A 66,023-nucleotide genomic window follows, 5' to 3' on the forward strand; every position below is an offset into this window, starting at 1 on the left:
TTGAGGGCCAGTGGGAGAAGAGGGCTGGGCCTGAGAGTGCAGGTCTTAGCATTTGGTAAGCAAACCCAACTTCCCCTGGTCCCTCTGATTATCTCTGAAGGAAGTTGGAATTTCCATAAAAGAATTTCACCAAAGATTGAGGGAGAACAATAATAACAACAAAAAGACACACACACACACACACACACACACACACACACACACACACACACACACACAAAGAAGGAAAGCAAGTAAGCAAGCATTCTGTAAAAATAGCCAGGTTCTAAGGATCAGGCTTCTTTTTTTTTTTTTTAAGATTTTATTTATTTATTTGACAGAGAGAGAGACACAGCGAGAGAGGGAACACAAGCAGGGGGAGTGGGAGAGGGAGAAGCAGGCTTCCCGTGGAGCAGGGAGCCTGATGCGATGCGGGGCTTGATCCCAGGACCCTGGGATCATGACCTGAGCCCTAGGATCATGACCTGAGCCCAAGGCAGGCGTTTAACGACTGAGCCACCCAGGTGCCCCCTGAGGATCAGGCTTCTGACCCTATCAGAACAGACTCACCTTTAAGACCCCTGGGTTCTTTCCTGGTTCACAGGCTCTTTGCCAGGATTACCATGCTCCAGCCCAGAGTTGAGCAGAGAAGGCTGATCCATAATCTCAACTCTGATTGGTTGACTGTGGCTATCTGGTACACTTTGGTAAGGAACTCTCTCTCTTTTTTATCCTTTTATTATATATTTTAAAGCAAATACAAAAGTAGAGAGACTAGTATAATGATTGCCATATACCGATTACCCAGCTTCAACAACTGACTCATCTTATTTGATCTACAACCCTATTGTTCTCCCTCAAATTGTCTTAAAGCAAATCCCAGATATTATATCATTTTTACTATAAAAACTCCAGTATGTATCTCTAAGCAGTAAGAACTCTCGAAAAAAGAACTCTTTAGAAAAACCACAATAATTATACCTACAAATTAGTGCTAATTCTTACATTGCCAAATATCTAGTCATTTTCTATATTATCTCATGTGTCTTTTTACAAGTAGCTTATTTCAGTCAGCATCCGAACAAACTCTATATACATTGTGTCTGTTTGACACATTCTTTCGGGCTTCTAAAATCTGTAACTGTTCAACTTGGTGTGTGTGCGCGCGCTTGCGCACATGTAAAGACTAGACCATATATCCTTAGAATTTTTCACTCTGAATTTTGCTGGCCTCTCTGGTGTCTTTAACCATGTTGCTCTGTTCCCTGGCAATTAGAATTAGAGGACTTATCAGATTCAGGTGTGATTTTTCTTTTCTTTTTTTTTTTTTTTTTCCTGTTTTGGACAATAGAACCTCGTGAGTGGTCCTTGCATCACATCAGGAGGTGCTTGCTGTCCAGGTGTCTTTCTTTATTGGGGGAGGTCTTCTTGCCCTTGGCAAGAACAGCTTTGGTGGAGCAGGCAAACATGGAGTTCCCCTGCCGCCTCTCTCCTGTTTGCAGGAGGTCTCCTCATAACAGGAGCCCTGACATTTCTAAATGTTCTAGACTCTTGGGACTGATCCTATCAGGGCTTGCTATATTTAACAGTCACAGCTGATGGGAGAGAGGCCACCTCCACTCTGGCTGGTTTCTGAAGACCAAGACTGATTGTCTGTGTCTGCTCTTCGGGGATAAGGCCATTCCATAAAGCCATCACCTTTCTCCCTCCGTTCAAAGAATCTGTCTACTTTATACATTTACTGAAGCCTCATGGATCCTGGCCCAGAGGGTGAGGGATAGGGATGGGATTACCAGTATTGCTTGCTACATTTATTAAGGGGTCTGTAATCCCTGGAAGGCCAGGATTCCATTATAGCTATCATGCAGTCCTACAAAATTTTAAGGAGGACCAGATTCACACACATTGTAAAAACTGTACTCTAATAAGCAGTAGCCTAGAGTAATTCTGTGTCCAGCCCAAGGTAATGGTGCCATCTATGGGCCACTGATGAAGAAAGCACGGGTGTAATTGTGATAAAGAGGAGCCGCAGAGGCAGGGCAGTGGGGAATGGGATTCCATGCTCTCCCTATTGATTTTTTTTTTAATATGTTCAGTTAGCCAACATATAGTACATCATTAGTATTTGATGTAGTGTTAAACATATTGATTAATGAGGAGTGAGCTCTACAGTGACTTGATCCTTGTTCAATGACCAGATGCATGGCCAGTACTCTGCCGGACACTCAAGGGGACCCTCTGCAGCTCTCTGGAGTTGAGCATCTGTGCAGCTGTCTTCTCTCGGGTGCTCTGTGCTGTGTTCTGTAGCTGCCTCCGTCTTCTTGGACTCTCAGCTCTGTCTCCTCAACTCAGGGAGTGTGCTGGGCTCTGCCTGTTCTTTCCCTGTATGCTGTGGAAGCTCTCAAGATATAAGCTGGGGCAACTGTAGGGCTCCCCTCACTTGTTTCCTTCATCTCAGGGATCCCATCTTTCATTGCCTAATGTCCAGTGTCTTTTTCAAAAGATTTTATTTATTTATTTGTGTGTGTGTGTGTGAGAGAGAGAGAGAGAGAGAGAGAACAAGCAGGGGGAGGGAGAACCCCGCTGAGCAGGGAGCCCGACACGGGGCTCGATCCCAGGACCCTGGGATCATGACCTGAGCCAAAGGCAGACGCTTAACCAACTAAGCCACCCAGGTGTCCTGATGATGTCCAGGGTCTTAAAGATCATTGTTTCCTGAATGTTGTCTTTTCTTCCCCTGTTATTCCACATTGGCCAGAACTAGAAGTCTTCATCCAACCACTTTAGTTTTGGACTAGGCCAAGCCAAATTGCTGGATGGCTTTGAAGACACCACTAGCGGAGTCTCAGGGCATCTCAGTAGACTGGGGCCCAGCCTCTGCTCTCAGGGTTCATATAGTAAAGACATCATTCCTCCCCACACGAGGTGGATGTTGTTGGTGTCACAGGTGTGCAACATGTCTGGTTCTGTGGTCCCAGGATACACGCTGAGTGCCAGTACTGGCAGGAAATAGCCTTTCTGCTTTGTGGGGCCTCTTCTTAGTCTTGGTCACGGGTCCCTGTGACACAGCCTTCTGCATACAGTTGCTTCCTGGTTTCTTTCTTTATTCCTTTTTTTTTTTTTTAAGTAAGCTCTATGCTCAGTGTGGGGCTCGAACCCATGACTCCGAGATCAGGAATTGCACACTTCACCGAGTGAGCCACTCAGGCCCCCCACTTCTTGGTTTCTATGTCCTCCATCAAGATATGTTCGCCCCAGGGGTTCAGATATTGCTGTCAGAAAACAACAAACACTTGGCTCCATAGCCCTTAGCTGGAAAATTCCTCACTACAGTTCCAGCTTAGGAGGACTCAGGACCTGAGCAGCATCAGGACTGTGGATTCCAGCAGACACCTGGAGGCCAGGCTCAACCACGGCTGGTGCACACCTGCTGGGTCTCCAGCTCAGTCACCACTCAGCACCCTACCTATGAGGGGCTGTCAAGCTGCACTAACAGAGTTTCAAAAAGAAAATCATAACTTGAGTCTAATCATTAAGAAACAATCAGGCAAATCCAGAATTTGCGGCATTCTACAAGCAACTGGCCTGTACTCTCCCAAATGTCAATGTCATGAATGATAAAAAGAGTTTGTGTGTGTGTGTGTGTGTGTGTGTGTGTGTGTGTGTGTGTGTGGATGAGGCGGTGAGCCTGGTCTAGGTTATAGGAAAGTCCAGGACCATGACGATCAAATGCAATGTGCAACCTTCAATTGGATCCTAGAGTCAGGACCTTCCCCCTCAGGTATAAGGGACTTCTTTTTTTTAGACATTTATATATAATTTAGATGTTGCAGCCACATTAAATTCCTTGAGTGTGGTAATGGTATTATGATTATGGAGGAGAAGAATGTCCTTGTTTTTAGGATAAATGCAGAAGTATCAATAATGCCACAGTACTGCAATTTACTTTCAAATAACTCAGCAAGAAAAAATGTGTGTATGTGTATACATATATACATTTGCAAGTGTAAAGGACCTGAGGAAGAAACAAGCTTGGAATGTTTCCAAATGTGAAGAAAGCCAGCGAGAAGGAGTGGTGAGAGATAGGAACTTAGAGATAGACGCCAGATCCTGGAGTGTTTTGTTGAAAATGATAGATTTTTAACTTTCTCTCCAGGGTAACGAGAATCCTTTGAAGCAAGGGACTGCTTAATCCCATGATGCATCTCATTTCTTCCCATACCTGGGAAATGTCCCCAGGTGCTTGGAGCTACTATATCCATGGAAAGGGTTTTTGTTCTTTGTAGACACATAGCCTTTCCCCCCTGTCCATTTCTCTGGTGGCTAAACACTAGGCCTTTGTGTTCCTTGTGGTTCTCACTCCAGGGAAAGTACCCAGGAACCAGGGGATTCCCTTGTTAAGTCACCGGCTCCCAAGAAGGTGACTATAGGCCACACCCAGGAAAGGGAGCCATGCCCACATCAGGGAGTTGTGGTTATGGGGGACAGCCAGGCCTCCTGTGGCTAGGGAAGAGGAACAGTTCCTTCTGGAGTTTACAGAGAGAACTTAAAGCAAGCAATAGCACGTAGTTGGTGGAAATGGACAAATAAATGCTCAGAATGGAGGACCCCAAGAGGGATGGGCGCTTATTCCTTCTATTTTATGCTGGGTTTTTGCATCTTTTCCCTTCTCTGGGTCTCCCTGCTAGCATTTAACAGTACCCCTGTCCTTCTGTCACCACCCTACAGCTGCATCCCCTCCTCCCCTTCCTGGAGTGCAAGGTTGGAGAAAAACCACGTAACTGGATAGATTGGGTCACAGGTGGAAAACATTACTTGTCCCTTAGTGACGTGCTAGAATTAGCCCCTACAGGCTCTTAAGAGCCTATCATGTGCATCTTTTCTCAACACTGCTTTCAGGGACATCATGTTGGTTACTTAATGGCCATGGTGGAAATATTTACACAATGACAATTGGCAAATATTACAAATCGGGTTTCCCCTCTACATCTAGAGAGCGGTTGTTAAATGTCTTTGAGCATACTACTGCATATTCCATTTGTTTAAGATTCTCTTCTTTTTTCCCCCTGTATTAAAGTTTCCCGGGACTTTTCTCCTGGACTAAAGGACCTAATCTTGAGAGTAGGTTTAACCTTGAGCATGGTGCTCATGAAAAAGATCTTAGAAACTATAGCAGAAAATATTCCCTCCCACGAAACTCCAGGGAAACAGACCTATTTAAAGTGAGTTCTGGGGGTGTCTGGGTGGCTCAGTCAATTAAACGTCTGCCTTCGGCTCAGGTCATGATCCCAGCATCCTGGGAACTTGTCCCACATCGGGCTCCCTGCTCTGCAAGGAGCCTGCTTCTCCCTCTCCCTCTGTCTTCCTGTCTGCCTACTTGTGATCTCTCTCTCTCTCTCTCTCTGTCAAATAAATAAATAAAATCTTAAAAACAAAATAGAGTTCTGGGGATTCACGTTGTGGTAGCCATGGACACTTTGGATTGAGTTGTAAAGCCCAAAACGAAAAGAGCCAAGAGATTTCTTGAGAAGAGAGAACCGAAACTCAGTGAAAGTATTAAAAATGCTATGCTGATTAAAGAGGGAAATGCAAGTTCAATGATGACACAAGTACTTAAAGATGTGTATGCACTGAAAAAACGGTATGGAGTTCTGTATAAAAAGAAAAACATTACAAGACCATTTGTCTTGTAATTCCATCACTGGAATTCTTTTCAAAGAAGTCAGATTGTTCCTTATTTATGTTTGGCTCCCATAATAAGAAGCAGCCAAATAATCTAGTAATAGGTCGTATGTATGACTACCATGTGCTGGATATGATTGAATTGGGTATCGAGAAGTTTGTCTCTCTAAAAGATATTAAGAATAGTAAATGTCCCAAGGGAACAAAACCCATGTTAATATTTGCTGGTGATGATTTTGATGTAATAGAAGACTACAGAAGGCTAAAAAGTCTTCTTACTGATTTCTTCAGAGGCCCCACAGTACCAAATATCTGCCTGGCTGATATTAGAGTATGTTCTGCACTTCACTGCATTGAATGGGAAGATTTACTTTCGAAGCTGTAAGTTGCTGTTGAAGAAATCTGGTTGTAGAACACCAAGGATTGAATTGGAAGAGATGGGGCCCTCATTGGATCTGGTTCTGAGGAGGACACATCTGGCATCAGATGATCTTTATAAATTATCTATGAAAATGCCAAAAGTGCTCAAGCCAAAGAAGAAAAATGTCTCCCATGATACGTTTGGTACAACTTATGGAAGGATTCATATGCAGAAGCAAGACCTAAGCAAACTACAAACCAGGAAAATGAAGGGGTTGAAGAAGCGACCTGCAGAAAGGATATCAGAAGACCAAGAGAAAAAATAAAAGAGAATTTAAAAAAACTGATGGAACTTAAAAAAAAATTAGAGTTCTGATGAAGAGGTGTATTGAGAAAGTCTACAAAGAGCACCAATTTTACTCTCCTTGCCAGTGAGAAGACTTATTGAGAGGGTATAATCCTGTTCTGTTTCCATATAACAAAGGAATCTTTTAGGATGTCTGGACTTCAGAGATTGTTAAGTGCTGTGAAATGTAATCCTTAATTCTTGAAAGCCCTTAATTCTGATTGGTTGTCACTCAACAATTCAGTGCCCTGATAACAATATTTACATTGATATATTCTTTTCCTGAAGGAATAACTTGTGAGGTTTTGAGTTAGTCCAGAAAAGGAGCTTTGGCATTTCTCTTGCCAACCTCCATGCACAGTAGATTCCTTTTTCAAAAGGTCTGAGAGCCTTTGAAATGTACAGGGCCACTGTATGACTATGTGGTCTCAGGGCTGCCTGTCCGTTTCCTTGTTCCTTGTGAGCTTCCTCTTTCATTCTCCTCTGCTGCTAGTCTAAATCTGCACTCTTCTTTTCAGTTTCCCGGTGCAACTCCACAGATCTTTCCCTCCTGCTTCATCAAACAATCAGGAAAGAGTGAGAGGGAAATCGTCACAGGGAAGCTTTTACGGGCAGATTTCTGAGAAAAAATGGTGAGGTGGGAGTTGACCAGCTAACCAAGCCACTTCCACCTGACTGGAATGAAAAGAACGAGATGAATGCATATAGCAAAGACCTCACCAGCAGTGCTGATGCTAGGAATGGCAAAAATTTCGAAAAGTGTCCTCTAGACATAAAATTTGGACTCTAAAATTGAAATGAGATAGTATGATCCAACATGGTTCTTTCTGGAGAGTGATCGGGGGGCAGAAGGGGGCCCACAAACAACACCAAACCCATTACCAGGTCCTGTTAATTCTGCTCCTAAATATATCTGGAATCCTCCCTATGTGTCTATATATTCATAGTTTTAATGGGTTGTTTTGTGTACCCAGGAAAGTTATTCATGTGGATTGTTTTGTCCATATGATTGTTGAACTCTCTTATCAATTTAAATAACTCTTCCAGATGGTTCTCTCAGATTTCATAGCTAAAACATCATATCATCTACAAATAATAATAACCTTATCTTCTTCCCTTGAGAAGAAAAAAGGCTGAGGCCTGCATGAAGGAAACTAAAAAGTGTAGATTGACAGATATAATGGAAACAGACATCATGTGGATCTAGATCTGAAGACTATTTTAAGGACGTCAAATCATTCTAAATTATTTTACAGCTTTACTAAAATTACTAAATTTACTAAAATTAAACTTTATGTAAAATTGCAATAGGACTTTGTTTTTGTAACTTGCCAAAAGGTAATTTGAAAGAACAAGTTAAGAATTGCTAAGAAAATTTTATTTAGGGGTGCCTGAGTGGCTCAGTCATTAAGCGTCTGCCTTCAGCTCAGGTCATGATCCCAGGGTCCTGGGATTGAGCCCCACATTCGGCTCTCTGCTGGATGAGAAACCTGCTTCTCCCTCTCCCACTCCCCCTGCTTGTGTTCCCTCTCTCGCTGTGTCTCTCTCTGTCAAATAAATAAATAAAATCTTAAAAAAAGAGAAAATTTTATTTAAAAAATGGTTAACAAGGGGGGTCTGCCATATTTTAAGATGTTTGGTAAAGCAATTATTAGTTTGGTAATATTAAAATAATTATAAGGTTAATAAAACAGAACAGAGAGGCCTTTAACAGACCTGAGAAGAAAACAATTAATGTCAAAAAAATATGTGAAATTGATGAGGAAGGTACATATTACTCAACAGAATGGTGTTGATATTCTGTGGGTAGCATTGCTTCTTTGGAAGGGGGTGATGATTCTTTGTGTGATTCAACTGGGGAAGTGGCAAGATCTCGTAGACCAAACAAACTGGAACTTAGAAATCTGAGGGAACTGTAGTCTGCCTCTGAATCTTCCTTTTCTTGGCTTCAGGACAGTGTTTCTCAGAGTGAGAAGTATCATCCATTAAGTGTAAAAGAAAAATGGTAATGGAACCCCTGTTATAAATAATATTAAACAGATTTTCTTAACACAGGACTTCTCAGAACCTTTAAAATGCGCACAGTTACCATGAATCTTCAAGAAAGACACACAGCATGGACTGTTTACCAAACTTATTTAACCTTTGAACCTGTTTTGAGCATATTTCTGGACTAGTGTTCCATTTAACACACTGTGGGAAAACTGGATCAATCTTAATAGGAAAGGAGATAGCTCTGTGGGTATATCAATTGGGGTTCTTGATCGAAACAACAAGCCCATGTCTGCATAATTTAAGCATGAAAGAAATTTATTGGGAAGGTAACCACTTGTTTTCAGACTCAATGTGAAGTCTTGGAAAATGGGGCAGGACCAAGGAAAGGAGGACATCAGAGAAGACTCCCAACATGTCCCTTGAAGACTCTCAGATATCTCTGAGGCAGTGCATTATTGTCTCAGTCATGCGGATGGTGACATCTGATTGCCTGAGCCTGGGTAATGTGCCAGGGAGCTGGGAAGAAGAAATGTCCAACCTCTTTTGTCTTTTGACTCAGAGTTGCTGTCCTATCTACCACTGATTTTGAGATTTCTCTTTATTAAGAAGGGTACTGCTATCCTGGACAAAGAGACAAGTATTTCTATAGCCCAATACCCATATACACCCTTTTCCTCATCCTGGCACTTCTTCAAGCTGCTTTTACCTGACCTAGTGTACTATATGCTATCCAGACCCATCTTCTTTCCAAGAGTAGACAACCCACTGTCTTTTGAGTTATTGCAAGCAGCTCCAAGTCCAGCATCACTGAGTGATGTATTGTCCTCTTTAGTTCTGTCATGATCTCATCTGGGTATCCAATGTAAGTGAGAGGAAAAAGAAAGAAAAATGAAATTAAATTTTAAAAAAGATACATGACAGGTAAATACAGGTATAGTGGCTTTAGCCCTTGTTTCTGCTAAGTTCATGAGGCCGCATGACCACCCTCCATAGCCGTTTATTCTGTCTTCCTTTGCTCTTCAGTCAGCATGTCAACTGCCTATGTTCTTTACTTGGTGGGATGAGTCAGACCCTTGTTTCTGAGCTATCTTACTCTGTTGGCCATCCCATTTGTTAAGAATGCCAAACTTTACAGGTTGAACTAGAAGATACCTCTGGGTATCTATTGCTTGAGTTCCAGTCATAATCCTCCTTGCTCCCTGTATTAGTCATCTATTGCTGCCTAACAAATTACCCCCAAACTCAGTGGCTTTAACAACAGACATTCATTACCTCAGGGTTTGTGGGCTAGGAATCCAGATGTGGCTTAGCTGGGCACCTCTGACTCAGAGTCTCTCATGACGTTGTATTCAGGCTGTTGGCTGTGACTGTTGTCTCATCTGAAGGTGCAACTGGTGGGGCAGGGTCATTCTTCCAAGATCACGAGGGCATGAATACCAGGAGGCAGAAATCACTGGGACCATCTTAGAGGATACCTACCACATCCCATCTGTGTATCAGTGAACCTTCTTCCCTTGATTGCGGGATCAACCATCCTACATGGTAGACATAGAGTTACACTTCCCAGATTCCCCTTCAAAGAAAAGCTTGTCTGAACTGTTTGTTGGGGGTGCTGTAAGCAGATGGTCTCCAGCTCTTAGCTCCTTCAGGGAGCCTTGCAGGGTCAATTAGGTATGGACATTTTAGCCTAACATAGGACAAGTCTGGTGGGTCATTTATGCTCCAGAACTCCTCATGGGGCTGACTGAAGTTTGTTGGTCCTGTACTAAATTTCAAGAGTTCAGCTTATCTCTCTGCCCAATCCTGTCTTCTCCTACTCCCTTCCACAGATGTGGTCCTTCACAAAAAATGCTGTACACCAAATTCCATCTCAGTGTCTGCTTTTGGAAAACCCAGTCTGAGACATTGCCAAACCTATGATCTTTTTAAAAAAATCTGTTTTTCCAGTGGCATGAGATGTTTGAAATAGCCTGATGGCAGTCCCAGCTCCTAATTCGGGGGAATCATTGTTGGGTTCTCTGGTAGAAATATTCCTCCTCTGGGTACCCTAAGTCAGCAGATCCAGACTTTCAGAAATGAAGTAATACCATTGAGGATGGGTCATTATATGTCAGTGTGAGAGATACTACCTAATTATACTCCTTGTTATAAATACTCTAGTTCCATGTGTTTTGGGGGAAGAAACAGCCCTATTTTAAAGCAGATGCTACATGCTACAGAGCAGCTCCCAATGTTTCAAGGCATTGTCTAATAGCTGGTACTGCAATGGACTCTTCAGTGCTCAAGTCCACTGTTTTATAAGGCCAGCTATTTCTGGGGGGTGAACTATTCCCCTAAATAAATCATCCACCCCACCAGTGTGTGGAAGAGCCAGGATTCCATGCCAGGACTCAGATTTTCCCACTAGATTGATGGTTTTCAACCTTGACTGCATGTAGGACTCACTCAAGGGTTATTAAAGATGCTGATGCCTGAGCCCCAACCCACACCAAATAAGTCAGAATTTTGGGGGGTGTGACACTGGCATTTTTTACAAACATGTTCCAGGAGTTGAGGACCACTGCACTGCGTCCTAGACATGTAGCTCTCATTCTCTACCACCCCACCCAGGGAAGGGGGCTCTGTGAGCATATAGTTCTCATGTGGTTGAGAGTCAGATATATTAGGAGAAAGGTTTACTTGCAGGGAATGAAAGCATGGAGCTATATTTCTGTACTGTGTTTTATTTTATTTAAAGATTTATTTATTTATTTTAGAGAGAGAGAGAGGAGGGGCAGAGGGAGAGAATCTTCAAGCAGACTCCCCACTGAGCACAGAGCCAGACACAGGGCTTGATCCCACGACCCGCGAGATCATGACCTGAGCCTAAACCAAGAGTCAGGCACTCAACCGACTGAGCCATCCAGGTGCCTCTATATCTCTGTACTGTGTTCTAAATAGAAATAGTTTGGGAAAATGTCATATTTTACACCATTTTAAACTGCAAGTTTTTTTTATTGTTGCTTTAGGCTTAATCATAGATACACTTTATTTTCCTCGCAAGAAAACAGGTGGAATGCCAAGAATTATCCAGAGAGAATTGCACTCTGCTGCAGGGCAGGAACCATGGGTGTTTTGTTCAAGGAGGAATTCCCAATATCTAGGCATAGAGCTTGGCATGACACACAGTGAGTACTTGATAAATTTCACTGGATGGGTAAATGGATGCTGGAGTGAATGAATGTGAGGCAATACCATGCAGTTCTGTGGGGATGTTCCCAGTAGAAATAGGACAGAAGACACTCATTCTAAGGGTCCTGGATGAAAGCTGCAGCTGTAGGGAGCAGGGACATCTATAGGGAGCATGGGGAGGCAAAGGAAGTTTAGGGTTCCAGTTAGGGAGACTGACCCAGTTAAAGGGCCAGCTGGAGAGCTTAAGTTGGGGAAAGAAGTTCGTACATAGTAAGCTGGGAAAATAAACTAAAAGCATGAAATGGTGGCTGAGAGCAGTTATCTCATTACTTGCTGAAAAAGAGCAAAATCTAAAATATCTGGAAAGAGAAACCTATTGTTAAAGTTGAAGAAGAAAGTTGGAGGGAACCATACACAGCATCGGGGTACGAAGTGAATGGTGTTATGATTTGTTAGAGTGTGGGCATAGGTTGGGATTTTGAAACTTATTGGCTTAGCGGTTTTAGTTTGCAGAGGACAGAAAGCCCTGTTGTGGCACTGGAGATATTATTGTGGGAATTGGGGTTTTCGGAGGTCTTGTTCTTTTTTTGTGGGTTTGGGTGCAGATTTGCGTAGCACGCGCGTCACAGAAGTCGCATTAAGACAGAACTGGACACTGGCTGGGTTTTGCTTATGCTGGGCATTAGGAACTTACTCAAGTTGCCAAGCAGGATCCCTGTGCTCAAGGATTAAGTGAAGATTATACAAGTTATCTATGCAGTGTGCCTGGAGGTGAAGGGTTAGCTCTCATTCCACCCCTCCCCCTGCCCTTGTGGGGGAGGGGACCCTGGCCGAGAACAGTGTGAAAAATGGATTAATGAATTATAAAATATGTGCCATGGGTGACACTGTGGTCCACATCAGTTCTTCAGTTTCTCCTTGGTCAGTGACTTGTGCTGACTCCTGACCAGTGTGGTTAAGGGGACAGTTTTGATTCTGGGGATGCTCTTCTGGGTGTTTCATGACATCTCTTCCCCACAAAGGCGGAGGCTCACTTAATTTCACCTCTTGTCCTTTTCTCTGTTCAAGACCATAACCGGCAGCTCTCCACTGTTACCCAAGTTTTGTCTGACTGGGAGCAGAGCGGTTGGGGCTGCAGGGTGCCCGGAGAGCCTGTGCTTCCCGCCCCATGTTGGGTCTGTGGTCCCTAGCGCTCTGGGGCCTCCTAAAAGTTAAGTAGCCTTCAGTAACCGGCTGCCTGGATGAGCTGATCGTTAGACAGCACCTTTATGATTTCCCATCATTTCCCCTTCTAACCTGCTCTCCTTTCTTGTTCCTCCGCACGCCTGCGTGGAACCTCAGGCAGCTCTTATAGCTTTCCTGGTCACATTAATATATCCCCCAAGTCTGGTCAGATAATCACAAAAGTGCACACTCTTGTCCAACTAGCATTTCTCGCCTTGCCCAGGCCAGGCTCAGTCACGGAAGCATGAGATGGTGGAGGGAGGGCTTGACTTTTTGTCTTATTCCCCTCCCTTCTCTCCTCCTCACTCTTACCCACCCCACCCCCAAACTGTGCTTTGTTCCAGGTGACAGGAAGGTCTTCCTTGACGGGGACAGTTGAAATCTGGTATTCGCCACCCGTAGGTGGAGCATATCCTAAATGCCCGTTCATTTTAAGATTTTTTTTTTTAAGATTTTATTTATTTATTTGACAGAGAGAGACACAGCGGGAGAGGGAACACAAGCAGGGGGAGTGGGAGAGGGAGAAGCAGGCTTCCCGCCGAGCAGGGAGCCTGATGCAGGGCTCGATCCCAGGACCCTGGGACCATGACCCAAGCCGAAGGCAGATGCTAAATGACTGAGCCACTCAGGTGCTCCTCCCCCATTCACTTTATTATTTTTTTTAATTATTTTTTTAACATATAATGTATTATTTGTACAGGTCTGTGATTCATCAGTCTTACACAATTCACAGCGCTTACCATAGCACATACCCTCCCCATTCACTTTAAATACACTATTTTTTAGAGCAGTTTTAAGTTCCAAGTAAAATTAGACAAAGTATAGAGAGTTTTCATACAGCTGCTGCCCAGCCTTCCCCCGGCCTCCTCCACTCTCAACATCCCCCGCCAGAGCAGTACCTTTGTTACAGCTGATGAGCCTACACTGACGTACCATTCTCACTCAAAGCCCGTAGTTCACACTTGGGTTCACTCTTGTACATTTCATGGGTTTTGACCAATGTATAATGATAGGTACTCACTAGTACAGCATCATACAGAATAGTTTCACTGCCCTGAAAATCCTCTGTGCTCCACCCATCCCTCCCTCCCTCCCCTGTTATCTCTGGGTGACCACTGATCTTTTTACTGTGTCCATAGTTTGCCTTTTCCAGAATGTCGTATAGTTGGAACCATATAGTATGTGGCCTTTTCAAATTGGCTTCTTTCACTTAATAATATGCATTTAAGGTTCCTCTATGTCCTTTCATGGCTTGATAGCTCATTTCTTTTTAGTGCTGAATAATATCTGTTATCTGGGTGTGTACCAGTTTATTCATCCATTCACCTACTGAAGGCCTTAGACCTTTCTTTCATGTGTCAAGTCCCAGACTCTTTTTCTCTCCAATTCTAGGGATATATACCAAGCTTTCTGAATGGTTCTATTAAGGCTACCCTAACTTAATATGGTAGGCAGAATAATGGCCCCAAAGATGTCCACATTCTAATCCCCAGAGCCCAAGAGTATATTACATGGCATGGCAAAGTGGAATTAAGGTTGATAATCAGCTGGCTTTAAGATAGGGAAATTATCCTGGATTATCTGGTTGGGCCCACTATAAAGGTCCTTAAAAATAGAAACAGAAGGCAGAAGACTCTGTGTCAGAGTGATGTGATGTGATAGGCACCCAACATGCTGATGCTCTGAAACAAGCAATGTTGGGGCTAAAAAGGGGGAGTCATTTCCCAAAGGAAGGGGACTCTTGATATCAGAAATGGGGATGGGAAGGATGCTGGGGAAAATAAGCAGGGGCTGTCCTGTTAGATACTTATGTAAATCTATGCACATAGTTAGGTATAGCTATGGATGTATGTATATACACGCACACACACGTGCACGCGTATGCGCCTACATGTACACGTGTGTGTATACACGCACACACACGTGCATGCGTATGTGCCTACATGTACATAGTTAGGAAGAAAGACTGTGTACAGCTTTTTTTTGGTGGTAGATAATTTTTTTTTCTTTTTGCTTACCTGGATTTTTTTCTATAATGAATACCATCATTAGTGATATAATAAAGAAATAAAAGATTTAAAAAGAAACTAGGCATACTTTTCCCAAGAGTCCTTTGTTACTTTCCTGACATGAATCTGCCTTTCCTGCTAAGGTCACAGGCAAGAGCTCTTTGACTTGGATGGTTCAGAGCAGCTTGAAACACAGTGATCCTTCCATATAGCCAGGCTACTCACCCATATCCACACCACCCTGCTTATGATGCCACCAGATGTAGTGGCCTGTTCACTGAGGTCTGGCTCATTGTCATTTTTCCAGAGAAACCTGCCCCTACATAATGTCCTGAAAAAGAGGAACCTTTTCCCAAGGTCAAGGGAGACCTGGAGAGCCCCCCTTGCAGTCTCCTTGGTCCTTGGTCCTTTTCAGTCTTGGGAGAGTCTTGGGCGATGCACATGTTTTCAATAAGAGGAACACTATTTCTGTAGGCAGGGTCTCTAGCTGTCTTTCTCCTTGCATCTGGTGCACAGTGGGTGTCCCAGAGGAATGCAAGGATGAGAGCACGTGACTCTAAATGAGTCACGAGCTCTTTTCCTAAGGCCTGCTCACCTATCTGCAGGTATTGACTGAGCACATCTCCCGTGCATCCCTCTGGGGGTCTTTCTGGCCCCTGACCTGACAGCCTGGGAGGAAAAATTGCTTTCCTGTTGGTTTCTCTGCCCTCGCCCCCATTGCCAGGACACATTCCCGGAGGGTAGCCTGGGATCCCTTGATTATCTGGGGATTATTTGTCTGCTGGTCAAACCTAGCATCGCATTACACACGAGGGTCCTCTCTGAGGCTGTGGACAAACCTGACCAGCTGTCACAGTGTCTTCTTTCTCATGTCATAGCCATTCTCCCCTCTCTGCGTCCCCCTTCTCCTCCCCACCCCCTTTCCCGGTGTGTTGTCCACTCTCATTTCCTTGACTGGAGGGACCTGGATTCCTCTCCTTGGAGATGAGTCTTGGCCCTGGCGGGGCATTTCAAGCAGCCCAGGTCTCTTCTCCACTCCCGCTGATAGTGTCCATGGTCCACCCCCAAGCAGAAGGAGAGTCCTGACCAGAGAAGGAGAGAAGTGGCCTGTCTCCTTCCTCCACCCTTGTCCGAAGAAGGTCTTTGAGCCCCAGGGGCATGGCGAGTGGGAAAACAGAGAGATGAGCATGAACTTCCCTTCCTCTTATTATAGCAGTGATTTTTGGTCACTCTAAGTCTGGCCCAAAGTTCCTCCTGTTTGGAAGAGCTGGACCCTCCTGAGTGTCCAAGAGAACCTCCCATTTTCCCAGCAGGAGAGTATGGCTGAGGCACTTGCCTCCTTCTCTGTCTTTTTTCCTCCCAGGCTGTCAGGTCATAGGCCAGAAAGACCCCCAGAGGGATGCACGGGAGATGTGCTCAGTCAATACCTGCAGATAGGTAAGCACGGCCTTAGGAAAAGAGCTCGTGACTCATTCCTTCCCCGCCAAGTGGGAAATGAAACTCCTCATGGCTGGGACTTTTACATCCACCATCTCTAAAACCCCAGTGGGCCCACAGCCCAGGATTTTGGTTGCTTCTTCCTTAGCTTCCTCATCCTGGATCAGCAGAATATCTATGTGAGGCTCCCATTTCCATCACTCAGAGTAGACGCCCCCCAAGCCCAGCCCTTCTTACGCAGTGGGCTACAGCTTGGTGAGGCCTCTGGATCCTTTCCCTGGAACCAGTGGAGGGCATATAGGCATTTTCATCAATACCTCATGCTACAAACCAGCAGAAGTTTGGTAAAAGTCGACTCTTTGACAGGGAAGAGGCCACACAGTCCGGGTCATATTGTGTGGCAGCTTCTGTCCCTCACATGCCTCAGGAGGGGACCAGGATCCCCAAAGCCCCTTCTACCAGAGCCTTGAGTAACTTGGCTTCTTCTCTACCCCAGGCCCTGGACTATGACAGGTTGTGGATGTAGGGCCAGAAGCCAGGAGCGGAAGGGCTGAGATGACTCTGGGATTTGACTGGGTACCAAACATGATAGCCCAGAAGCAGAACATTCTAACCCCTTTTGAACACTGGTGGAACCAAGGTTCTGCAACCAAATGAGCAGCCTGAAGAGAGTGGGTATAGTCATAAGTGTTCAGAGATAGGCAGTTAGCCTCCCCCCTTCGGTTTGGGGGATTAGCTAATGTTAAAGGTTAGAAGAGGTAGCAGTCCTGGAAACTACAGGCAGAATGTGGGTAGGGAGATGAGACAGGGTGAAAGGGACACCACCCCTGTGGCCCAGCTTCTTTCCCGCCATGTGGAAAGTGTGGTGAAGACTCCCCTCTGGGTCAGTCCTCATCCAGTGAGAGGAGCAGCTCCAGTCTGAGGCCCAGCCCACCTGGAGAGAGAGCAGCAAGGGACTCGTAAGTATAGTGGGCTGAGTAGGGAGGTGGGATCCTCTCAGATATAAAAGCAGGAGAAGCCCCTGCAAGGAGAGGTGGCTATTTCCTTGGCCTTCCTCGTTTATTTCTAACCCTTGTCCCTGATGCCACACTGTCATCCAGATCCACTGGCCCAGATTCAGCAAGGCTGGGCCAGCTTTCTCGTCCTGTGGGGCCAGAATTGTCATGCATTTTTGGGTAAGGTATAAATCACAATTCTCTCATGTCTTTGCTGTGGAAATGAATGAGAACTGCTAGAAAGAAGCAGTAGCTTCTGGAAGGCAGATCCTGCTCCACAGACTGTAGGTTTCAGGGTTGAGAAATGATCAGGCATCAACTCTTCCATCCACTGATTTCCCATCTATCCATCCATCCAGCCAGCCAGCATCCATCTAGTCCGGACCAACTGCCTTCCTTTTCCCTCCCTCTCTCCTGCCCTCTCTTCCATCTTCTCTTTCCTACCTTCCAAGTAATATTTGTTTAGAATCTGTTATGTACCAGGTTTCTCGGATGTGGCAGACTTCTTCAAAGCATGAGAAGCTTCCCAGGAGAGAACGTAGTCCTTCACTGAGCCCCACATCAGCTCCTCTTTGCCCTTAGCTTCTCCCACATATGAAGGAGCAGTTCCTGGCCTGATGGCACTGAGCCTTCCCACTTTGAGAAGCTCACAAGTGCAGGAAGCAGGGAGGAGAACCCACATCTTACACTTACATGTTGAATCTCCAAGCCCCACTTTTGTAGAGGGATGCTGTATCATCTAAGATGCCTTAATAACAGCAAGTCTTTTATTGTGGTGGTCTCCTCATTGGTCTCCTTGCTTCTAGGCTTCCCACATCCTATTTGATGTTCCTCACTACTATCAGAGTGAACTTTCTTCAATGTCCCTCTCCTTGTCTCTCTCCTGCCTGAAGGCCTTCATTGGCTCCATGTCACCCATAAGTCAAAGTTCAAGCTTCTTAGTATGACCCCAGGTACCTTTTTAGCCCCATGCCCTTCCCACTCCTGTCACATACTTTACATTCCAACACCACCAAATGGACCTCCGTGCTATCTTATGCCCCCGTACTTCTGAATATGCTAATCCTTCTCCCTGGAACTGTTTACCATTATTCCATCTTTGTGCTTCCTTTGAATGGTGCATATTTTTCTACTGTTACACTCATCACACTGTGTTGTAATTTATTTGCTCTGGTCTGTCTTTCCTCCCAGATTGTGAGCTGCTGGAGTACAGACTGTGAGTTAGTCATCTCTGTGGCCCAGTCCTTGTACCTAGGAGGCGCTCAGTATGTATTTGTGGGAGGAATGCATGTGTAGATGGATGACGGATGAAGGGAGTCTTATAAGAGAACTAAGTAGTGCTGGGACAATAGGGAAAAGTGTCCATGTAACAGGCCCCTGGAGGAGAAGACAAATGGCCTCTTCCTGAGAGCTCAGAACTTTGCAGAGAGGATTGAGCTGTGGCTGAGGCCAGGCAAGGTGCCTAAGCCAGGAATGGGGAACTTTGGGATGATATGACCACCTCCTGTGGGACTCATTTCCCATTTCTTCTAGATAAAAGGTCCTTGGGGAGCCAGTCAGCTGGAAGCACGTATGTTGCAGGGGTGAGTGTGCAGGATGAAGGCTGCTGAGAGCGAGGTCCCAGATGTGCACTTCACTGTGGATAAGCAGAACATCTCCCTCTGGCCCCGAGGCAAGCACCAGCCTCTGCTCAGAATCTGCTTGCTGCTCTGTGTTCTGCTGTTGGTGGGTCCTTCAACAAATGTCCTCCTCTTCTTCTGGTAGAGCCTCCTCCCAGGATGGGCCCATGTCTGGTTCTGAGGAAGCCTCTCACGGTCCGGGCTACACTCATCATTCTGACGCTGGGCCTGACCGCCTCCATCCTGCTGCAGGCCACTCTCTGTAAGTCCTCACGTTTTATTGTTCCAGTTTGGTCCTTCTCCACAGCCAGCTCCCTCAACGTCCAGACCCTCTCCTTCCTGCTGTCCACTTATGTCTCCCACTTCTGGCTTTTCCATTCGTCTCATTTCTCCTCTTTCTAGGTGCATTCATGGGGTCCCCTGTCCCCAGTAAGATGAGCTGCTCCTCTCTCCTTCCTGATTCCAGGGAGATTTTCCTGATTGGGATCAGCACTTGCATGCTTGTGCTCAAGGATATGCTCTTTTGTCCCCAGGAAACATTCACCCATTTCTTCATCCCATGTCATCCCCACCCCACCCCCCGAGCTGTGTCCCTTTTATTTGGAGCCTTGTGGGCAGCTCTTAGCAGCGAGCAAACTGTTTCCTGACCCCACAAAAGAGGGACTTCCAACTGTGTCCTCAGCCCCAACCGACGAGGTGGAGAATCTGCCAATGAGCAGAGAGATCTCCTGGTTCACCATTCTTACCAGGACCCCTTCATGCTCTCTTCATTCTTCTTCCCATTCCTGCTGATTCCCATTCCTCACATCAAGGGAGGCTTCCTACTTGTTCACCGGATGTGTGACTTATCTTTCCTCCTCTTTTGCCGTTGCCCAGCCCCTCATGTTCTCTGCTAGCAGAGCCTTCTCCCTCCCACCAGGTCTCCAGAAAGCAGGGGAAGGGAACATGTGTCTTTTCCCTTCAAGGCTCTGGGACAAAGTCTCAGACTCAGTGCCTCTGAGCAGAGTTTCCTCTTGGTTTGTCGTTGGTCTCCTATCTAGCATGCAAGCCTGTGACCTGAACAGAGAGTGACAGTGGGTGGGACAAGGGAAGGGGAGAAATGGTTTCATAATTCCCTCTTTCCATATTCTCTGGAGGAAAAGTCACTTTCAGATTGGAAGTCTGTCCTGCCTGGCTGGCTCCCGTCCTGGCCACAGGGGGCCCATGGGCAGATGTGGGAAGGGTGCTGCCCTAGCTGATGTCACTGCAGGGGAGAGAGCTGGAAAGCGGGTGATGGAGCTCCGGGGATGCAACAAGCAGGTAACTAGGGCATCCGTTGTTCCCTGAACACACAAAGGAAATTTAGCACTGGGTACTAATCCCCACTTCTGCTAGCCTGTGAGGTCCTCCAACAGAGTCTGTGTTTTATTAGTCTTTGCATTATCTGCATCTCCAAGAGTTCCTGGCCAGCACTCAGTGCCCATCGCATTTTTGTTGAATGAGTACATTATGAATGAATGGAGGGTAAGCAACAGGTCTTTGGGTAGCTTGAGCCTATCCCCTCCTTTCCCTTCCTTTTATCACCCTGACAACACTCCCAGTCCCTGGCAATCCCCTTGGCTGACCTCTTGACTTTCTCAAATCCAGATCCCTGGTTTATGCACACAATATCAGATGTAAAGACCAATGCCCAGTTGCTGAAAGGCCGTGTGGACAACATCAGCACCCTGGGTTCTGAGATCAAGAGGAATAGAGGTGACGTGGAGGCAAGCAGCATCCATGTCCAGACGGTGAATGCCAGCCTGGATCATGTGCGTTCTCAGATCAGGAAGCTGGAAGCCGGTGTGAAGGAAGCCAATGCACAGATCCAGATGTTAACAAGAAGATGGGAGGAGGTCAATGATTTAAATGCCCAAATTCCAGTGTTAAAAAGAGATCTGGATAAAGCCAGTTCTTTAAATGCAAAGGTCCGGGGACTCCAGAGCAGTTTGGAGAACATCAGCAAATTGCTCAAACGGCAAAGTAAGTGACTCAGAAAAGAATGTTGCAAGCTGACCAGTGGCCCGTGAGGCCTTAACAGCCTCAAGCATGAGGCCATCAGGCTGGTGTGTGTGGAAGGAAGGGGAAGAGGAACCGGCAGGCATGGTTGGACAGTTAAGAAGCAAGGGCTCAGCAGTGGGCTTGGAGGACTTGGAGGCTGTTCAGGAGAGAAGGACCAGGAGCCAGCATGGGCTCTCACACCAAGGCACAGAGTATGAAGTCATTAGGGAGTCTCTGTCCTGGCCCACACCTAGCTATTTATCCATTGAGTTCCTTCCCCAAAGCCGGGGGGCTCAGCCCCTTGTGATGGTCAACAGAGAATTGCTTCCCTCTCGGGGGATAGACAGGTTCTTGATCAATGTCTCTATCTTAGCCCAGAGACTCTACCACTCTCAGCCAGACTTTCAGCAGGTCGGACAGTGTCCCTGAGCCCCACACAAGGAACCCAGGACCCCAGAGCCCAGCTCCATCTACTGCTGTCTCTGAGATCCCACTCAAGAGCCACCTGCAGCCAGCACCCAGAGGAAACAGGGACCCCAGTGTTCATCTTTCACCCTTGTTCTCCAGATGATATTCTGCAGATGATTTCTCAAGGTTGGAAGTACTTCAAGGAGAATTTTTATTACTTTTCTCGAATCCCAAAGACCTGGTACAGTGCCCAGCAGTTCTGTATGTCGAGGGATTCACACCTGACCTCAGTGGCCTCAGAGAGTGAACAGGTAAGTGCTGTTCTGATCGGCTCTTGGAAGGGGGTGTATTAATAGCTGTTGCAGGCAGGATGGGCAGGAGTATGGTGCAGTGACAAAAATCCCCAAATATCAGTGACCTGACAGTGGAGGATTACTTCTCAGTTACACTGCATGTCCAACAAAGGCCTGCAAGGGGTTCTGCCCATTGTGGTTACTCAAGGACCTACGCCAAAAGAGACTTCATCTCAACGTACGTTTCCACAATTGCTGAAGCAGGGAAAGAGAACATGTTGGCTCTTAAACTTCTGCCTGGAAATAACAGACATCACTTCTGCTCATACTTCACTGACCAAAGCAAATGATGCAGTAGTCCCAGCTTCAGAGAGGGCTGGGAGGTACAATCTTTCCATGGGCCCAGAAAACAAAAGCATTTGTAAATAGCATTAAAAATACTACGTAACCCAAGAAGTCTCCTACCTGGTCAGCAGAATATTGAACGAGCCCCTTTCATCTGGGAGCTGGGCTAGTAGGGTAGGTAAGAGTGTGTGCTCTGGAGTCAGTTTAGAGCCCCAACCCTGCCCCTGACTAGCCCTAGAGCCCTGGGTAGCTTAGTTAACTTCATTAGCTCAGCCTGTTCATCAATGAAACACACATGATCATAGTCCCTGCTTCAGAGAATAGCTGAGTAGATGCATATTAAGTGCTCACTACGTTTAGTTATTATGATCTGGGCCCTTCTCCTGGGGTCCCTGCTCTGGGGTTTAGCTGAGTCTTTCTTGTGCTTAACACCTGCTTCCTGAGGGGCTGAAAGGCCTGAGTCCTGTGTCTGTTATTTGTGGGGCAAAGACAAATCAGAATTTGGAAGATGGACTCTGGGTGGGGAGAGGAAGGGGCTTGAGAGAGGTCAGTGTGTCGTGTGTCCGTGGAGCTGTCACTGAGGACAGGTGAAGGACACCCGGAGAGACAGATGTTCCAGCTGTGAGTCGTGGCGACGTCTCACTCCTTCTCCTTCCCTACAGGAGTTTCTGTACAAGATGGCAGGTGGACTTTTCTACTGGATCGGCCTGACCAAAGCCGGGAGTGAGGGGGATTGGTACTGAGTAGATAAGACTCCATTTGACAAGGTCCAGAGTGCACGGTAAGCCCCAGAGCCTCCTTCCCAGCCTGATTTTCCTAGGCCAGGGCCAGGGCACAAAGGATGGGGTGACTACAGGGTTTGTGGTTCTTCCCTGTTCTCTGCCATTCATTGCTCATGGGACTGGGAACAAATCCGTGGCCTCTCTATGCCTTCTGGTGTTTGGCAGCATGGCCTTCCACCCAGCCTCAGCAGGGCCCCTGTTCTAAGTCTCGGGCTTTCCAGTATGGGTTTGCGTAGGGCCTTGAGAGCAGTGGGCTGGCTTGACCCTAACTTGGGCAAGTGATTGCAGGTTTTGAGGTTGACGGCTCACCAATCCCCTTCCTCTCAGGCATGGGAGCAAAAACGTGATGCCATCACCCGGGATCATAGCTGGGAATGAAGCCACTCATTTCTTCATTGGAAACAGTTTTTCTTTGTTTTTTCCTTTGGTAGGTTCTGGATTCCAGGTGAGCCCAACAATTTTGGGAACAATGAACACTGTGCCAATATAAAGATGTCCTCACTTCAGTCATGGAATGATGCCTCCTGTGACAACAAGCTCTTTTTCATCTGTAAACAGCCCTACATCCCGTCGGAACCATGACAGGACTGGCCCCAAGCTCGCACACTGGGCTCCAATGCTTGTTGAACTCGAGAAAATGCCCCTTTCTTCCAATTCCGGGGTGACTTTGCACCCTCATTTTCCTGGCTTCAGGATTGTCCCAGAGGCATCCTGGAGTTCACCTGCTTTGGCTGGGAATTCTCCGACCCCATAGAGGCAGCTGGAATGGAAGGGAGATCTTGGAAAGGGGGAGGAAGGCAGAGAGGGTTTAGAAGTTCCAACAGCCTCAGTAAGGTGGTCAGGACCTTGGGGTTCCCTGTCCCTTCAGAAAAGCCTGTTTTATCACATGAAAGTTGCTCCAGACCACCCAAACAATTCTCCCGATACCAATGTTTAGGGCTTTTCCAGTCGATCCCATAGAATTCCCAGTTGCCTGCCTATGGGGGCCGTGTTCTTCTCAGTGGGAAGAGCTCTGCACTTGGTGACCCTGTCCAGGCCGTGACCCTACTGCCTGCCCTCTCTATCATCCACATCTCCTGATGTTTGAGCCCCTTCTTCTCTGAGGTGGGGGCAACTGGTGCAGGTCAGGGGCTGACGTGGAAACAAGCCCCCTTTAGAGCTGGATCAGTATCCGCGTTCCTTCTCGCTCTGCCTCACAGGCGGACTCCGTGGTCCAGCTCTGTCTGCTGCAGTCCTCCACCCAGCCCAGCCCCTCTGCCTCACCTCCCACACATCTTCTTCGGGCTGCATTTCCTCTCTGCCCTTTAGGTACAGAGGAAGAGGTCCTCTGTCCCTAGAGAGTTCACCTGCAAACTTCATTAGAATAAAATACTGCCTGGGTAAACCATGTTTTACCTCTGTGAGCATATTTTAATCCTGGATGTACAGGTGAATGTGCCGGTAAGGCCATCTGCTCTGCTGGACATAAAGTTCTGGGGTATCCCAGTTGGGGGTTCAAAAATGACAAGGGGTAGAGAAGACCCAGCCCTGGAAATGCCACAAAATATAAGCGTACTTACCCCTGGCTTTTATTGAAATAAAGGAGAGTGAGCTCTGCAATGTCACACCCCTCTTGGTGGTCTTTCCTCTCCGATGTTCACTGGACAATCTTCTGTTGCCTGGCTTTACTCCTGAGGGGGAGACTTGGCAACATTTCCCACTCTTCACGAAGACCCCGCTCATGGGTATCAGGTCCAAACCCTGATCCGGTGGCCAAGGCAGGGATTCAGGGCAGGGGCTGTGCCTTCCAGGAGGAGAGCAGAGAGGGAGCAGGGAGGATGTGGTGTGAGTGCAGGGGTGGGGTCAGCAGAGCACCCTCCTCTCCTTAGGTCCTAATTAGGGCCCTCAGTAGGGTCCTGGGGTTAGGACATCTTCCTTTAATGACTGTGACCAGCAGGTGGTGTTCTGGGTGCAAGGGGGTCAGGCTTAGGGCAGAGGCATTAAGAGTAAGCTTGAAGAAACATGGGACAAATGGGATTTTTTAATGATGGCAATGGATAAGGGATGGGCAGGCAGTGACCGTGTCCGTGCAGGAGTACTTGCAGGCCAGTTCCAGAGCCTGCTGAGGTCTGAGGGCATGGGTGCGTCAGGGCAGAGAAGACGGGCAAGCCAGTGTGGCTACTGCAGGCAAGAGGGAATTCTACATTTTCACTAAGAAATATTTTGTGCCTACTCATAATTCCAAGCAGCAAATTAGGGGAGAATTTTATTTTTTCCCAGTGTTGGCTCTCTGGTCATCGCACGGGCTGATACAGAAATTAAATACAAGCTGCTTCTAGGAAGCTATCCCTTTGGGTTTCCAAGTATCATGCTGCTCTCCATGTCACTCTCCCACTTGCCATGTTAGTCCTGATGTCTGGGCTGCCACGTTGAGTAGCGTGTGTGGCCCTGCTCCACACTCTGCCTTCCTCCCGAGGTGGCACTTGTCACTGGGACAGCTGATTCAGAAACTTGTATTGTAAGGTCTACAATTTCATGTGCTGCTGTGAATCTTCGAGCCTGTTCTCATTAGATGGTCACCCTTCCTTGCTAGTTCCTCTGTCCACTGGACCAGCTGCACTCCACCCAACTTTCAACCTACTGGGTTCCACGAACCCCCCTGCCCGCCAACCCAGGAAGCTATTCCAACAAGCCCATCACGTCCTCCTGAAGGAATCAGCGCCACTGTATCTTCTTGTTACTACAGTGCCTGCATTCCACAGTCCTTTCTGGTTCACTCGCCCATGGGTATAACCCCCATGGGGGTTGAGGACACCTATATCCTATGTGGTGTCCTCCTCCAGACTGTGGGTATAGGACTAAGAAATGATCGTCCGTCTCCTCCGTTCAGTGTTAGATGCCATCTGTTTGGTCAGCTTCCACTATTTAGGGCAGGAGATCCTTCCCTCACTGCTATGGACTGAATGGTTATGTCCCTTCAAAATTCAGAGGTTGAAACTCTAACCTCCAACATGATGGTGTTAGAAGTGGGGCCTTAAGGAGGGAATTAGGTCAGGAGGGTGGAGCCCTCACCGAGGGTTTCGTGCCCTTATGAAAACAGGCAGGACAGCTTGCTTTTCTCTCTCTACCAGGCGGGTTTACGGTAAGATGGCAGTCTGCAAACCAGGAGGAGGGCTCTCAGCAGGAACTGGATCTGCCGGCACCCTGATCTTGGACTGCCCAGCTTCCAGAACGGTGAGAAGTAGGTTTCGCTTGTGTAAGCCTCCTAGTTTGTAGAATTCTTGTTATAGTAGCTTGAATTGACTGCGTCACTCACCACTGGGATGAACAGGCGGTGAGCAGAACGAGGCTGGTCCTGGTGTGAAGAGGTGAGCAGGATCATCTGACCACTTCTCTGGGAAGGAATTTGGGGTAGCAATACCCAGGGGATGAGGCAGCTAATAGGGAAGTCCAGCTGGAAGACCCTGATTTAGAGAAGTGCTGCTAGGGCCATCACGGGGCACCTGCAAAAATGAGGGCTAAGCAGAAGCTCCAAGGCAGAAAGGCAGAGCACATGGGAGCGAATCTGGCAGGGAAAAGAGAATGGTGCAGAGGAGAGAGGAGCTGATGTGCCCAGGGGAGGTCAGCGAGTGAAGGCCCAAGGACTCTGGCTGCAGAGCTTCCTGGTGCCACCTTAGATCCGGCCTAGCCCTCCTGACCCTCCGGGGTCCTGTGCATGTGGATGCTATGACAAGGCTTGTCCCACCCCTCCACCCCATTGTCATTTTTCCAAACAGAAAGAGCCTGAGTCAGTGAGGATATACTTGTTATTGGGAGTCTGTGCCTCATGTGTCAGGATCTCGTGATCTTGACTCACTTACCCCCACATACAGGGCTCACTTCTCCAGTGAGGTCGCTTCATGGGTACCTGCCTTTCTGCATGGTTGAGGGAGGGCCTTCCCCCAGTCACAGACTTCTTGTGTCTTGTTATGCCCTTCCACATGGGAGAAGGGGCGAACAAGTTCCCTGGGGCCTCTATCATGAGGGCACTAATCCCATTTATGAGGACTCCACCCTAATCCCTAATCCCTCACCATCTAATCCCTCCCGAAGGTCCCACTTCCTAATACCATCAGATTGGGGGTTAGTATTTCAACATACAAATGTGGAGGGGGACACGGACATTTAGACGGTAACAATCACTGGCTGCAGCCCACCCTTAAGGAGTGCGGAGTTATGCCCTACTTTCTTGAAGATGGAGTATCTACACAAATTATTTGGGATTTTTCTCTGTGGGAGATTTATCTATGTGTTTATTTATTCAAACATTTATTTTATCAGTATGGATTCATGGGTTTTATACTTTGGATTATAGTCCAATACAACTTCATTTATTTTCTTGCTCAAATTGTTCCAGTTTTGGCCAGTAGGAGCTCTTTTAGGTGGCTCCTGTGTCTTTTTTTTCTTAACATTCCTTCATCTTTTTTTTTTTTTTTATACTCCAGATTCATTTTGTATATTTCCTGCCCTGGTCTTAGAATCAGCCATTTCTCCAAAGAGCCCTGGTTTCATTTTTTTTGAATAATGATATTAGAAACCAAAATCTGGGTGCCGTGTGTGGTCACTGCAGCCCGGATGTGATTGCATCTTTTTGGCTGAGAGAGCTAGGTAATGTGTATGTGGATACCTGATTTTTTGTTTTAAAGATCATTATGCCTGCAATATGGTGACAAGACTTGAGGGGGGCAAGACTAGAGGCAGGGATAACAGTTAGAAGATTAACCGAATTAAAGCCGGGTGAGATGGGGCACCAGGACCTGTGATGGGAAAAATTGTTGTCACTGTTGTTGGATTTGCTGTGGGACGCAATTTAGGACACTTTGTGCAGCTGGGTGCTCACATCATGCCCTGAAGTTGCCTCCCTCCAGCCTTACCCTTTGGCTGCCTTGGCTTAGCATCAGGGCCAGGCAGACTCTCCCCAGCAGCATTCTGGGTAGCTCCTTGCCTACAACCTCATGGTTTTGCAGCTTCAGAGGAATGAAGTCCCTTTTCCAACAGTTCCAACAAAAATCCAGCATTGGGTGACATGCTCATCCCTAAAGCAATAATGGAGATTGGAGAGATGGGTTATGTTGATCGATCCACAAGCTCGTTCCTGGGCCTGGGAATTGGGTCTGGGCTTAGCCTCCACCCTACTGGACAGGCTGAGCAGGAGGGAAGGGTTATTCTCAAGACAAAGATCAGCAGAGATGCCAGAAGACGGGAGACTGTCAGCTCTCAGCTGCTGAGGGTCCCAGCTTGCAGGCTGCAGGTCTCCCCTTTCCATCAAAACTACCTGATCTAGCTACTCCCTGGAAGACAGCTGGCCATCCTGTGTCATTAAGGGTTGATATGGGTAACTGAAAAGCTTCTTCAGTGGGCGCTTCGGTGGCTCAGTCGGTTAAGCATCTGCCTGAAGCTCAGGTCATGATCCCAGGGTCCTGGGATCGAGCCCCGCACCAGGCTCCCTGCTCAGTGGGGAGTCTACTTCTCCCTCTCCCTCTGCCTCTCCCCTGGCATATGCTCTCTCTTGCTCACTCTCTCTCTCAAATAAATAATAAAAAAGAAAGAAAGAAAAGCTTCTGCAGCTAGGCGACTGTACCTCTGAGAGTGTGGCCTGTGCCCTTCAGTAGGTCAGGAAAAACCAATGTGTAAGAGGTCCCAGCGGATGAATGGTTCTGGTATTAATGTATAAAATGTCCATTTGATTTATTCTGGCCAGAGAACAGAAAAACCTCTCAGTAAGGATGTAGCAACCTCCTGGTGTTTCCTGCTGGCAGATGGTGTTCTTATAGGAGAAGTAAGAGCTGAGAGCCTGGGGTGGGAGGCGAATGGAGACAGAGAAGAGGGGGCAGGACTGGGAGTCCTGCCAGTCATGCCTGAGGCCACCACAATTGCAGGACTATGCCCTATCTTGGCCCAGACTCTACACTTCCAGTTCTGCTTTTGAGGCTCCCTCAGCTTCTCAGGCCCCAGGAAGAACCAACTTCTGAGTGGGCCTGGCCTGGGCCCTTCCTGAGTGTGGGGAAATGGAAACCAAAGCAGGCTCTTGCTCTTCTGGGCCTCTGGGGAGGGACCTCAAGCAACTCTCCTTTCACACAGAGGTGAAGGGGTTTGCTAGACACTCCTGGGGTCTCAGGGAGAGCAGTTGACTGCTCCAGAAATGGGTGCCTTAAAATTCCTCCTGTGTCCTTTACTCTCAGGTCAGATTGCAATGGATAGGAGGAAATAGGCCAACAGATGCTGCATCTGCCCTCTACACACACACACACACACACACACACACACACACACTGCCATGGCATCATGAACTGCGCATAGACAAGCACCCTCTCCCTCACCCTGTACATCCGCTGTGCACTCAGCTAGCTGCTGGCTGAGTTGACAGTGGCCTCTGTGACACAAGCTCTTCTTGGGCGGAAGCGGCTCTCCCGACCCCTCCTCGGGGCAAGGCACTCGCGGGACAGCGTCTCCACCATTTCAGTTGGGCTGCAGGCTTCTTAGCACTCGGAAAGCCTGTGGGAGGCTGACCCCAGGATCTGGGAAAAGCTGTGGGAACAGAATGTAGAAACTGAGAGTGAAAATAGGAAGAAGGATGGTACAAGCCATTTGCAAGGTAGTAACTGACATATTGTCACCGGGTCGCTGGTGAGAGAGGGGACAAATAGGTAATTAGACTTTATGAGTTAAAGAAAATGTGATCCGTTTTAATAAGATTATAACCATCTGAAGTACTGGGGAACGAAGGAACGAGAATCCGCCATTAACCTTTGAACTGACTTAGGGAGAATTGATTCTGCTCATGAACTGACCAGCCAGTGGGAGTATTGATTCTGCTCATCTATTAATCCCCTTGGGGGCTGGGGACTTGGGGCTCATGCAGCTCCACCTAGATGCCTCACTTCCCTGTCTTCTAAGTCCAGGCCCACAAGCAGCAGGAACCCCCTGAAGCAGGGAAGTTACAGGATCTCACTGCTAAGCAGCACATTGGCATATCCATCAGTTTCTTTTTACTTAGTCTCAAACCGGATCAACTCAAGGGAGCATGGAGGCAATCAGCTAGAGGTGCAAGATTGGATCAAGTTGGGTCCTATTTGCTGTTTTCTGACACCAGCCAATTCTCTGAGATCAAGTGGGTATTCCACACTTCAAGTCAATTTTCACAATGACTTTTGGAGTTAGCACAGACCCCACAGGTTAAGGATTCAATTCCACAAGATTGCCCCCACTCCAGATGCCACCAGCAAATGGGCTCTCCAGGCAACCCACACTTCTGCACAGCCAACTGCAAATCGGGGGGCTCCCATGACCCCCCTCAGCTTTGAAAATGACTCACAGAACCCAGGAAAACACTGTGCTTACTACTACAGTTTATGGTAAAGGATACAAATGAACAGCCAGAGGAAGAGGTACGTAGGGCGAGGTCCAGAAGAGTCCAGAGCAGAGGAACCTCTGTTCCTATGCAGTTGGGACGTGACCCTCTCCAGGCAGGCGGATATATTCACCAAGCAGGAAACTCCTTGAATCTTTTGTAATCCCATCTCCAGGCCCCCTCTCCTACCTGGAAGTCCTGGATGGGGGGTGGGGTTGGACAGGTGGGAGTTTGGTTTTTCTGGGTTTGGCTCCCATCCTGAAACTATCTAGGGGCCTACCCTGAGTCACCTCATTAGCATAAACTCAGGTATTGTGAATAAAAGAAGATAGTCCTATCACTTAGGAAATTCCAAGGAACTGGGGACAAAGACCAAAAACAAAGACCTCCTGTTACTTGAGAGGGTCTGGGGCTAGATTTAAGAGTCAACCCCAGGTCACAAGGATGTTTTTCTGGAAAGCTGAGATGGACCCCCACCCCCTCCTGAGTGGCCGTGAAAAAGTATTTGTGACTCGGGCGGGCGCAGAGGCTAGTTTTGGGGACTATGCTGGAGAGTGGAGAGTGGGGTGAGGGGCTTGAGGGGAGGGCCAGTGCTGATGCTGGCAAGGAGAGGAGAGGATAGGGCAGACGGGCACCTGGGAGCCTGGGAGGAGAGGACGCTGCTGGGGCGCTTCTGCAGAATCAGCAGGGGAGGGAGTTCCTACTCAGGGCCATATAAATCCGGAGTATCTCAGCTTTACTTCCCACTGCTACTGGTGCACTGCACAGCCTGTGAGGGGCCCATGGCAGAGAGCAGCGGGGAACGGGTGACGGTAAAGGAAGAGATGAATGGTGACAGGGTCCACTTCTACACAGACAACCAGAGGGTCTTCCTGGACCCCCGAGGTGAGAAAACTGAGGCGTCAGCCCATCCTCCTCAGGGACTGGCTTGCTTGTCCCCCCGCCCTTGCCATTTTTGTCAGCCCCTCCCTGGCAGGCCAGAGCTTGGCTCTTCTCTGTCTCAGCCTCCAGAATAAATAGGCAAGGGCTGGGAAGGTGGGTCAGGTGAGGACAGAGAGCCTGGTGCACACCCCAGCCTCTGCATGAAACCTCCCAGACCCTTTCTCTTGGAGATGGCAACCTGGCAAGGAAAAGGTGAACTTTGAATTCGGAGGGACCTGGTTTTGAGTCCCATCTCTGCACGTTGGGTTGGCCCCACAAGGACTCAGGGGCTCTAGGCTGGTGTTTCTCCACCTTAGAATGGATTTCCCTGTACACTATTTATCCCTAATCACACCCCCAGACTCAATAGGCATAGCTCTTTGTAGGGCACCCATGCAGGGCTTTCTGACCCCAGCAGAGGAAGACTTCAGCACTGACCTACGTCAGTTTGTGGGAGACGCAGCTGTCCCAAAGGGCTGTGAGTCCTGCTCTGTTCAGGGTTCATGAGGAAGCCTGGCCTTGGGACTCAGAGGTCAGGTTCCTGCTCTGTCCCTTCCTGTCTCCCTCCTTTCTTCTTCCATGCAAACTACATGTTTGTTGCCCTTCTCCGTGCTGGGATCTGTGCCCTGTGCACCTCCTCTGGGTTCTGTGGTCTTCTCTTTGCCTTTGACTTGCTACCATAACCCCAATTAGCTCTGGTGAACACTTCCTAGTGCTTTATTTCCCATCTCCATGATAAGCATGGCCTGTGTTCTCATCCCCATCAGTGCAGGAGACTGAGCCCGAGGGCTGACCCTGTCCAGCCCGCACAGCACACTGTCCTCCTGTCCACTGGCTTGTCCCTTGCAGGGCTGGACTCTACAGCAGGGGATCCTGCAGCCCCCAGGAGGCCAAGGCTTGTTCAGACTAGCATGGCAGTTATGGCTGTGACGCTCGTCTCCTTTCTGGTGGCTCTCTTTGTTGTGGGTAAGCTCCTAGGTGACCCGAACTCCACTGCCTCTCTCTCTCTTCCTGCATAAAGGTCCCACAGGGGCTAGTTGCCTACCCTCTGGCCCCAGGCCTGAACCAGATCTTACCTGAAACTCAACCAAGGTCCCCGTCCAAGGTGAGGGGGTGTCTTCCCAAGAGTTGAGGCCCATGGGGGAAAGTCCAAGGGGTGCCATCTCCCTCCTTCTGGGTCCCTGACCGAGGGTGGGGTAGCCTGTTCTGCCAGTCTTCGTGCAGAGAGAGTGTGCTGACCCAGGAATGGGTGTCTCAGTTCTCCAGAAGCCAAGACCTCCGCTGGAGCCCTATGCCTCCTTCCAAGAGTTTCCAGCCATGATTCCCAGAGACAACACAACCAGACAGTTAGGTGTGGAACCCCACAGTGAGTAGCCACAGGGCGGTGGGGGTGGAGTGGGAGAGCTGGGGCATTCAGATGTGCAGACCCTAGGAGGAGCCTCTCCTTTGATGCCTCCTATGCCCCTGAATGGGTTCCAGTTTTCTCACAAGAAGACACAATCTTTAAAAAACAAAACAAAACAAAACACAGTTTCATTAACGTGTAATTGACACATAATAAGGTGCAATATTTAAAGCATGCACTCTGGTAAGTTTTGACTTATGTGGATCCGCATGAAACCACCACCACAATCAAGATAATGAGCATATTCATCCCCCCCCCCCACAGTTTACTTGTGCCCTTTGACATCCTTCCCTCTCCCCTGGCTCTTCATCCCCAGGCAACAGCCTGTCCACTTGCAGTAATATAGACTAGTTGGCTTTTTCTAGAATTTTATGTGAAAAGGATCCTATGGTATGTACTCTTTTTTGCTCCTTTATCAGCATGTAATTTGCAAATATTTTCTCTCAGTTAATGGCTTGTCTTTTCTTTCTCCTAACAAGATTTAAATCTTAATAAAGTCTGATTTATCATTTTTTTTCTTTTATGGATTATACTGTTGGTTTCATATTGGAAACCTACCCCAAGGTCACAAAGACATTTACCTATGTTTCCTCCTGGAAATTTTGCACTTTTTGGTTTTACATTCAGGTCTATGATTAATTTTGAGTTAAGTTTTATATAATGGTATGAAGTATGAAGTTAATTTTTATTTAGCATGGGATATACAATTGTTGCACTACCGCTTGTTGAAAAGATTATCATAATTATCATTATCATGAATTACTTTTGTGTCTTTGTTGAAAATCAATCGTCCATATATACGTGGGTCTATTTCTAGATTCTCTGTTCTGTCCCATTGATGTATTTGTCTGTCTTTACAAGGCAGAATATTTGACTGGACTTCTCATACCTTCAAGGGCCACCTGGCCCCACCTGTCCTTACCGCAGCATAGTGGCTGAGACCTCATACATTTACCTAGGTAGGGCATGAGGAATAGGGCAGGAATCTTCCAGAAAGGGTCCCTGCCTACTTGGGTTCTTCTCCCAGAGAGCTGGCATTGAGAGTCTTAGACCATGAATATCTGAGATAAGGTCTTAGCTTGTGAGGTGAGCAAAGGGTACTGGTAGGACCAGAGGCAGCTGCAGGTGGGGTTGGTGGGAATGATTATGCAGATAAAAGGGGCTACGAGTTCCCTGAATGACCGCAATGACCGGGGCTTTCACTCAGGTCTCCCATATTCTCAAACTGTTCTGTGGGGACTCTTGCTCTATGTAACACTGGGTATGCCAGCCCTTCAAAAGGCCCTTTCCACTCCAGGGTCCATATCACCTGCAGGGTGTGATAGGGTCTCCACCATAGCCCTGTGTGTGGATTGAACAGAGGGCTTGCCTCTACAGGTACCTATTTTGTTTAGTTTCTGGAATTTGTGATCAGAAAACTGTTTGCGGTCCACAACATTTTAGGAAGTCAATCAAGAGGCCTCGTGCTTAATGTACAAATAGAGTGGAAGACTAAACATGGGCTTTATTCATACCTAGTTTCTTTTTCATAATGACCTGTTTATTTATTTGTTTATTTTTTTAAGATTATTTGTTTGACAGCGAGAGAGAGAGAGAGAGACAGCGAGAGAGGGAACACAAGCAGGGGGAGTGGGAGAGGGAGAAGCAGGTTTCCTGCCGAGCAGGGAGCCCGATGTGGGACTAGATCCCAAGACCCCGGGACCACGACCCAAGCTTAAGGCAGATGCTTAACGACTGAGCCACCCAGGTGCCCCCAAAATGACCCGTTTAATGGTAAAATGTAAGTGGAGTTAAACTTCAGCATCTCTCAATGTTATAATCAGTTAGCTTCAAGTTCAGTTACAATGGCAAAATAATCCAAGCCTGACCAGCATGACTCTTAGTGGTAGCTAGTTTATAGTTGGCAAGTATTTCAGTCCTTCTGTCCCTCAGTTCATGGGGGATGGCTAAGTCCACCTTTATTTTATCTTTTGGCTCACCGTCTCAGGTGGCCCATCCCCAGGGTCTGGGTGGCTGCAGTAAGCAGAAGGCTGCTTGAGGAGCGCTCAGGGCTGTGTCCTGGACATGACCCTTAGGAAATGCAAGGACACTATGGTTGGTCCATATAATGAATGCTTCCCTATGTAATGGGCCTCTGTGGCTGCCTTCTCGATTTCCTCCCTCCAGATCCCTACCACTCTGGCGGGGTGGCAGGGTTGCAAGAGACTATCCAGATGTTTAAAAACCATGTGGAGAATTCTAGCACCTGGAGCACAGAGGTCCAGATGTTGGCTTGCAGAGTGGACAATGTCAGTTCTCAGATCCAGGTGCTCAGCGGTCATCTGGAAAACGCCAGTGCTGACATCCAGACGGTAAAAGACGTTCTAAAGGATGCCAATACCTTGAGTTTCCAGACCCAGATCTTAAGGAGGTCCATGGAGGGGGCCAGTGCGGATATCCGGAAGCTAAAAGGAGATCTGGAAAAGGCAAATGCTTTAAATTCCCAGACCCACAGTTTCTTAAAAAGCAGTTTAGAAAACTCCAGCATCGGTCTCCACATGCTGAGTGAAGGCTTAGGAAACGCCAACGCTGAAATTGCGATATTGAAGGCAGGGCTGAAAATGGCAAATGCCCAGGCCCAGTGGGCAAACAGTAGTCTAAAGAATGCTAATGCTCAGATCCAAGTTTTGAGAGGCCAACTGGCTGGTGTCAATGACTTACGGGCCCAGAATCAGGTTTTAAGAAGCAGTTTGGAAGGAGCCAATGCTGAGATCCAGAGGGTCAAGGGAAGCCTGCAAAACGCCAATGCTTTAAACTCCCAGACGCAGACTTTTCTAAGAGGCAGTTTAGACAACACCAGCTCTGAGATCGAGTTTTTAAGAGGTCATTTCAAAAGGGCTGGTGATGAGATTCACTTGTTAAAAAGAGATTTGGAAACTGTCACTGCCCAGACCCAAGTCATAAGCAACAGTCTGAAGCAGACAGATGCTCAGATCCGATTATTAAAAACAGAGCTCGAAAATGTCAATGCCTTAGATTCCAAGACTCAGGTATTAAGTGGTTATTTGAAAAATGCCAGCAGAGAGATACAGACCCTAAAACAAGGGATGAAAACTGCTGCAGCCTTAGGTTCTAAGATCCAGATGCAAGAGAGCAATCTGCAGAAGGCCAGTGCTGAGATCCAGAGGTTAAAAGCAGATTTAGAGAACACCAAAACGCTAACTACGAAAATCCAGGAGGAGCAGAGTTGCCTGGAGACGGTCCGTGGGGCCCTTGCTTCCCAGGAGCAGCTACAGAGGACCCAAAGTAAGTGGGATGGGAGAGCTTGGCCGGGGAGGTATGGTCTCTTGGGTGGGTAGAATCTTCTGTCCCTTAAGCCTTTTGCTTACTTCAAAACTTTTTAAAAAAGATTTTACTTATTTATTTGACACAGAGAGAGAGAGAGAGGGAGAGAGAGCACAAGCAGGGCCAGCGGCCGGCAGAGAGAGAAGCAGACTCCCCGCTGAGCAGGGAGCCCAATGCAGGACTCAATCCCAGGACCCTGGGATCATGACCTGAGCTGAAGGCAGACGCTTAACCAACTGAGCCACCCAGGCACCCCTGCCTTTTGCTTACATCAACATGCATAAACAATTCCCTGGGAAGGAGGGTGGGAGCTGGAGAAGGGCTGAAGCCACCCAAATAGGCTCGATGTGCCTAGGCAGTGGTGGAGGTGGCATAAGGCAGCCATCCCTGCTCTCAAGTGGCTCGTCCTCTGGCCAGAGTGACAAAACAACACTTGAGAGATGAACGATGTGTAGAAGGCATGCAGAGAGGCGTAAGAGGTATTATGTGAGAGTCAGGTCTGGGAATTGGGGTGGAGGGTAGCAAAGAGAAGGGACCTTCCCCGGTCGATGGCCTCTGGTATAGAAAAGGGATCTTCTGAGTGGGGGAGAAACCTTTTGGAGGAAAAAGGATCAAAGATGCACTGTGGAGAAGGGAGCCCTTGAACTGCGTCTGGAGGACTAGTAGGTGTTTGCTAAACAAGTAGGCTAAGATGACGGCAGGTTCACAGGCATGAGGATGTGAAACCATGAGGTTCAGGACACTTCAGACAGTTCTGTTGGACTGGACTGTGACCAGGAGGGCAGGCGATGAGGTGCAGGCTGAGAGGCTAGCCGGCAGGGGCCAGAACGGTGGCTTTCAAGCTGTTTTGAATGTAAGCCTGAAATTCATTTTATATTGCGATGCAGTATAATTATGTATCACACACACACTCACTCACACACATACACACACACACACACGCTTCAAAAGCATAAGTTTTACCACACGGATGCACTCTGGTATTTTATAATCTATTTAAAAAAAAATAACACCTTGATACTTCCCACGAATGGGTTGATGATTGCACTTTGAAAATCACTATGCCAGGAAGCTAGGCAGACCTGGAGAGACACCAGAAGGATGTGGAAGGCCTCTGAGTTTGGGTTTTATCCTTCAGGAGCTGAGGGTCTATTGGAGGGCTTCAAGAAGGCTGACCAGATGGGTCTCTGAACCGAGAGGGAAAAAAAGAAGGGAGAAAAGCAGCCAGGTTTGGACCTGCTGAGCCTGAGATGCTTTGCGGGTATTCAAGTAGCTGTCATCTGTAGGCCATCGGGAGCGTAGGGGACAGGCCCTAGCTGCAAACACAGCTGTGGGAGCCCTGGACACATTGGTTCTGGTTGTGGCAGTGGGAGTGGGGGCGGGGCTTGCATGAGATAAAATGCTTTATGGGAAGAAAGCTGAGGGCAGAAACAGGAAGTGAACCTTCAGGTGGCAAGAAGGGAAAGAGTCTTCTTCTTTGAAGAAGACTACTAGAGAAGGCAGTCTTAGAGGCAGAAGGAGAACCAGGAGATGGGCAGTTGGGGAAGTCAAGGAAGGAGGGAATTTCAAGAAGGAAATGGTTAGTTCTGGTGAATGCCTGAGAGGTTACATTAAGTAACCAATAAGCACCCACTGGGTCTGGGCAATTTACAAGTCATTGGGAATGAAGTTTCTGTGGAGAGTAGCGCTGTGGCCTGGAGGCCAGACCACCCTCAGCAGGGTGTGAATGAGAGATCAGGTTCAAGAGCCATTCAAGGACCTTGGCTGAGGAACGGAGGAGAGCGCTGAGGCTGAGGTAGGGGGATGGCATGGCAGGGGGAGGGATTAAAAAACATAAATCGTTGATATTTGCATTATAAAACCTCAGTATTGATTATAGACAATGTGCAGATGTTGAGAAAGAAATGATGAGAAAACAACTGCTTGTATTTCCATGAATATTTCTACACTTTAAAAAAGATTTATTTATTTATTTGAGAGAGAGAGGGAAAGAAAGAGAGCATGAGCTGGGGGAGGGGCAGAGGGACAGGGAGAGAGAATCCCAAGCAGACTGCCCTGAGCCTGACGAGGTGCTCCATCTCACCACCCTGAGATCATGACCTGAACCAAAACCAAGAGTTGGGCACTTAACCGACTGAGCCACCCAGGCGCCCCTCTACATTTTCTGTATGAGCCCACTGTGAGCATTTTGGTAAACTTCCTTAAGAGGGTTTTTCTAGATTAAGAGGATAGGCTTGATCTGAGGGTGGGAGAAAGGAACCAGCAAAGAGGGAGGCAGTGGGAGGAGAGAGAGACAGAGAGACAGAATGAAATGAGTAGCTGAGGGATTGACCTTGAAGGGTTGGGACCGTAAGTACTTGAACTTCTGAGGCTGGGAGGGAGAGGTGGGGTGGTAGGTGTTCACCTAGGTTTGCAGATGTGGGAACAGGAAACTGAGGGAACTCATCTTTAGTGGTGTCTCTTCCTAGGTAGAGTAGGAGGTCACTTGCTAAGGGTGCGAGAGGGGGCGGTTTGAGCAGCTGCTGAAGAGACTCCCCGTCTTGGGCACGTGGGTGGCTCAGTCGGTTAAGCGTTTGCCTTTGGCTCAGGTCATGGTCTCAGGGTCCTGCCTCAGGCTCCTGGCTCAGCGGAGAGTCTGCTTCTCCCTCTCCCTCTGCCCCTCCCCTCTGCTCCTGTTCTCTCTCTCAAAATAAATAGATAAAATCTTAAAAAAAAAAAAAAAAGACTCCTGGTCTGTCAGAAACCTGGACGTCTGCCCCTCTTAATGCCTCTCCAGTGCCCCCTGCTATCCTCCTAATGCCCTCCTATGTCCACCTACTGCTTTAGCAGAGACCCGTGTTTCTCTACTATGGGCCACATTGAGCTCACCCAGGGAGCTTTACATATACTGATGACTGGGACCCACCTCCAGAACTCTGACTTTTGGCGGGGAGGAGGGTCTGGGATGTAGTGTGGGCATTAGAATTTTTTCAAAAGCTCCCTAGGTCATTCTAGTGGGCAGGCAGGACTGAGAACCATTAGCTTAACGTTTTCTTAAAGGGCCAAATAGTAGATACTTTGGGCTTCTGGCTGAACAGCCTCTGTCGCAGCATCTCTGCTGCTGTAGCAATAAAGCAGCCAAAGATGGATGTAAACTAAAGGGTATAGTTGTGTTCCAATAAAACTTTATGTATAAAAAGAGGTTGCTTGAAGGTTGCAGTTTGCCAATCCTCAGTTTAGACTACTGGTTCTTCGGCTTTGGAACGCATCAGGATCACCTGGATGGTTTGTTAAGACACCAAATGTTAAGAAACAATTTCAGATTCAGCCAGTCTGGGGTGGGTTTGAGAATTTGCCTTGCTACTTAATTCCAAGGTGACGCTGATGCTGATGCAAAACCGCTGGTTTACACACTCAGCGTCATTACTGAGACATTTGCAGTTATATTCTAATTGGTGTCTCTGGCCTGGTTAGGATTGCCTTCTTCTTGTTCAGTCTCCACACTGTCACCAAGTTGGTATTAGCATAGTGCAAATCTGAGCATACTACTATCCTTCTTAAAATGCTTCAGGGCTTCCCAGTGCTCACAGGGAAAAAAAAACCCAAACTCCTTCACACGAGATGGACAATATAGTGCCGGTGAAGCTGTCCAAGTTCGTCTCCCCTCCCTTATGCACTGACCATTCCAAGCACGTGAGCAGGTCAAGCCATGCCATGCTGTTTCTCACCTTCACACTTTTTGTGTCTACTTTTCCCCCCTGCCTGGGATGCTCTCCTTGGCACTGACCACCAGGCAAACTCTTCCTCAGTCTTTTAAGACTTAGCTCAAGTGACATCTCACCGGGGTGTCCTTTCTGAGTGCCATGTGTAGCCCAGGTGACATAGACTATACCCTCTTTTATGGCTCTGTTCTAACATGCGCATGGTCTTCCATGAATGCATCTTCAACACCTTTTTTACACATCTGTCTCGTTTGCTAGACTGTAAGCTCCTTGAGGGCATGAATCGTGTCTTACTGATCTTTGTATAATAGTCCCTCATTCACAGAAGTTAAAAATCATTGAACCATGGATGTTGAACAAAAGAATAAATGAATGAATAAGCGAGTCTGTTGTGGCACCAAATCAAACAGCCATGATGCAGATGGTGTTAAAAAGCAGGGTGTGATAGTGGGGAAGGATGAGAGCTGAGAGCACAAGAGGCTTGTGCTGGTGGAATGAGTTTTCAGAGCTTGAAATGGGAAGGTCGGGTAGAGCAGGTCCCGAGGACAGTCCTGGGTGTGGGCAGGTGACATGGAAGGAGATGGAGGGAAGGAAGTGAGTGGTGCTGTGGATGGCTGCAAAGTCTCCCGGGGAGATGGAGGGAACTGAGGTGCAGCAGACTGTCCGGTGGTGGCAGTGAGTGGCAAGAGAGGGTCATGGAGCCAGAAAGCCGGAGTCTGGAAAGAAAGTGTTGTCTGGGTAGCAAAGCTATCCGAGGATCCCTGGGGGGATGCAGCCAGGTGTCCTGAGCCACTTCCTAGTGTACTGGCTATCAGGCTGGGGGTGCAGCCTCCCAGGCCCTGCCCCCCCGGAGCACTGGGCATCAGGCATTATGTGGGCTTGTGACCCTCGGTGGCCAGTCCCAAGAGAGTTCAGGAAGGGCAGCTCTTGGGCATCTGCAACCAGCCCCTCGTTCTCTCTCGTCCCCAACCTTTGCTCCAGATCAACTTCTTCAACTGATCCTGCAAGGCTGGAATGTCTACGGCAAGAGCTTGTATTACTTTTCTCACGTCAAGAAGTCTTGGCACGAGGCTGAGCAGTTCTGTGTGTCCCAGGGAGCGCACCTGGCCTCGGTGACTTCTGAGGAGGAGCAGGTCAGAGTTGCAGGCTTGGGGTGGTTGGTGTTGATGGGCTTGGTGTGGGATGAGGGACTTTGGCCCTTCCGCCTTCCTCCTCTTGCAGCGGGCAGGGCAGAGGCCTGCGGTCTCTTAGGTCAGTCAGGGAACGAATGTTGATTGAGTTCCCATGAGCATCTTGCTCTGGTAGAATCACTGACAGCAAACCTTGATGTCCTCCATGACCGAGGGAGGCACCCCGAGGCCCACAGCTGTCAGCAGTGAAGAAGGGCAAAGGCAGGCAGCAGTGGGTGACTGCCTTTAAAGTGTTGGGAATATAACTTCCCTCCCCAACCCCTCATTTTCCGTTTAGCTTCTGCTCTAGTGGTCAATCCTGATTTTAACGTCAGTGAATCCAGTGGTTGTAGAAGGCCCACGAGCAGGAGACCCAGGCTTCTTGGGAAAGCCAGACACAGAAGTTTGAGGACCACCAAAGGCAATATAGAGCCTGGTGGCCCATCCGCTGAAGGTCCTTACCAGAGTTTACTAGGGTTATTGTCAAAGGACCACCATGGGTTTGGTCCATTTCAACTTATGGAACTGCCCATTCTTTGTGGTTCTCCTGAGACTGTTCTTGTACGTCTGTCAAAGGACATGCTATTTTTTTTTTTTTAATGAAATACATCTCTTTAATAATCTATGGCCAGGTCGGTCTTTGTCTCAGTGAACCCACACTCATCAAGTCAACCTGGGAGAAGTTGGGCTTTCTCTGAGGGGACCTGGGTCCTGGCCTCAATCCTGGACAAACCATGGAAGGTGCAGGGAGGGGCAGAGGAGTGGGCTTCATGCCCCAGGACCAGAGAGAGGACAGCCTAGCCTCCTTTTCCACATGGCTGGGAGAACCAGCTCCTCACACAGGGTCAAACAACACTGCGTTTTCTCTACAGGCGTTTCTGGTAAGGTTCACGAGTACCTCTTACCACTGGATTGGCCTCACAGACAGGAGTGAGGAGGGCTCCTGGCACTGGGTGGACGGGACGCCATTCAATGTTGCCCAGAGCAGAGCGTGAGTCCAGCACTGTCTGGTACTGTCCCAGGCACACTCTGGGACAGGCCTGGCTAGAGACTCTTCGTCCTTGTCTTGTGTGTGTATTCCTGCCCAGTAAGTGCTAGTGTTGTGTGTGTGTGATATATGTATATGATGTGTATGTGTGATGTGCGTATATAGAGTAGACGTATGGCTGTGTATGTGATGTATGTGTGATATGTGTGTATATATGATGTGTATGATGTGTGTGGGTGTGTGTATACACACTGGTATAGTTGTGGTCCTTGTGTGGACCTCTCCACAGAGGGGCATCAGAACAGGATAGGTCCTAGGGCTGGCAGGTAGCCTATGAGTGGGTATTCCTGTGTTTTCACTGTTGTTGCTGTTCTTTGTTTTGTTTTTTCCCTATCCTTTTTTTTTAAGATTTTATTTATTTATTTGAGAGAGAGAGAATGAGAGACAGAGAGCACGAGAGGGAAGAGGGTCAGAGGGAGAAGCAGACTCCCCACTGAGCAGGGAGCCTGATGTGGGACTTGATCCTGGCACTCCAGGGTCATGACCTGAGCCGAAGGCAGTCACTTAACCAATTGAGCCACCCAGGCACCCTCCTACCCTTTTTTTTTTAAAAGATTTTATTTATTCATTTGGGGGGGCAGAGGAAGAGGGAGAGGGAGAAGCAGGTTCCCCACTAAGCATGGAGCCTGATGCAGGGCTGGATCCTGGGACCTGGAGATCACAATCTGAGCCGAAAGCAGATGTTTAACCATCTAAGCCACCTAGGTGCCCCTGTTTTTTGCCTACCCTATACGCTTTGTAGGCCCTGCCTTCATCAGAAGGTATCTAAATGTGAATTCTGGGGTGGAGGCTTACAGCTTCAGACACCCTTCCTATCCCTTGATCCTCAGTAACTAGAGACAACCTCTGCAGAGCCACCCTTAGGGCACCCTTGGGCCCAGCTCTGTCCCCATCCAGGGACACCAGGAGATGAGAGACCTATGTCACTTCAGCTCCTTATGCCATAGTGGGGGGAAGGGACACTTTCTTCGTCTGGCAGCATAAAGTCCTCTTGTTTCCAGGTTTTGGGGCAGGAATCAGCCAGACAACTGGAAGCATGGGGACGGGCAGAGAGAAGACTGTGTCCATATTGAGCAGAAGTGGAATGACATGCGCTGTGACACCCCCTATCACTGGGTCTGTAAGAAGCCCATCAGCCAACATGTGGCCTGAGACAGGCCAGATCTGAGGGGTCGCCGTTGCTGCTCGCTCTGGACCCTCCCCACCTGACGCCTTGTGAACCTCTGAACCCAACTTGTTCTCTGGGGCTTTCCATTTGGCCTTTTGTGTTTCCTGCTCTGTCTTTTCATTTCACCCTTCAGACTTGTTTATCTCATGTAACCCAGTGGGATCAAGAGCTCCTCCAGGCCAAAGGCTTGCTGTGCCTCTGTTTCCCCCTCAGCAACCTGCATGGGCCTGTGAGACATCAGGTCCTCAATAAATACTGAGTGCATGAAAGCTTTGTGCTTGTCTCTGTGATGGCCATCATACTCTTCTCTCCCTGAACTGCTTCTCCTTCCTCAATGTCCCTTCTGTCCTGAAACAAACATATCTTTGTTTAAGGGCTTTATAGCTATGAATGTTTAGTTAGTTCACTGGAAAACAGTAGAGGTTTAACACAAACTACAGGGACATCATATAGGTGGTACACATTCCCAAGAAGTGATAGTGATCCCAGGTATTCGCTGCAATTCCTTTGTTGCAGATGGAGCTGGAGCTGGATTTGGCCAGGCCTTTAAACCACTCCCCAGACTTCTTCCTGTCCTGTGGCTAGCCTCATCTCATTTCCCAACTGTTAACTTTTGATGCCATATCTCTGGCTTTGACCTCTTCTTCTGGCCCCATCCTCCCTTCCAGGGACTGGGGCTCTCTGCCAGCTCAATTTAGAATGAGAATTTCTTTGCACTGCCTCATGGAGTTACACGAGCATGCACAGGGAACCCAATGAAGATTTCTGGAGCTTTTCCTCTCCCTCTCCTTCATGCTCCTCCCCAAATCCTAGCACATTCAGTCTCCCCCCAACTCCCATCTTCCTCTCTCCATGCTTAGTGAAACTGTCATGCCCTGCGTGGGACCCTCCTCCCTGCACTGGGGTCTGGAAGGAGCCTCCAGGAAGAATCCCAGGGAGCAGGTGAACTCATGCTGTCTGCTTCCTCAGCCAGGAACTCGGATTATAGTTGTCCAATGCCAAATGTTTCATGAATTTTGTCCAGTTTTCCAATTGCTGACAACAAAAGGCCTGGTCCAGTTATTCCACTGGGACAAGAAATGGAAATCTATCTGTTATGACTTCTTTGGCTGAACAGGACTTTAATTCGTTTGTATTCACATTTTCCTTTTGGCTTTTCTTTTGGCCTTTTCTTTTATGGCTTCTTAGCTTTTTATCAACCTTAGGAACTCTGTCCTCTATCACAGGATTGAGATCACATTTTGCTGTATTTCTTCTAATACCTTTATTGTTTTGTTTTTTGTTTTTTTAGATTTACATATGTTACTGAATTTGATTTCCTGACAGTTTATTCCTTGGCATTTTGCATCTATATCAATATAAATATATGGGGATGGGCTAATTTTCTTTTTATGTACTTCTAGTCTTTGTTTTAGGGTTTTCCTAGCTTATGCAAAAAAAGGAGACAATATTAATATGTCCTACTTTTTGGGAATTTACTCAGATTTTCTTTGTGGCCTAGTAGTGTCTGCTCACTTTTTACAAATGTTCCACAGGCATATTTATTAGATTAGGCTTGTGATTTTAATTTTTCAGATATTCTATATCCTCATTTATATTTTGCCTACACAACCTATCAATTTCTCTAGGAGGATTTGTGTTAACTCTCCCGTGCATAACATTTATCTATGTTTATCATCTTGTCATGTCATATTTCTAATAGCTTTTGATTTATGTATTTCAGTGTTAATTTAATGTCTAAAGATTCATAACCATGAAGTCTACTTGAAGACTTCTACATTTTATTGATATTCATGCAATCCAGGATTATTTACTCTGCCTCTACCATGTACCAGGCACTCTTCCAGGTTTTCAGGATTCAAAAGTGAAGGAAACAGGGTGTCTGGGTGGCTCAGTCAGTTGGGCATCCATCTCTTGATTTTAGCTCAGGTCATGATCTCAGGGTTGTGAGATTGAGCTCTGCGTTGGGCTCCTTGCTTAGCACTGAGTCTGTTTGAGATTCTCTCCTTCGCCCTCTGCCCCTCCCCCTGCTCTCTCTCACTCAAATAAATAAATAATAAAATCTTTAAGAAAAACACCCCAAAGTGAATGAAACAGATAAAAATCCCTTTCCCCTCTCCTCCCCAAGCCAGCATTTTAGTAGGGAGGAGAGGTAGTTAGGACACCCAGCCCCTTCTCATAGCCTCAGGAAGAGTCCTCCGGAGCCTGAAACCTGGGCATGGTGACATCCTAGAGTAGCAAGCTAGCTTTTTTGTTTGTTTGTTTGTTTGTTTTAAGATTTTATTTATTTATTTGACACAGAGAGAGAAGCACAAGCAGGCAGAGAGAGAAATAGGCTCCTGGCAGAGCAAGGAGCCCGATGTGGGACTCGATTCCTGGGATCACAACCTGAGCCGAAGGCAGACGCTCAACAACTGAGCCACCCAGGCGCCCCTGTTTGTTACCTATCTAACCAACCATGGTCTGTGGCCTAAAGCTAATGGAACAGGGACAGGTAAACATACTCACACGGCAGGGTCAATTCTCATGCCTGGGCTGGACCTTTCTCTCTACAGAGAAGGTCCTGAAAGCTGCAGTTTCCTCAAGAGAGAGTCAGAAAGGCAGAAGAATTAAATTCTCCACAGACTGAGTGGAGCCATCTGGGGAGACAGAGTGAAGTCCTCAGTTGTCCTGGGGGAAGTGGTCAGCTTTTCACCCTAGAGTGCCTCCCCACCCAGCCGCTGCTGTGGGGACCCTGTATAGCTGCCACTCTTGGTGACCTTGGATTGCACTGGTGATAGACATAGGCTGTGACAGACAGCTGCCACCAGATGGGGTGTGCTGTTGGCACCCTGAAGCCCACAGCCTTTTCTCCCAGAGCCATGCTTTCCAGTCTTTTGGCCATGGTTTCCAGTCTAAGAGAGGCTGGAGTCTACACATTGTGAGTTAGGGGAAAGCCCAACTCTAGCAAGGGAGAAGACAGACTTTTTGGCTGTCATGAAATGACCTTACAGGCTTGGTCTTCTAGGGCCAGGGAATAATTTCTCAGTGAGAGAGTAAGCACATTCTGGAAGCAGATGTCACAGTATTTTGAGGATGACTTAAGTCACTAGTTCAGGAAAAAAAAAATGTACCCGTGCTTATAGTCTGAATTTCCTCAAAGCCCTGCTTTTGTTGCAGTCATATCCTTCTTAGATCTGACAAAAATTTCCCACTCTAGCTGGTCCCAGGATTGGGATTCCAGGCCCTCTTCAAGGTAGTCCCAACAAGCCTTTAATGACGTCTCTGCTACAGGGTCACCAGAACTGAGCCCTGGACCTCAGTGTCTCCTCAACCAGCTCTCACTGCAGCTTCTGCACTTTTGCTCAGAACACCTTCTGCCCGGGTCACTTACGCCTTGTCTGTGTAATAGCCAAGTTTCTGGACATTCTATCTGGAGTGTAGTCATCACCTACGATGTGGTGGGAATCACGTGAGGCAGGAGAGATTGGTGGTTATAGACCCAGGCTCCATGGCCAAACTGCCTGGGTCTAATCCTAGCTTTGCCCCTGTGTAGCTGCGAAAGCTGGTTCCTTGACTTTCGTGTCTCAATTTCCTCTTCTGTGAAAAAATTAGAGTACCCCTCTCTTGAGGCTGTTGTGCAAATTAAGAAAGTTAATCCATAAAATGAGCTTCGAAAAGTGCATGGCCCATGTATCCTATGATACCAGCGTTAGCTGGTATTATTGTGCCAATGGCCTAATTGACTCCTTGCTATAATTCTGAGGAAGCGTCTATCACAATCTCCACTTTACAGAAGGCAAGATGAGGCCTAGAGAGTTTGAATGTCTTGCCTGCGGTCCTATAAAGTCCTGTGCTGCGGCAGCTCTTCCTCTTGGACCCACGACTAACCCTCAGGCCCTGTAAGTCTCAACTCTTTGTGAGGTCCCACCGTCTGCCGGGCTCCAGGCTTCCATCCATCTACTCTTTCAGGAGGCTGTCAGGCACCTTTCTGCATTTCGTCAAAGCTGGAGGCCACTGGCTACTGCTGAGCACACTGGCACAAATGAGGACTTGAGCTGGGTGTCCCTGAACTCTCACCAGCTTCCTGGGGACAAAGGCTATGGGTCTGTTCCCCTTCCCTGTTCTTGGTGGAGAAGCATTTCTGACCCACAGTTAACTCTGCTGGTGATGTGGCCAAGATAGTAGCCCCAGCTCATGCCCAGTGGAGTGGAGGAGGAGGAGCCTCAAGGGAAGTGAAGTATGGGGCATGGCAAGCAGGCAGGGCCTGTGTGCTGGTGGACCAGGCCAGCCAGAAGTGTGTGCCTGGGCCCAGTGACCCTGGGATAGAGGACATTCAGAAACTGACCAGCAGGGTAGCCTTGGCTAGTCACTCAACTTCTCTGGCACTGATTTTCTCATCTGCACAATGGGAGTAAAGTCCAGTTCCCAGGAATACGATGAGATAAAATCATACATAGTATGTAATGATAGGAATTTATACGAATATGAGTAATAATGTAAAATTGCCAAATTGATTTAGATAGGAATTCTGGGCAATGTAGACTTGTCTCTTTATAGTTTCTGATCCCTTTTAAAAATGTCATTCTTTGCCTTCCCTTATTTAAAGCTGTTTTTCTTAATTGTATGATCCATTTTTTATTATAATTTTTTTATTATGTTATGGTAGTCACCATACAGCCCAGTGATGGGTATAAAGGAGGGCACGTATAACTGGGTGTTATACGCAAACAATGAATCATGGAACACTACATCAAAAACTAATGATGTACTGTATGGTGACTAAAGCGGTTTTTGTTTTTTTTTTTAGCAGCTCTTTCATGTTTTGACTGAGTTACAGAGATTAAGGGAACTGTGTTTGAGCCACAAACTGATCAGTGTGATGAGGGGCTGCCAAGGACCCAGGCAGATATGGGGAGTGTTCCTTTTAGCTGGGCCCCAGTTTAGGAAACAGGAAAGATTGATGAAGTGAATCTGCTGGGGCAAAGGACAGAGCAAAGGCCAGTTTCTCTCTGTCTTAGGGTGGAAGATACAGTGAATTAGCTCTCCCAAACCCCGTCCATCCCCACTTCCTTCCTTCTTCCCTTCCTCCAGGGTGCCTCCCCTCATTGCAGAGGCAGGAAGGTTGAAATTCCATTTTCCAGAACCCCTTATTCTCAGGGTTCTGGATGCCAATTAAGATGACCTCCTTAGAAACAGGTGTGTGAGCTGGTGAGCATGGCCATCAGGCAGAGCTCATGTCCCTGTTCTTTTATTTATTTTCTGTGGACAAGCCACGGGGTGGGGACTTGGCATTTCTCTGTAGCAGTGTCCCCGGGGCCCCAGCTCTGGGGGAGTCAAGTGGCAGCTACAGCAGCACTGGTTCCTGCTTCCTAGACTGCAGCTTTGGTGGTGTGTTCTCCAACTGAGCCCCTCTGGCTCCACCAGCCCTCCCAGTGACTGTGTTAAGCACCTAAATCCCCGAATTAAATCATTTAGCATCTGCTTGGACTACCTAGAAGAGTTTCTGATGCTGCTCTGAATCTTGACTGGGGTGAATGGTCTGAGATCTTTGATGCTCTGGGCACCAGCGATGACACAGGCCTCTAACAGGACAGCTCCATTTTTGAAAATGACACTCAGAAGCAATGATGAAAGGACAAGGATCTGGAAGGACCTTAAGTCCCGGGTGACCATGAGGAGCAGAGATGCACCGCTGACCTGCACCTTTCACACTGCCAGAGGAGAGAATAATGAACTTTCTTTGTTCACTAGGCCATTGCATCTTCAAGGTAGTGGCACCAAGTCACCATCAGGTGTAACATCTTAGCTCAGATTGGTTCATGTGATTGCTCTCCCTCAGGACATAGGGCTCAATATAGGAAGCCAATAGACAAGATGCCAGAAAGTGACAGCTGGAATTGATGGAGGGGAGCAAGTATGAAGGAATAGCTTCTGTGGTTTTCATACTGGACTCCTGCTACACACCAGTTTGTCCACTCACGGGTTTAGAATAAAATAGAAAATGTCAATAATGTCCTTTTTGATGTTCAAGCAAATTTAAGTAAATGGGTAAATGATCTCCACTTTAAGCTTTATTTCCACACATTTGGCTCTTTTGGTTCTGTTTGCCAGCAGACAACACCAAACAAACTTAGAGCAAACAACATTATTTTCCTTATTAAATATATATATAAATATATATGTATAAGTATATTTATATATGACCCGTGCTTACTGTGAAAAATGCAAGACATATAGAAGATATGAGGCACAGATCTTACCTCATTCCCAGGCCTACTGCTGGGGGAACCCCAGTTAAACATTTGATGCACCCTCTTCCCTTGCCCTTCCCTTGCAGGCAATGCCACGGTGGAAGCTGAAGACAAGATGGGGCTGGGGAGGTGGCCGATGTGGCTAGGAGACTGGCTATGGAGTTAAGGGAATAAATAAGTAAATACATTGAGGATAACGGGAGTCAGGTTTCTTGCTGTTGGAGAAGGGAGTTATAAATTAAGGAGAAACACGAGAAATCTTAGCTATTAGATTGGAATGGGAGGTATTAGTGTGAACTCATGCTTTTAAAATCTCTATTTACACAGAAATACATATATAACTATATATATAGTTGTATGTGCGTGTATGCTTGTGTATGTACATATGTATATTTCCTATCTGCTAAAAGGATTTAGAAGGATTGCATCCCAAAAAGAATGAATAATCAAGCATCCAAATCTTTGTTTCTAAATTTCATTTTGCACTGAAAGAATTGACTGATTCCACGGCGGGGCTGGGAAAATCCAAGATGAGCCTTTTTTGCACAACTAAGAAAGCATGCAAAGAGTGATGGGGTCATGTCAAAAGAACAGAGAAGCCAGCATGAAGGGGCTCCTACAGGCCAAATCTGGGGCCACTTAAGCATTGAAATAGTGATATGAATAGATTACATCGTATTAAATAAAATAGAAAGTCATGAGTTCATGCTAAATACATACTGAATAAATAAATGGGGGAGAAGGAAAAGCTCTTCTCCACAATAGGATGTCAACCACTTGGCCACAGAATGGTGGTTAATTCAGGCAGGAGTCAGCAATGGATGCTAAGGATATTGGCGATTTCCTCACAAAATATTTGTCGATCAAAAGGAAAAATTAGTCCATTTATGGTGAAGGAATCTGGCAGATACCACCTTGACTGGGTGATCAAGGTTAACTTCACTAGTGTTGGGACAGGTCAGCATCATGTATATCCTGAAGAGATGTACGGAGACGGCCCAACATACATCTTTTCTGTGGAGTCCCTTCCAAGAAGGGATGGCTTACGTCTGGACAATGAGGGAATAGTGGGCAGACTCCAGTTGAGGGACAGCCTTCAGAATGAAAGACTTCTCCTCTTTGAAACTGTCAAGATCATGAAGACCAGGCAAGACTTAGGAAATGCTTTAGAAAAAGAATAATGAAAACGGGAATATTCAGAGACAGAGGGCAATGGAGTAAATGTGAAAAAAGTTAACAAGTGGAGAATCTAGGTGAAGGGGCTGTAGGACCTCTTACTGTTCTTGCAACTTTTATTTCAAAATTAACTTTTAAAAGTTTTGTGTGTAGCCATCAAATTTTCTGGTAAATGTATACATGTGCATACACATATTTGCATACATGTGTATACATAATCCAGAAGCGCAGGCCCCAACCTGGATTGATCAAATTAGAATTTTGGGGATTGGTACCCAGGCAGGCGGGTGCCCAGGTGATTCCAGTGTGCAGCCAAATTTGAGAACCAGTTGCTGCCTGTAATCCCGTGTTCACCAAAGTCACCTGCGGAGCTGCTGAAACCCAGATCCCCAAGGGCCAGTCTTCCCAGGAGCGCGACCCGACTGGCATGAGGCGGGGCAGGAGAACAGCGACAGGTGGTCCAGGCCCCGCCCCCGTGCCTCGTGAGGCCCCAGGTGCGGGCGATGAAAGGCCGCGCGGCCCCCTGCCCTTCCGCCCTCCGCCATGGACGCAGCGCCCGCGCCCGCTCTCCTGGGCGTCCCGCCGGCTGAAGTGCTGGAGGACGTGTTGCGGGAGCAGTTCGGGCCGCTGCCCCAGCTGGCCGCCATCTGCCGCCTCAAGCGGCTGCCCTCCGGAGGCTACTCCTCGACCGAGGACCTCCAGTTGGTCCTGGAGCGGCGGCGCGTGGCCAACGCCAAGGAGCGCGAGCGGGTGAGCGCCCTGCCCCGCGCGGGTCCCCAAGGCCACCCGGGCTCGGCTGCTCCCCACTAAATGCCTGGCGAGTAGCCGGTGCACCCACTCACTGCCCACCCGCGGGGCTCGGAGGCGACTCGAACCTCCTGAGGCCCGGCTCGGGTCTCTAGCTTGCGAGAAGGGTAGCGGCCTTGTTACCCTCCTGCCTCGTCCCGCTGGTCGTTCTTTGACCCTGGGTTGGCCTCCTCACCTGCTAGCCACCAGCCACGGGGTCTGGGGGTGGGATGAGGGCACGCGAGGCCCGTGACAACGTCAAAAATGTCTCCCCTCGGCAGGTGCTTTCAAAAAGATTAGCACGCGGGAGTTGCTCCTCAATCTCGCAGCCGCTCGCGCTGGGTGAGCCCTTGGGGCGCAAAGGGCTCCCCACGCCCCTTTGCCTTCCGTCTGCGTCTCTGCCTGGAAGCAAGTATGGGGTGAGGGGGCCCAGTGGAAGTTATTCTTTTCTCTTTTTTATTTTATTTTTTTTAAAGATTTATTTATTTGAGAGAGTGAGAAAGAGAGCACATGAGAGGGGGGAGGGTCGGAGGGAGAAGCAGGCTCCTCACTGAGCAGGGAGCCCGATGTGGGACTCGATCCCGGGACTCCAGGATCATGACCTGAGCCGAAGGCAGTCGCCCAGCCAACTGAGCCACCCAGGCGCCCCTCTTTTCTCTTTTTTAGAGTAAGGAAACACGGTGCCCCGGGGTGCCCCGGACTCCCACTCCAGCCCGTGGCTCATTTCCCAGTCAGGCCGGGACGTGGTGAATCGCGACGCCCAATGGTCCTGTGGACCGTAGTCCGAGCGACATCTGCTGGTGGCTTTTAGTGTTTCTAACTGAACCGGGGCCCTCAGTGTGTCCAGTCTGGTCTCCCTTCTGCTCTTTGCAAACCTGGGGTTTGGCGGCAGCCCAGGCGGTACTAGAGAGGAAGCCGGCGGCGGGATGCGGGGACGGAGGGCGCGCCTTCAAGCTGGGGACTTGAGGGGGAGGTTCTGCTGGGGACGTTCCTGCATGCCCTGGCCCTTTGGAAGTGTAGCCCTGGTGAATCGGCTAGGAGCTTTGGGAAAGGACAGGAGGAGAAAGGACCAAGTGAGAGGAGAAGACCAGGGGAAGTTGGAGAAACTGCAAGAGTGGGAAAGCATGGGTTTACCAGGCATTAGACCCCTTGTGAAAATAACCCTGTGATCTGACGGGATGATGTGGCCTCAAACAAGATTCTGATCCAGTAGTTTGCCTTTTCCATGGGCCTTTCCATCAGGAAGCAATCACTTTCTGCAGAGAATTCTTCCTGGTTTTATCCTCTATTTTAAAGCTAATGACCTTCATTCTTCTTTACAAGGATAAAATTAATACACCTGAAAAATAGAGAAAATGACTAGGGAACAGAAACACCCATAACACAGATATAACTACCATGAACTAACATTCTTGTATATATCCTCCCAGTCTTTTTTTCTAGTTACGTGTGTGCACATACATAATTATAAAATTGTGAGATGGTACAGTTTTCTATTTTTTTCCACTTTATCGAGAGCATTTCCTCATTCTTTTTAAAAAATTCAGTTAACATAGTGTATTAGTTTCAGAGGTAGAGTGATTCATCAGTCTTCTATAACACCCAATGCTCATTACATCCGGTGCCCTCCTTAATGTCCATCACCCAGTTACCTCATCCCCCACCCCCCTGTGCCCCCGCCACCCTCAGTTTGTTTCCTATGATTAAGAGCCTCTTATGGTTTGTCTCCCTCTCTGCCCTCTCTGATTCCGTCTTGTTTTATTTTTCCCTCCCTTCCCCTATGATCCTGTTTTGTTTCTTAAATTTCACATATGAGTGAAATCATAGGATAATTGTCTTTCTCTGACTGACTTATTTCACTTAACATATACCCTCTAGTTCCACCCACGTTGTTGCAAATGGCAAGATTTCATTTTTTGATGGCGGAGTAATATTCCATTGTGTATATATTACTATAGCGTCTTTATCCATTCATCTGTTGATGGACATTTGGGCTCCTTCCATAGTTCAGCTATTGTGGAAATTGCTGCTATAAATACTGGGGTGCAGGTGCCCCTTCAGGTCACTACATTTGTATCTTCGGGGTAAATACCTAGTGGTGCAATTGCTGGGTTGAAGGGTAGCTCTATTTCCACCTTATTGAAGAAACTCCATACTGTTTTCCAGAGTGGCTGCACCAGTTTGCATTCCCACCAACAGTGTAACAGGGTTCCCCTTTCTCAGTATCATCACCAACATCTGTTGTTTCCTGACTTGTTAATTTCAGCCACTATGACCGGTGTGAGGTGATGTCTCATTGTGGTTTTTATTTGGCATTTCCTCATTCTTAAGCGTTCTTTCAAAGAACAGCTTTTTACTGCATACTCTGTCATATAAATGGACCATAACTCATCCAGCCTTTATGCTTTTTGCAGCTTTTTACTGGTCTTTATGTGCATGTCTGATAATTGCTCTCAAATGAAATGCTAGAAATGGAATTACTGAGACATAGGATGTATACAATCTCACAGCTTTTGATGCCAATTGCCCAACTGCTTTCTAGAGAAGTTTACTAATTTTTAATTTACTAATTTATATCCCCCATTATGGGATATAAGACTGTTCTCTTTATCTCCAATGCTGGGTATGACTAACAAAGCAACAATATTACCCGCTTGGCACATGAAAAATAATACCTAATTTCTATTTTGTTTTCTAGTTCTTTTATCAAAGTTCCACATTTTCACACCTTTATTGGTCTTTGTATTGTGCTGAAATGGGATGACGATGTCCATGTTCACTTTGATCTGGAGTGGGAGAGGGCTCTCAATAAATACGAGTACAATATGAGTATATTGGCTTCATGGTATAGTGGAAGCCAGTTTTTCCAAGGCCAGTTCCCTTTGGGGGATGGTCATCAGCCCTCCAGGCCTCAGAACTGAAGGATTAGACCCTGGAAAATTATAAACATGTAGCTAAATAGCCTTATTCTGCCTCTTAAATCTTGCCAACATGCAGACTCTCTAGACTCTAACACTTGATTTGGCTGGGAAAGAGGTTAAAGAGTGGATGGCACAGTGCTTGAGTAGATAAGCATTTGCACATTTTGTTCATTATCAGTACCACTTAGGACTTTCTACGTGCCAGGTCAGGAAGAAGTGTTTTATGTGAATTGTGTTAATCCCGACAAAACTTACGAGGTGGGTATTTTCCACTTTACAGATAAACAACCATAGCTTGGTAATATGACGTATCCTGCACATTCTCGTAAGCTAGTACATGGTGGAGCTGGGTTTTAAATCCTGATGTTTTGATTTAGAGTTTTAGCCACTACCCCACTGCCTGAACATTACAGTGGGTATGCTATAAGAGGAAGAGGTGGGGGTTCAGCAAGAACATAAACCCCCTCTCTTCCAGCCCATTCACCCACAGTGCTGTTTATGCCACTCCTTCCTCGATTGCCAGGAACTGCGCTGCTGGTGGAGCGGTGACTCTGGCATGTGCCTGCTTCGGTTCACCACCCAGACAAGAGCCGTGCGAACAAGCCCTCACAACCCTCTTCTGTGGTTTGTACAAATGTACAAATTAGCCTCTCTGTATGTCACTGTGCTTTTTTTGTTTTCCAGATAAAAAATCTCAACCGTGGTTTTGCTAAACTGAAGGCACTTGTGCCATTTCTTCCCCAAAGCAGGAAGCCTAGCAAAGTTGATATCCTTAAAGGTGCAACAGAATATATACAAGTTCTCAGTGATGTTTTGGAAGGAGCCAAAGACTCTGAGGTAAAGGCTTAAGAATTAAGAGCAATATCCACCATTTACTGAGCCCTTTCCATGTGCCAGGCAATTTATATGTTCCAGTTGTTTGTAACAATCCTGTGAGTTATTTATGATCCATGTTTTATAGAGGAGGAAACCAAAATACGGCTAAAGGCCACATAGCTAAGAGATGTCAGGACTGGGGTTTGAATCCAGATCTGTGTAAGTTTTGGAGCCAAGTTCCTGATTATCTATATACTTACCTACTGTCACATCCAGGGCATCTAGTTCCTAACTGCTGAATCTTTAATAGAACATTGATTGCTAGGGCATGAAAGGAGGCTTCCATAAACCCATTCTGTACTGGTGGTTTTCCATCGGACAGGACCCAGAAAGGAAGAGGCATTTCCCTTGGAGAGGCCCTCCCTGAGGGACAACCCTGGTGGAATGTTCAGCAGTGGTTGTGATCCCAGTCTCATGGGGTTTGCAACCATTTGGTGGGATGAAATAGTTGAACTTGCTTTGCAAACCGTGAAGCACATAGTTGTCACCACCATTATCAGGGTGCATAGCTCAGAAGTGTCTATTAGGCAGTGGAAGCTGTGGGCTAGTTATACGGGCTGGTTGCATAGTCAGGCAAGCCTTGAAGACCTGTAAGTGGATTAGTCATCAGAGGAGGTAAGGTATGAAGAGAGAAAGGCCTTAGAAATGAGCCCTAAGTGACACCATTGACCTGAGGGAAGAGGAGCCATCAGAGAGAAGGTAGCAGGAAGGTGGAGAAGAAAGATAGAGCCTAAGGTCAGGCAGGGGAGAATCTTGGGAATCTAAGGGTAGGAAGTAGTGCAAGAAGCTACAGAGAGGCCCAGCATGTGAGATGTGGGATAGGAGTGGGCTGGAAGTCAGGGTTGAGTGTATGTAAGTGTCTGAAGTCCAGGCAGAGCACAATAGCAAACTTCAAGTCCGTTAAACCTGGAAATCTGAGACTGGAAAGAAGGACCAAAGGATGGAAGAAGTGGTTAGATCAGAGAAAGTCTTTTCTATGTAGCGATGTGATTGTGTTTAGGGACAGAAGAGAAGGACATACACTAGGGAGTAGAGAAACACAATCATTCTAGAAACTTAGGGCAGGAATGGCCAGGTATATAATGGTACTTTCAATTTTTTTTTCCTTGTCCACTAGTCCTACTAGGGTGACTTCTGAGGGGATGCAGTCTGCAACAGTGGGAATGGATTATCCTGTTAGCCAACTGGATGCTTGGGTTGTGGCATGACCATAGTGTTTGCACATGAGCAGGTGGCTGCCTTAGTTTTTCCTTGCATGTATAACAGAAGTGCTTTGTTTTGTGCTGTTTATTATAAACTACAGGATCTGCTCCATGGGATAATCTTTTTAATGCAGCTGCCAATTGCGTAATATTTTAAGGTTCTAGAAAAAAACAGTCTATTGAGTAATGATTTTCTTTTCATCCATAATGTAAGATTGCCCTTATCACTTAAATGAAACTACATTGATTAAAATTTTGAAATATATTAAATATTCAAAGCCTGACTGTTCTATTATACTGTCTGACAACTAAATATGGTTTCTAGAGACAAAATCCAGATCACCAGAACTATAGGAACAATCCTTCTGAACCATCTATATCCTTGGCTAGAGATCTATCCAGAAACATCAGCCAGCATGCCTGCTGTACTGTGGGCTTGAAGAATGAGGAGGAAAGGCCTTGGGCAGATGGTGGCAGTGGTGAGTCAGCATACACTTGTCGCCAGAGCGTGATGTCTACGACGGGAGTTATCTCCCCAACCAGGAGTCTGGTAAAGTGTTTCTTCTTAAATAGCCACATAGAGGTCAAAAAACTCAAAATATTTTCCTTGAGGTGTGTGGAATTTTCCAGGCTAAAAGATGATTGAAATAAGATCATTTTGTGAAAGTACCTAGGTGGGAAAGTGGAGTTTGCTAGTTTGGAAAATCTGTTATTATGTTTCCAAATCAATTGGTAAGCAACTCAAGGAGAAGGCAACCCCTCTAGAATTATCCAGTGCAGACCTAAGTTTACTTTTTGATGACCCTAATTAATTCATCAAAAGTTTCTCTGATTCTGAGGTCTCCAGAAAAAGAAGTAGCTTGCCATACATAAAGTTCCACGGTGACACAACATACCCATGCACATGTGTGCACATGCATGCACACATATTTTTTAGTTGGCCTTGTGGGAATGCAGCATTTTCTTTTTTTTAATTTAAATTCAATTAATTAACATAGTGTATTAGTTTCAGAGGTAGAGTTCAGTGATTCATCAGTTGCATACAACACCCAGTGCTCATTACATCCTGTGCCCTCCTTAATGCCCATCATCCTGTTATCCCATCCCCCCATCCCTCTCCCCTCCAGCAACCCTCAGTTGATTCCTATAGGAAGGCAGCATTTTCTAAGTAAAAACAAGAGTTTATTATAATAGCTCTTGTTATTTTGCCAAACTAATGAAGCTGCTAGATAGAAGTAGCAGCCTGCTTCTCCAAGTCCACAAAGTAGACTTTTTGCCCTTGCTGTGTCTCATTGTCACTCTGATGACACCGCTTGGCCCATCCTACAGCATAACTGCTATAGAAACAAAGGCTTGTAGGAACTGGAACCAAACATACTGTAACAAGCAAGTTGCTTAGTGTGAGGTAAGGGACAGTGGGAGCTGTGGAGTCACAAATGATGGTTGGTGATGGGAGGCAGTTTAGAATAGCAGTTGAGTGCAGGTTCTAGAGACCAAACACTGGGGTTCAAACACTGGTTTTACCCCTTGCTAGTTGTGTAACCTTGGGTGAGTTGCTGAATCTCTCTAATCCCCAGTTTTCCCATCTGTGGAATAGGAATGATAAGTGTACCTACCTTGTACATCAGGTAATTGTGAGGCTCAAATGGAATCATGTCAGTGAGGTGTCTAGTGCAGTGTTTGGCATGTCAGTGTTCACTTGGACATACATTATTAAATCTGCTTGACTCATCATGAGCAATCAGTATTGATTGGTGAGCAATCAACAATCAGCCACAGGCATCCTAGCTCCGTTTGTAGCAAGTGTTCTGAGTTTATTCACTTGGCCCTTAATAATGCTCTATTCTGGTTTGAGGTCTTAACAGGCTTCCTCCTTGCTGGCCATGGCTGCCGTTGCTGACTTGATTACTGTTTTCTAAGGATTCTACTTTTGTACATGCTCGGTTTTAGATTTTCATATTCTGGCCACTTGACCTATAAACCAAACCTTCCCTTGCCAGTTAACCCTTAGGAGAAAAAATTCCCATGGCTACTACATGAGCTGACAGGGAATGACTGAGAACAAAAGTAAGGAGGAAGATATGACCTGAGCTAAACCTTGAACCTGTTCTCTGTTAATAGTAGTAATGTTAGTTTTAATATGTTCTGTGTTTTAAGGCAAGACTCTTACTTGCATTTAATCCTCACTGATCCTTAGCAGGAAGGTATTACCATGTCATTCTTGTGGTGAGCTGCCTGACTGCACCTTCCTGCCAGTCCTTTTGGGCCTGGGCTGGGACTGGAACCTGAATGGAAGACAGAGCAGGCTTATGCTTGGCAACACCAGCAGCAAGGATGTACAGGATGTCCTTGTCTTCCAAGGATTATTGATTCTGGAAATAGGCCATTTATAGTAAGTAGATTTTAAGTGAGGACTAACATTTTGTAGTAAGACACAGAAAAGTTCTAACTGGAACTTTCTTTAAAAAAAGGGAGTTAGACACATTTCAGTCTTTTAGCTAATGCAGTTTAAATTGCTAGTTGAAAGACTGCTAATTCTTAGAATGAACAAAGAATCGTGTTTATGAGATTTTTTAGATATGCATGTACCTTCTGCCAAGTGTGATTTTCCAGGACTGAATATAAAGAGTGCCTTTTTTTTTTTTACAGAAATGTTCTAGGATTTCATCAGTTTTGTGAAGGGTTTCTCATTCTTTGACATCTAAATCATTTATTGTTTTTTTTTTAAAGATTTTATGTATGTATTTGACAGAGACAGACAGCGAGAGCAAGAACACAAGCAGGGGGAGTGGGAGAGGGAGAGCAGGCTTCCCACTGAGCAGGGAGCCCGATGTGGGACTCGATCCCAGGACTCTGGGATCATGACCTGAGCTGAAGGCAGCCGCTTAACGACTGAGCCACCCAGGTGCCCTAAATCATTTATTGTTAAAGGCATTTATTCTGAAACAAATTCTAGAAGGGCTGCGGGTAGAGTACAAATAACTTTTTTCCTGACCCATTTGAGAGTAAGTTGCCAGCTTAATGTCCCATCACCCCTAATTAGTGTGCATTTCCTATAAATGGACATTCTCTTGTAGACCACAGTGTAGCTGTGAAATCAGGAAGTCGATGTTGTGGCATTACTGCCACAAAATCCTCAGGCTCCATTCAGGTTTTCACCAACAGTCTGAATGTCCTTTCTGGAAGAAGGACCAGCTGAGAATCAGGAGTTGTATTTAGTTGTCATATCTCTTTAGCTTCCGGCTATCTGGAATATTCTGTTGGTCTTTGCATGACTTTTATGACCTTGACACATTTGAAGATTATAGGCCATTTGTTTTGTAGAATGTTTGATTTGTGTTTGTCTATTCCCTCCTGATTAGATTCAGACCCAAATCTTTGGTGGGAATATCAAAGAAGTGATGCTATTTTCTACTCATTGCATCCTGTTGGATGGGGGTACATTTTGATTTGTTCTATTACTAAAGATGTTCACTTCAATCATTTGCTTAATGCGGTGACTGCTAAGCCTCTCTACTTTAAAGTTAGATTTTTCCCTTTGTAACCTGTGTTTTGTGTGGAGATGCTTTGAAGCTATCTATATATCCTATTCTTCATCAAACATTCTATATTTGTGAAACTTTTATTTTGGGGCACCTGGGTGGCTCAGTCGGTTAAATATCTGTCTTCAGCTCAGGTCATGATCCCAGGGTCCTGGGATCAAGTCCTGCATTGGGCTCCCTGCTCAGCGGGGAGTCTGCTTCTCCCTCTCCCCCTCCTCCCCATTCGTGCTCTCTCTCAAATAAATAAAAATCTTAAAGAAACTTTTTATTTTGAAATAATTATAGATTCACAGGAAGTTACAAAGATAGTACAGAGAAGTCCCATGTACCCTTAACTTGGTTTCCCTTAATGGCTACATCTTCTGTAACTATAGTACAATATCAAACGAGAAAATCGATATTGGTACTATGTGTGTATAGTTTCCTGTCATTTTACCACATGTGTAGATTTGTGGAATCACCACTCCTGGCAAGATCCAGCACTGTTCTACCCCCATAAATCTCTCCTGCCTGCTACCCACTCACTGCCCCCACATTTCTACTTTCCCTATCCCCCTGGCAACCACTAATCTGTTCTCCATCTCTATCCTTTGGGGAATGTTCTATACAATGTGGAATCATGCGGTATGTGTTCTTTAGAGTCTGGCCTTCTTACTTAGCACAGTGCCCTTTAAATCATCCCAGTGGTTGTATTGAAAGTCTGTTCCTCCTTTTCATTGCTGAATATTAGTCCATGGGATGGATGTGCCACAGTTTAACCATTTACTTATTGTAGAACTTTTTTTTAAGAGAAGGAGGGAGAGGGAAAGAGAGAGGCAGAGGGAAAGAGAGAACACCAAGCAGGTTCCACACCCAGCACGGAGCTGATGCAGGGCTCGACTTCACAGCCCTGAGATCATGATCTGAGACAAAATCAAGAGTCGGATGCTTGGGGCGCCTGCATGGCTCAGTCGTTAAGTGTCTGCCTTGGGCCCCTCAGGTCATGATCCCAGGGTCCTGGGATCAAGCCCTGCATCCAGCTCCCTGCTCTGCAGGAAGCCTGCTTCTCCCTCTCCCACTCCCCCTGCTTATGTTCCCTCTCTTGCTGTGTCCCTCTCTGTCAAATAAATAAATAAAACCTTTAAAAAAAAAAAAAAAGTTGATGCTTAACTGACTGAACCACCCAGGCACCCCATTTTTTTTATTATAGAACATTTTGGTTATTTCTATATTCATTTATATTTTTATATTATAGACACATAGTTTTCTATTTAATTCATTAGATTATCATCATAATATCATAGTATTTCATGATTTATTTTGTTATTCAGATTGTCCTCCTTGTGGCCAGTGAAAGCCCCTTCAAATGGGCTACCTTTCTGCTTGACATGTCACTATCATTTTTTGATTACTTCCTTTCTGGCAGATGTTCTGAGCTTGAGCATCATGTACTTTCCCACCCTGAGCCTTGGAATGAATCTTTCATCAAGGACACCGCATGTGTAACTCACTTCTTTCTGTGCTGTCTCCCCCATGGTGGCTCTTCACCCCTTTTGGGCTTTAGCACCTGTATTAGTTTGCTAGGGCTGCCATAACAAAATACACAGATTAAGTGGTTTAAACAACAGAAATTTGTTTCTTGCAGTTCTGGGGGTTGGAAATCTAAGACCAGGACATTGCAAATTTGGTTTCTTCTTTTTTTTTTAAGATTTTATTTATTTATTTGACAGGGAGAGAGAGATAGCGAGAGCAGGAACACAAGCAGGGGGAGTGGGAGAGGAGGGAACCCAATATGGGACTCGATCCCAGGACCCTGGAATCATGACCTGAGCTGAAGGCAGAAGCCCAATGACTGAGCCACTCAGGCGCCCAAATTTGGTCTCTTCTGAGGCCTGTCTCCTTGGCTTGCAAATGGTCTTTCCTCTGTGTGTGTGTGCGCCCCAATTTTCTCTTATAAGGATACCAGTCATATTGGATTGGTGCCTACCCTTCATTATATTTTATTTTTCTTAATTTAAATTTTAGTTAACATATAGTGCAATATTGGTTTCTGGAGTAGAATTCAGTGGTTCATCACTTACATACAACACCCAGTCCTCATCACAACAGGTGGCCTCTTTAATACCCATCACCCATTTAGCCCATCTCCCCACCCACCAGCTCCCCTACCCTTCATTTTAACTTAATCACACCTTTTAAGGCCCTATCTCCAAATACAGTTACATTCTGAGGTATGGGGGTTAGGACTTCAACATATGAATTGTGAGGGGTCATAATTCAGCCCATAACAGCACCCATGACAAGCTGCCTGGCCATAAGAACCCTCTCCCTGGCTCTGACATTCTACTCAGGCTATCCCTCACCACACACGTGGATGTCTCCTCACTCTACTTGGACTCTGGCTCACCACGTGAGGTCACCTCCACACATGCATGCCTGCTGGATTTGGCATGGATGTCTTCTCCCCATGCTACCCTGCCCCTCTGCCTGAGCACCCTTCTTACCTGGCTTGGGTCTGACTCTCCATGCCAGGTTGCCCTTCCAAAGCCCCCCTCCTGCTGATTGGACTTTACCACTTTGCACTGAGCCACCCTGCGGTGTGGCCACTTCCCTTATCTGCTTGGTCTCTGACATCCTCTGACATGGCCATCTCCACGTGTGGGTGCCATCCTCACCCCGCTCAGCCTCCAGCACTTCACTCAGGGCCACCGTGGATCCCCCTACCTCACTGTGAGCTAATAGTATTAGGACTGAATTGTTTAGGATGGGAAGGGGGAGGTGATTTTTTTTTCTCTTTGAAGTGCCTACTGTGTGACTATCTTTCTGGTTAGTTTTCTCCTTCTTAATAGGTTTAATTCTGAGATCCTTATTGGCATGTGGCTTGAGCAATTATTCAAAATCACTTTTAATAACTTTATAAAAGCTTGCATTTTATAATCAAGAACCAGGATGGAGTGAGAGGGGCCAGGGAAACAAAGCTCAGCCTGGCATTTGTTTGTCAAACAATTCTCATAAGGGTGCAGTGCAGTTTACCTGAAGAGGTGACTGTATAGGGTTTCAGGGTCCTGGCCAGACACCCTAACTGGAAACCTGGGTGTAGCTGATGTGACTCATTGGATTGAAATGCTATGTACAGAGGGGCTCAGGATCTGGGAGGCAGGCCCCCTCCAGCTTCAGTTTGCAAGCACGGCACCAGTCTTCCTGCCCTTGGAGAGGATCTGAGGAGTGGAATCCTGGTGCTGGCAGAGATGGGCATTTTTGAGGATTTGAGGATGGGGTCAGAACAGCCTGTGCAAGATCAACAACATTCCTGAGAGGCAAAAATCCCAAATGAAGTACATAAGAATCTGCTGATGGCAGGCATGGAGATTAACTTCTCGGGCCAGAGCAGGTTCACTTGGGGACTGAATCAGCAAGTATGTGTGCAAATGGAGAGGGCCACGAGCTGTGTGCAGCCACGGCATCTGGCCTTGGTAGGAATAGGAATCAGTGTCAATGTCCTGGCAAGGCTCGTTTAGAATTAGACTTTCAAGATGTAAGATTTTGCTGTTTTGGGATTGGGCTAGGTGACAAGATGTTCACTGACCTACTATTGTTTATTACTTTTATTTGACACCTGTGTTTATGGCTTGGGCATTTCATATCCTGCAAGGCTCTGAATTTTGTTCAGAGTTGGCTGTGATCCTATAGAGGCATGTCCCTGGACAAAGACCATCCTCAGGGTTGTGGAGTGAGATACCAATTGTGCTGGGGTCAGAGGGGCTCTGGAAATGAGTATGTGGATGAACATAAGTGCCTGCTTTGGGGTCTGGATGTGCTGCCATCACACACTTCTGAATTTTGGCCTGTTCTGGGAGTATGCCTTGGAAGGGTTTCTGAGAGAAGGAGGCCTCTATGGGTGGTAGATTTCCACTACCTCATCTGCAGATTGTGGTAATCTGTGTGTGAAATTAGTCACTGAGGACATTTCTTCTACTAGCATTTTAAGCTCTGAAACGAGATGGTCTAGCCAGCTGGGATGAATTCATTAGCACCCTGGGAAAGCCTTGAAGCATCTATCTCCTGTTTTCCATCTCACATTTCCCCCAGATGCTGGCTGTATGTGATAGCAAAAATTCTACCTCAGTGTGGTGGTCTAGGCTTCTTGGGAACTACATCTGTCTGTCCCAGTGTTTGCTGGTGGCCTATGGGGCATATTCTGATGGGTTTAGCCAGCAGAGTATTTTAAAAACTTGAACTTCCTTTTGATGGGGTGGGTGCCCTCTGGTTTGTCAGCCCCACCATCCCTTGTTGCATTACCAGTTTAGGCATTAAACTTTGAAGCCCTGGACCAAGAGCACTGGGACTCAGAGTGAAGGCTGCTCTAGTGGTTGTGTTGGCTCAGGATGTTACTGTGTCTTTTGAACTTTGGGGGTTTAGGGATTGGTGCCATGATGATATGGATGCTGGTTGTTCTCCCTGGAGCTTTGGAAAGGTGAGATCTGGAGCATACAAGACAGGATCCATCTAACCTTGAGTGATGCCACCTCCAATGGAGGGTACCCCAGGCTGTGGCTACTCAGGAAGAGATCCAAGCAGCACCCGAGGAAGACTCTTGAGGCCCCAGTGTGATCAGGATGAGAAGAAAATATTAGAGGAAAAACGAATTCCTTCATGAAAATAAGAGAGTGGGATTTCCTTTGTTATAACTCTCAATCTTCTGTTCCCACAGAAAAATCAATCACAAGAGTGGGTTCAGTTTAAGTGTGTGAAGTTTGGTGTGTTTAACAAGCTCTCTACCTGGTATGTGCTCCTAACTCTGCCAGTGAGCTGAACATAATTCGAGAAAGCTAATAATTTCTATTTCTCTGACCTATGATGAGCCTGGTGGTTAAATTAATTGAAGTAAGTCTTCATCTATTCTAGTGGACTTCTGGAGGGAATATTTATATGAGTTTTATAAAAGGCCTATCTCATTGGTCCCACATAGATACAGAGGAGAATTGCAAGAATTGAGTGGAAGGGTCTCTGAAAGGTAGAGGCAACACTTCTCTGCTGTGCTACTGATCTCCTTGAGACAGACTACTCTTTGGGTTAGCAGAAAGCCATCAAGTACTAGGACCACATAAGCTAGCCCCTATGGGAAGTCATTGGGTCCTCCCACCCTCCACCTTCTCCACTTGTTCTAATTTCTGGGTTATCCAGAATGGATTAGCAATAAAATGGATTCCAAAGACACAGTGTTAAAGGTAGATCTTCCAGTGGGAGGGTAGGGGCTATAAATACAACTTGATTATTTTGGGGAACTCTTCTGGTCCTCTTTGGATCACTCCTTTCCTTTTTGGAAGACTTTTGTCCCCAAGAATATGTCCTTCCAGCAACACCAGTGTGGAAAACGGGCCTGGGGCACCGGCCTCATTGGGGTATTCTGAGGTGAGAAGACCGTAGGAGTAGAGTTTTCCTGCATCATACAATTTGGATCAGGTCCCCAAGGGAAGAGACAGACCATATGGGACTTGGTGGCCAAAGCCCTATTCATAATAAAGGAGCTCATTTGCTGGAAGATCATCTGTGCAGCTCTCCCTGTAGTCATGAGATGGCAAGGCTATGGTCACAATGCTGGGTTCTGATCTCTGGGTCCTGACTGGACTTTGACATACCAAAGCAGGATTGACAATTATGAGCACAATTTAGATGGGAAGAAATGTAACTTTCTACATTGAATTCTACTTTTAAGAACACAGTAAGAGCCTATGACTCAGATTGTGGGAAGACTGGCTTACCCCATTAAGGGTAAATACTTCTTTGAGTAAACACTGTATCTGTTTAATGTTCAGAATCCCTATGGGGCTTTTTTGTCTCTTATGCCAGCTCCCCTAGGAGATCTCTTGTCCTCCTTTAAGCACAGCAAGGACCGTATGTATTATGCAGACTGGAATGGGAACGCTCATGTGATTTTTCCCAGCTAGTCCTTGGAACGCCTAGCCGTGGATATCCATGGCCTCACTGTGGCTTCTCTTCTCTAGGCCAGGCTTGCTGGGCCTTCTCCCTTTAGAACCCAGGCATCTTCTGGTCTCCCTGACTTTCCGACTCCCAGATGGGCTATGCAGCTGCCCTCAGGCACATACTTGATGACGTCCCTCAGCCATGTGGTCGCTAAACTCCTGTGAGAGGCTATATCCCATGAAGTGGGTACAAATCCTTGCTTTGCTCAGATTCTTCTTTGCCTTTCTTGGGTTATGTTCCCTTATGTAACTCTTCCCTATGCTTTGTGACCACCTGAGCTGCCATCTGAGCTCTGGCCCACCAGAATCCACATGTTTATTCTCCCTTTCAACAAAGTCAGCTTCTTTCAAATGAGAGTCTTGCTTTTCAGACTACCGTTGCTGGGAACTAAAATCTGAAGCTAAGTGAGTAAGGGCTTGGTATCTATCTACCTCTTTCCCTGTCCCCAAGCCTTGGCTCAGTGGGTGGAGGGAAAGGTACGTTGGATAATATGACAAACCATGCAGCTATACAACCAACAACCCACCTTATCAGAGGGGCTGAATAGCAAGCTG

At 46.9% G+C, this 66,023-nt stretch overlaps 3 protein-coding genes and 1 pseudogene across 3 annotated transcripts; all 4 read left to right on the forward strand.

The window, feature by feature from the left end:
• The first annotated feature begins 5,447 nt into the window (after window positions 1–5,447).
• Window positions 5,448–6,368, forward strand: LOC114218848 (ribosome production factor 2 homolog pseudogene; annotated as a pseudogene).
• A 12,426-nt stretch (window positions 6,369–18,794) lies between these two features.
• CD207 (CD207 molecule) lies at window positions 18,795–23,246 on the forward strand. Its single transcript, XM_028116121.2, is given in 6 exon segments — window positions 18,795–18,870; window positions 18,963–19,079; window positions 20,444–20,818; window positions 21,404–21,555; window positions 22,545–22,663; window positions 23,096–23,246. Coding segments are annotated over 6 exon segments (990 nt in total).
• A 7,611-nt stretch (window positions 23,247–30,857) lies between these two features.
• CLEC4F (C-type lectin domain family 4 member F) lies at window positions 30,858–42,753 on the forward strand. The gene is made up of 6 exons (XM_028116138.2): window positions 30,858–30,918; window positions 31,804–31,920; window positions 34,526–35,644; window positions 40,366–40,517; window positions 41,426–41,544; window positions 42,603–42,753. Exons 1-6 carry the CDS (start codon window positions 30,858–30,860, stop codon window positions 42,751–42,753), a joined length of 1,719 nt encoding a protein of 572 aa, XP_027971939.2.
• Window positions 42,754–50,721: 7,968 nt separating this feature from the next.
• FIGLA (folliculogenesis specific bHLH transcription factor) lies at window positions 50,722–56,609 on the forward strand. The gene is made up of 3 exons (XM_028116139.1): window positions 50,722–50,928; window positions 54,570–54,722; window positions 56,289–56,609. Exons 1-3 carry the CDS (start codon window positions 50,722–50,724, stop codon window positions 56,607–56,609), a joined length of 681 nt encoding a protein of 226 aa, XP_027971940.1.
• The last annotated feature ends 9,414 nt before the right edge of the window (window positions 56,610–66,023 follow it).

Source organism: Eumetopias jubatus, unplaced genomic scaffold (genome assembly GCF_037043125.1).
Source record: "Eumetopias jubatus isolate StellerSeaLion01/CBP00866 unplaced genomic scaffold, mEumJub1_p1.0 scaffold_9, whole genome shotgun sequence".
NCBI lineage: Eukaryota > Metazoa > Chordata > Mammalia > Carnivora > Otariidae > Eumetopias > Eumetopias jubatus.

Bases quoted from the DNA above. Each gene is read 5' to 3' on its own strand.
- CLEC4F (XM_028116138.2), top strand. From the start codon at position 30,858: ATGAATGGTGACAGGGTCCACTTCTACACAGACAACCAGAGGGTCTTC. The intron at 30,919-31,803 runs GTGAGAAAACTG...TGTCCCTTGCAG, and splicing joins GGTCTTCCTGGACCCCCGAG to GGCTGGACTCTACAGCAGGG. The intron at 31,921-34,525 runs GTAAGCTCCTAG...TCCTCCCTCCAG, and splicing joins GGTGGCTCTCTTTGTTGTGG to ATCCCTACCACTCTGGCGGG.
- FIGLA (XM_028116139.1), top strand. From the start codon at position 50,722: ATGGACGCAGCGCCCGCGCCCGCTCTCCTGGGCGTCCCGCCGGCTGAA. The intron at 50,929-54,569 runs GTGAGCGCCCTG...TTTGTTTTCCAG, and splicing joins ACGCCAAGGAGCGCGAGCGG to ATAAAAAATCTCAACCGTGG. The intron at 54,723-56,288 runs GTAAAGGCTTAA...TATGGTTTCTAG, and splicing joins AAGGAGCCAAAGACTCTGAG to AGACAAAATCCAGATCACCA.